The 71,305-nt window shown below is 43.2% G+C and overlaps 6 protein-coding genes, 1 long non-coding RNA gene, 1 other non-coding gene and 1 pseudogene across 9 annotated transcripts; 1 reads left to right on the forward strand and 8 right to left on the reverse strand.

The window, feature by feature from the left end:
- Positions 1-11,719: 11,719 nt before the first annotated feature.
- LOC127320977 (uncharacterized) lies at positions 11,720-12,436 on the reverse strand. The gene has a single exon (XM_051350054.2). The coding sequence runs from the start codon at positions 12,124-12,126 to the stop codon at positions 11,881-11,883; it is 246 nt and encodes an 81-aa protein (XP_051206014.1). The 5' UTR covers positions 12,127-12,436; the 3' UTR covers positions 11,720-11,880.
- Positions 12,437-12,578: 142 nt separating this feature from the next.
- On the reverse strand, positions 12,579-12,651 carry TRNAV-UAC (transfer RNA valine (anticodon UAC)). Its single transcript has one exon. It is a non-coding gene; the product is annotated as a tRNA-Val (tRNA).
- Positions 12,652-17,110: 4,459 nt separating this feature from the next.
- LOC127325931 (RGG repeats nuclear RNA binding protein A) lies at positions 17,111-25,259 on the forward strand. The gene is made up of 6 exons (XM_051352760.1): positions 17,111-17,529; positions 17,789-18,146; positions 18,241-18,385; positions 24,238-24,399; positions 24,494-24,556; positions 24,914-25,259. Exons 1-6 carry the CDS (start codon positions 17,343-17,345, stop codon positions 25,100-25,102), a joined length of 1,104 nt encoding a protein of 367 aa, XP_051208720.1. The 5' UTR covers positions 17,111-17,342; the 3' UTR covers positions 25,103-25,259.
- LOC127325938 (uncharacterized) lies at positions 19,537-23,490 on the reverse strand. 2 transcript variants are annotated; one of them, XR_007867458.2, is made up of 4 exons: positions 22,903-23,490; positions 22,488-22,547; positions 21,893-21,986; positions 19,537-21,615 (listed from the first exon to the last, which is right to left on the reverse strand). It is a non-coding gene; the product is annotated as an uncharacterized lncRNA (long non-coding RNA). The 2 variants fall into 2 exon arrangements; XR_011750668.1 differs by having other exon boundaries at positions 22,488-22,618.
- Positions 25,260-25,696: 437 nt separating the features above from the next.
- LOC127325894 (disease resistance protein RGA2-like) lies at positions 25,697-27,483 on the reverse strand. The gene has a single exon (XM_051352726.2). The coding sequence runs from the start codon at positions 27,366-27,368 to the stop codon at positions 25,842-25,844; it is 1,527 nt and encodes a 508-aa protein (XP_051208686.1). The 5' UTR covers positions 27,369-27,483; the 3' UTR covers positions 25,697-25,841.
- Positions 27,484-29,762: 2,279 nt separating this feature from the next.
- Positions 29,763-31,498, reverse strand: LOC127325904 (disease resistance protein RGA2-like). The gene has a single exon (XM_071824942.1). The coding sequence runs from the start codon at positions 31,411-31,413 to the stop codon at positions 29,908-29,910; it is 1,506 nt and encodes a 501-aa protein (XP_071681043.1). The 5' UTR covers positions 31,414-31,498; the 3' UTR covers positions 29,763-29,907.
- A 28,271-nt stretch (positions 31,499-59,769) lies between these two features.
- On the reverse strand, positions 59,770-61,863 carry LOC127325924 (disease resistance protein RGA2-like; annotated as a pseudogene).
- A 650-nt stretch (positions 61,864-62,513) lies between these two features.
- LOC127325914 (disease resistance protein RGA2-like) lies at positions 62,514-64,359 on the reverse strand. Its single transcript, XM_051352748.1, has one exon. The coding sequence runs from the start codon at positions 64,182-64,184 to the stop codon at positions 62,682-62,684; it is 1,503 nt and encodes a 500-aa protein (XP_051208708.1). The 5' UTR covers positions 64,185-64,359; the 3' UTR covers positions 62,514-62,681.
- A 2,185-nt stretch (positions 64,360-66,544) lies between these two features.
- LOC127325865 (disease resistance protein RGA2) lies at positions 66,545-68,219 on the reverse strand. Its single transcript, XM_051352699.2, has one exon. The coding sequence runs from the start codon at positions 68,171-68,173 to the stop codon at positions 66,719-66,721; it is 1,455 nt and encodes a 484-aa protein (XP_051208659.1). The 5' UTR covers positions 68,174-68,219; the 3' UTR covers positions 66,545-66,718.
- Positions 68,220-71,305: the final 3,086 nt, after the last annotated feature.

Raw genomic sequence — 71,305 nt, forward strand, 5'->3', positions numbered from 1 at the left:
GGGGGTGGGGGGTATGCCCGTCATTTTTTGGATCACCACCTCCCTAGCCCGGAAACCCTCCCAGAAAAAATTCATTTCCCTCAGACCACCCACCGGAACTTCCCAAGTCCCTCTCTCCCACCTCCACGACCACCGCACCGGAACATCCCCGCCGGACTTCCCTGGCCTACCCGAGCCCTCGCGATCCTCGTCATCCGGCTGCACTGCCGGAGCCGCTTCATCGACGCCGTCATCAACCGGACCGGATCATCCCCGCCGTACCTCGAAACCATATGCTCATCCGGCCAGTCTACATGATCGCTTCAGCTTAGCCGCCGTCGGATCCGTCTTCCACCGCATCGGATCTTGCTCACCGACACCGCTGTGCATGAACCAGATCTGCTTCACCGGCGCCGTGCATGATCTAAACTCTTCTCTTGTCGCTTTTCTATTGCTTGCACTGCAAGTTCTTGTTTAATCTTGGGGGAACCTGTTTGTGCTAACGACGCGCAGTTACTTTTTGCAGATGAGATGAGTAACCATGAAGTGTAATGGCCGTCTCTCCAACCCCAAGTAGCACATGTAGCGTACTTCATCACCGGATCTATCAACCCCAGGAAGATCTGTTGTGACTCCTCTGAGTGCTTCTCCTAATGTAAGTCCCTTGTTTTAGCGCCATGTTCGGGGTTGAGATGCTTGTTTGTACGAAGCTCTTTTAGTTCATTCCTAGCTATGACCGTAACACGTTGCTATTTTCTACTTCATTGCTAACTTTAAGCGATTGAACATTTTGGTTTGCATTCCCTGCTCTGTAGATGTAGCCATCATAACTTCTATCTTCTTGTGATCGTTGTTACAAAAATTATAGGTATTATAGTAACATCCTGCTATTATTTAGTTCATGGCCAATTTTAAGTAATTGCACATGTTGGTTCGCATTCCTGCTCTATAGCTTTTGGCATCGTAACTTCTATATTTGGTTTACATTTCTGCTCTGTAGATCTAGCCATCATAACTTTATCTTGCTCGATCGTTGTTACAAAAATTATGGTCCTGCTACTATGTTGTTTGTGCCAATTTTTTACTCCATGAACATGTTGGCTTGCATTCCTGTACTACAGGTGATGCCATTGTTTTGTATCTAGTTCATTGTAAGCTAACAAAGTAAGGACTTAGTTTGGCATGCTATCACTCTGCTATCTAACTTTGTAGTACAAATAAACTTGTCATACTACTAGATAATAATTTTGCGTGCCATCTTGTTCTTCAAAAGCTGCATTATTGACTTGTTTCTCGACTTGGCATGACGCTCACATATGGAAAGCTGAACATATTGGTTTGCATTCCCTCTTATACAAGTTCACAGGTGATCCCACTATATTACATGTATCTGTTCCATCCTAAGCTCCCGGCATTAACTATCCTCTATGTGTTGCTCATTACAAGTTTATATCCCGAAACATCTTGATTTGCATCCCCTTCACTATAAGTTCAGGAGTATTATTTAGTTCACGGCCAAAATGAAGTAATTGCACTTGGCACATGTTGGTTCACATTCCCTCCTCTTTAGCTTTTGCCATCGTAACTTCTATTTTTGGTTTACATTCCTGCTCGTAGATGTAGCCATCATAACTTCATCTTGCTCGATCGTTGTTACAAAATTTATAGCTGCTACTATGTTGTTCATGCCAATTTTGTACTCCACTGAACATGTTGGTTTGCATGGGACTCGGCGGTAGTAAGTCTATTGTTTCATTCTAACATGCTCGTTATATTGGTACATTGTTGGTATGTGGCATGCACTCTTTGTTTGCTTATTGTGCGCATTAAAATGATCTTGTTATAACGACGAAATGATGAGTTCCAAATTCTTTGGCAAACAATATTGTAGTGTCTTTGCCTTTCCATTGTTGCTGTCTTAACTTGTAATGTCTTTGTTTCGGATATAGGTGCTGCATGGACAACTTAAAAGATTGCCGATCCCTTCATTGTATTGCTAGGTTTAATTACCATTCAATTTCTCTGGGTTACGTAATATTTTTTCAATGCCTTACTGATGTAATATTTAGTTAGTTTTTATAGTTCTTTCGCGCATTTTTTCTTTGGTGCTTGTGGTAAGTGAGGCTATCCGACGAGAAATCAATCTCGCGTAAATATTCTCGATATCTAAATCACGAATTCCCATCCCTTAAACGGCCCAATTAAGCGAAATCACATATGTGCCCGCAAAATCCTAAAGCGCCTATTACGCGGCATATAAACAAGCAACTAAACGGGCTGGCCCACTTACTTATTGGGCCAGCCCACTTGATTTACTGTGGACCGCACACATTTATTGGGCCGGCCCACTTGCTTTAAGGTGGACCCCACCCACTACTGGGCCGGCCCACTAACTAGTTGGGCCAGCCCAATTGCTTTTGTGGTGAACCCCACATACTAAATGGGCCGGCCCTTTAAGACGAAAGTGGGACCCACCTGTGTTTTGGCCCGGCCCACTAGCGTGTTGGGCCGGCCCACTTGCTATATGGTGGACCCCACATACTAATTGGGCCGGCCCTTTAACAGGAAAGTGGGACCCATCTGTGTTTTTGGCCCGGCCCACTAGCATGTTGGGCCGGCCCACTTGCTATATGGTGGACCCCACATACTAAATGGGCCGGCCCTTTAACAGGAAAGTGGGAGCCACAAGTGTTTTGGCCCGGCCCACTATCTTGTTGGTCCGGCCCACTTGCTATATGGTGGACCCCACATACTAAATGGGCCAGCCCTTTAACTGGAAAGTGGGACCCACCTGTGTTTTTGGCCCGGCCCACTATCTTGTTGGGCCGGCCCACTTGCTATATGGTGGACCCCACATAATAAATGGGCTGGCCCTTTAACAGAAAGTGGGACCCCCCGGTGCTTTTGGCCCGGCCCACTGGCTTGGTGGGCCGGCCCATTTGAACGAATGTGGACCCCACGTACTAAATGGGCCGGCCCGATAGCAGGAAAGTGGGACCCACATGCTAATTGGGCCGGCCCAATAACTTCTTGGGCCGGCCCAGTTGCTTTAATGTGGACCCCACTTTGTAAATGGGCCGGCCCGATACCAGGAAAGTGGGTCCCACATGTCTTGTGGGCCGGCCTTTTTGCCTGTTGACCGGTCAAACGAGTGCATTCGGCCCGGCCCACATACTTAGTGGGCCGGCCCATTAAAGTTTTGACCAGTCAACCTTAGAGGTTAGGCCGGCCCACGTAACTAATGGACCAGCCCGACCATATAGTTGGTGGTCAATCTAAGTCACTGGCCCGACATAAACTTAATGGGCCGGCCCGCTTAAGACGTGGCGAGGCCTCGTGTGGGCCTACCATCTACCACGGGGTTTCAGCCGGTTAACGCCGTTAATCGCGATTAACGGCGTACGCCATGTGTCGGTTGCATGACGTCAGCAGTCAACGGGCTCCCGGAAACACTTGGGCAACGGTCCGATTTTCCGTGGCGGAAGGGCGCCCAAGCGCGACGGACCGAAAAAATCGTCGTAGGACTTTGCCTGACGCAGTTTCCACAACAGAACCCATATCGTCGGGTTAGGCCCATAGGCGACGAAAAATACCCCTTAGCGGACGATTTTGAGACGTTGTCTATCAGAACTTTTCTTGTAGTGATATGTGACATGTTTTCTCAAACAAGCTCCAATTTGCTTAAATGGCTTCATTGCTAATATCTTTGTGGATCTTATTTGTGGAAGTTTTTCTTGGCATGGTTTTTCACAACGTGTCCCTCAATACATTTTTGGAAAACCATGTGCTTCAAGTCATACTATTAATTGCTTTGCATGTTGGTATGAATACTATTAATTACTTTGCATGTTGGTATGAATACTATTAATTGCCTTGCATGTTGGTATGACTAAATGAAGCTATCAAGAAACTATCTTTGCATGATGGTTAACTCTTATCTTTTACCATATGCTTTGTTCGTTGTAAATATGATCTTACTTATACTTACAAACTACCACCGGAAAATATTACCTAATACCTCTTGTCCTAGGACAATTGGTAATCAATTATGAGGTAGATATTATTGATCATATCTACATTGGCACTTGTATTTATATTGCCTTATTTATTGCCATGAATTTGTTGTGCTTTGACTCCCATGTGTCTTCCTTGCATCTTATGGATTTAATTTGTCTTTTCAAACTTTCTTAGCATTTTTAGTAGATATAGGTAGCGTGATGATCCTAGTTTTGTGCATTTTGTATTCATATGCAAAATCCTAGATAATGCACTAATCTTGGGGGAGCTCTCCTATATTTGTTAGAAGGCTTAACATCTCTTGATCATTGTCAACAATTTGGTTTTGGGAGACATAAATTTTCTTTTTGGTACTTTGTGCCATCATAAAAAGTTTCGAGGGTTTGGTTTATTTGTTGGAACCTTGCTCTCTTGGGAGTTGGTTATCTCATTCCTTTGTGTTTAGGTTTAATTAGCTTCTTATAATGAGATAAGTCTTTGGAGTCAATCTTGTGTTGATTTGATTCTTTGATATAATTTGGACAACCATTGTCTCTTGGTCTATTTGGTGTTTTGTCCAAATTGTATCTTCCTTTGGTTCTTGAAAGTATTGTGCATGCATATTTAATATATGTATATCTTATGGCATGTGTCACTTTCTTTGATCCAATATATAGGGTAAACTCCATCAAATCCTAATTTGGCTAAGATGTGCATGAAATTCAATTTCATATCTATATGCACATAGAATTGTGGAGTTTGTCATATATGTTGTAGTGTGTCTAACTACTTCGGACCCAATTAGTTTGGGGACCATTTTGTACTTACCTTTGTGTTAGGTACAATGGATATGCATTGAATGCTTGTCTCACTCTTGGAAAGAAGTGGTGACTCAATGGTAACGTGAGGCAAGCTAGGATGATCAACGAACACATATCTACTACATCCACACCAATGCTATCTTGGTAACAAGTATCTTCTCATGCATACTTTTCTTGTATCCAACCTTATGGTTGCATCTTGGCATGAATCTCTTGATTTTCAAATGTTGTGCTTCTTGCAAAAGTCTTAATGAAACCTCTTTATTGTGAATGTGAGTAATTTGAGATGAGTGCATTTGTTGGGAAGTATTTTAAATCATGCTCATGATTCATCCATCCCAACTATGCCTATCTAGCAATTTTGTTGCATATCAATTCCTCAAGGCTCTCACATGTGCAATATAGATGAAAGTGCAAATTTAGTTACTTCTTTTGGTATCCCCGTTTGTGATACTTGTTGCCTTTCTCAAATGCATCCCAACTATCTTCTATCCCTTGTTGATATTTGTGATGTATTTTAGTTGTTTGTGGTTGAAGTTCATGAATGTAAAATAAGATAAAATTGAGCCTTTGGCCATGCTATTAAGCAAAAATTCTTATTGGTATATTGCATGACTTCGTCTTGGATATCATACTATTTTTCTTGCGTATCTATTTTATGTGTGCATGTTTCTTTGTGGATAAATATCTTTGTGATATTGCCCACTTAGAGAAACTTATACACATAAGAGATGATACATCTCCTTTTGATATCTTATTTATTTATTGCGTGTTGATTGGTCATGCTAAGCAATATAATTCATTGAAGACTATGATGATGAGTTTTGCTCATCCTTGTAATAGTCTTATAATATGCTTTATCATGCCTTTCACATATCCTCTTGGTTGAGCCTTTTTATTATGGTGCCTCTTACTTGTTGCTCAACTATTTGTTTGTTGCAAGTGTTAAGCTTATTTCTCTATCTATGATCTATTCCAAATGTTTGTGTTTTAAATGGTAATGAGGGAGTGAGGATTCCATGTTATGCTTATTGTATTCAAATACAACATTTTAATTTATGCATGTACCTTGGGGAGCTTCCTCATTTAATTTAGAGCACTATCTTTTGGTGATCATTAGAGTTTGATTCACTTGGTATATTTTGTTTTTGAATGATATTATGGGAGTGATGATTCCATGTTTGTGCACTTTATACTCCAATGCAAATTGTCTTGTTTTGTGCACAAACCTTGGGGAGCTTCCTCATATTATTTAGAGCAATATTCTTGATCTTATCATAATATCTATCTTTCTTTTGGTATCTTCTTTGTGGTTCATTTGGTTGCTTGCTTCATTTGTTGAAGCTTCTTGACTTTGTTATCTTTTTGCAATCTTTGATCCTATCTATGGTGTGATTCCTTCCGAATATTCGTAATTGGATATGTGCATTTGATTCCACTCAAATTATGAGAAATGCACACGCTATGGAGGAACTCTCACTATATTGGCCTTCTAAATTTTTCACCCATTTCGGCAATTGGTGCCAATGGGGGAGAAGTTTGGAGGGTTTAAGGGAATTTGGTTATGTCTTTGCTTTGTGCTTAAGCATGTGCCTTTATTGCATTGCATCTTGTTGCTTTGCATAGTTGAATATTTAGAGGAAACTCCACTAGGCTTTGAATGCCAATATATGCAATGAAAGTCAAGATCATTCACACATGCATATATTATGGGGGAGTTTGCTCTATAGATTCAACTTATTTGTTACTTAAATTCCTTATATAAACCCTCTCAAAGAGATTGTCATCAATTACCAAAATGGGGGAGATTGAAAGTGCATGGAGCCCCCATGTGTGGTTTTGGTAATTAATGACAATCCCTATGGACTAATGTTTGCATTGAGTTATATTTGTAGGAGTTGTCCACAGGCAATTCTTGAACCATATGTTGGCTTCAAGGTTGGAATAAGAAGAAATTGATGAAGGATATCAAGTGTCAAGTATGTCTTGAAGATGAAGATGAAGTGAGCCCTCAAGTTACTTCAAGACATCAACATGATGAAGAATGAAGAAATGATGTGCAAGTTCAAGATGAGCCATCTCGAAGAGATCCTTTGCTTGAGTCTTGCCATCCATATGGTGATCATGGATATGTGAAGATGCGCCGAAGAAGAAGCTCTCCCATGGTGGATTATGGGGGAGCAATCCACATGGTGGTCATGTTTATGTGAAGATGCGTCGAAGAAGAAGCTCTCCCATGGTGGTTTATGGGGGAGCAATCTACAAGACTTCGTCAAGCAAGCACAAGCAAGAAAGGCGTTCCATCTTGTTGAGGTCAAGATCGTCGTCATCAAGCTCAAGTGGAATGCGCAAGTATAAGGTTTGCTCTTGATAGGGTTTCTTTCTCACCGGTCTCATAGTGTAGTTGGAGACCGGTTTATAGTTTAGTTGCCGTACTATCAAGAGGGCTCTCGAGTGAGTAACTCGATCGTATCGTTCGGAGAGAGCTCAAACCTTTGCATCCTTACATCATCTTTCTTGGTTATTATTTGGATCTTATCCATGTGATGATTTAGAGCTTGTGCTTATTCTCATGACAAGCTCTAGTTCATCAAGAATGGTTTTTGCACGGGCAACTTGTTGCATTTTCAAGATTGGAGGTTTTACCGGTATGTCTTTTTTAGATAGGTCAAAACTTTCATCATTTGTTTCTATCCTCCCTTGTTGGACTATGATGGTTTCCTGCATGATCTTGTAGAGCTTGTTCCTAGCTTTAAAACAAGCCCAAGATCATCAAAATCGGAGTCCGGATGCTAAAGTTATGCCCGTTTCAGTTTGATGTTGCCAGTTTTCGGGGGGCGGATATTCCGGCCCAAGTTTGGGGCGGATAATCCGGCCCCCCGGAAAAATCCGGTTTTTGGACAAATCCGGGCAAATATCCGGCCAAATGTCCGGCCCCCATCCTGAGAGCAGTTTTCTCATGTCCTTAGCCGTTTTTCGGGGCCCGGATATTTTGCAAATATCCGGCCAGGAAAATCCGGCCTGAGCTGACCCAAACGGTCATATTTCGATGGGAGGGGGTATTTAAGCCCCCCTTCTTCCTCCTTGGGCAGCTACCTCTTCCTCTTTGTGCTCTCCACCATTGTTGACCTTGAGAGCTTGCCATATCCCTCTACTCCTCCTATACTTCTTGAATATTTTTGAGGGAAAAGGAAGAGGAGATCTAGATCTACATTTCTACCAATCAAATCCCTCTCTTTGTGAGGGGAATCCACTAGATCTAGATCTTGGAGAAATTTGGTGTTCCTCCTCTTATTTGTTCTTCCTCTATTATTCCCCCAATAGCTTTTGTAGCTTTGTTGGAATTTGAGAGAGAAGGACTTGAGCATCTTTGTGGTGTTCTTGCCATTGCATTTGGTGCATCGGTTTGAGTTCTCCACGGTGATTCGTGGTGGTGAAAGCAAGAAGGTTGTTACTCTTGGGTTCTTGGAACCCTAGACGGATTCTACGCCTTTGTGGCGATTTGTTGGGAGCCTCCAATTAAGTTGTGGATGTGTGCCCCAATCTTTGTGTAAGGCCCGGTTTCCGCCTCGAAGGAAATCCCTTAGTGGAACCGTGACCTAGGCCTTTGTGGCGAGGGTCACCGGAGATTTAGGTGAGGCGCCTTCGTGGCGTTCGGTGTGTGGTGTGAGTACCGCATCTTGGGGTGAGGCCTTTGTGGCGTTGGTGTGCATCGAGCAACCACACCTCAAGGTGAGCCTCTTGTGGCGTTCGGGAGCACTAAGCAACCGCACCTCTCCACCGGAGATTAGCACTCGCAAGAGTGTGAACTCCGGGATAAATCATCGTCTCCCGCGTGCCTCGGTTATCTCTATACCCGAGCTCTTTACTTATGCACTTTACCTTGTGATAGCCATCGTGCTTGAAGTTATATATATCTTGCTATCACATACTTGCTTGTATTGCTTAGCATAAGTTGTTGGTGCACATAGGTGAACCATTGCTTAGAATAAGTTGTTGGTGCACATAGGTGAACAATAGTATATAGTCTTTGGGCTTGACAAAGTAAACGCTAGTTTTATTCCGCATTTGTTAAGCCCATCTCGTAAAAGTTTTAAATCGCCTATTCACCCCCCCTCTAGGCGACATCCATGTCCTTTCAGGAACGCATGGAAGGAACGAAACCGGCGCATTTTCACTGGACAACGTCTTACCTACCTTGAGGTCGCAAGCATAGCAAACGAGGATATCCTCCAAAGGGATCGTGCTATAAATGGCTTCGGCCCGGCCATCCCGGCCGATCCAGATTAGTTTTCTTTTTTGGTAGCTCGTCCTTCATGGTGGGTTCTGGGCATTTTACCACCTTAATCTAAAAATGCCCTCTCTTTGTACAGTTTGGACCTTGTTGTTCCCTCTTGCTTAATGAAAAGGCAGTGCTCCTGCCGGTTGCTCCAAAAAAAAGTTCCTGAAGAACTATGATCTTACTTGAACTGCACCAATAGCAACAGCAGGGATGCATTTTTTTTGCGAAATCAAGGAGCTTTATTGATTAAATGACAGGATTACGGTCACTATGTAGAGTATTTGCGAGAAAACCTGTGTTATTATTGACCCACTGGCATCTCCTCATATCCGAACTAGCTTGTTTAGCACAAAAATGAGCTGCATTATTTGCTTCGCGCCCAATCAAACTAATGCTAAAGGTAGAGAAAGCTCTCTTAATATCTCGAATCTCCTGACAAATTGCCATCAAGTCTGATCTATTTTGATCATCTCGGTTGCATAGGTTTACTACCTCCTTTGCGTCCCTTTCGATCACCACCCGTGTGTAGCCCATCTCTTCGGCTAGAATTGCTCCGTCCCTTATTGCCAGGGCTTCCATTACACGTCCCTTATTGCTAGATTACCATGATTATCTCTTACCACCAAACCTGTACCTCTTGACATGGATTCCTAGGAAAAAGTTGATCTTAACCGAGCCTTCTCCTGACAACAGAGATGCATTGGAGGGGGATTAGTGGCAAGATAAGAGTCCTCATTTGGATCACTCCAACTAATCAGCAACCCAACAATGCTGCTGCAAACCGAAAATGCTCTGTTGACTGGTCTTACGAGTACCTTTGCAACAAACACTGTCAGAATCGGAATAACTGCAAGCTCAATCGTCTGAAACCATGGTATTTGTTGAGACACGGCGATACGAGCAGGGAAAACGCAGTCCGACTGGGAATTTTGGCGAACAACTAAGCCTTATTTGGCAAACAAGCTCGTTTAAAACAATGGAAATTTCGGTGCCATCACCAACAGAAACAGCACGAAGTTCCGTCACGACATGCTTACAAAGCGTTCGACGAAATGCCACAACCAGGCAAACCGCTGCTGAAGGTACAGGCGATTCAGTCGCGGAGCACGACGGCCGGGTCCCTGGACGGCGGGAGGTCGCCGTCCCCACCGGGGTGATCATGCTGTTCGGCGGAAGCGGCGGCGTCGTCGTCGTCGGAGTTGTGGTGGGAGTCAAATAACAATACTGTTCGGCGGAAGCTCCGTCCCATTCCTCTCTGTATTCCAGAACCGAACACACTAGTGTAGCTTCATAGCTTCGTTACATTGCAGCAGAACAGATCCATATGCACATATAATGCTCGGAGCTTCGTATTGGTAAATTAACAAATGTCTATATGCATACTCCAATAAATAGGTCACTACAGGAAATATCTTTTGGACATGTATGTTTCAGAGCTTTGTGGAAGATATTTGACTACAATAAAGCAGAAAAAACGACCATATATATACATATATACATATATACATACACATACAGTATTGTTATTCGAATTAGGATAAATTAATTTTGGGGAGGCGTGGGACTTACTTTCCATGTGTATAACTAATGGAGTGATTCAATTTAATGAAGAAAAATATTAGCATAAACTAAATGAAAAGTACCTTTAATATAGCAACCAACACAAGTTGGTAGAAAACAATGGTTTCAATTGCTTGTACATCTACAATGATGATCACTAAGATGCGTATAACAAAGAATATCGTGTATCAATTTTTATGTCATTTTTATGTGGTTTATTTTGCTTAGTGTAATAGAAGTTGATGATTATACTATTCTAATAGACGGCAAGAGTTCTGGTATGCTCGTGGTAAACATTTAGGTGTGGTATATTTACATGGAGTCGGATTTACATCACTTGCAAACACTGTGTCCATCGAACAGGTGTGAATGATGGATATTGAATAATTAGTGAAGAGAACTTTAACCGTACCTTTAGCGGTGGCCACCGTCGGCGTCGAGGAAGGGCGCCGTCCGCGTCGAGGAGCTCTCTTCCTCCAGCCGGCCACCATTTAGTCGCCGTCGCCGCCCCCTCCGACCCTCCGTTCCAGTCACCGTCACCGCCGCCGCTATCGCGAGAGCCGAGAGGGAGCGCCGCTTCGTCGCGTTGCGCTCAGGATCATGTCCACGAGTCTACTCGAGTGTTTCTAAAAACCGGTGAAATTGGAGGGTTTAAGGCAAAACCGGGCGGAGCAAAAAAAGGCATGGTTTAACCGAACACGTTCCAGGCGCGGGCCGGTATCTAAACCCCGGGGGCCCAACACCGGTGTAACCACGTGGAATTCGGCTCAATACCGGCCGGGTCGGGAGCAAGCCAACAAGGGCCTACAATAATACTATATCTTGAAGTTCATGAAGAACTATCATCTTACTTAAACTGCACCAATAGCTAGTGGCAAGATAAGATTCCTCGTTTTGATCACTCCAATTAATCAGCAACCCAACAATGCTGCTCTGTTGACTGGTCTTACCTTTGCAACAAACCATTGTGAGAATCGGAGTAAGTGCAAGCTCAATCGTCTGAAACCATGGTATATGTTGAGACACGGCGATACGAGCAGCGAAACGCAGACCGATTGGGAATTTTGGCGAACAACTAAGCTTTATTTGTCAAACAAACTCGTTTAAAACAATAGGGATCACAGTATGGAAATTTCGGTGCCATCAATCAATCATCAACAAAAGAAAAGCACGAAGCTTCCGTTACGACCTGCTTACAAATTGTTCGACGAAATGCCACAACCAGGGGCGTAGCTACGCGATTCAGTCGCGGAGCACGACGGCCGGGTCCCTGGACGGCGGGAGGTCGGCGTCGCCACCGGGGTGATCATGCTGTTCGGCGGCGGCGGCGGCGTCGTCGGAGTTGTGGTGGGAGTCCATGGCCTCCTGGGCGCGGTCGAGGTAGGGCTTGAAGCCGACGCGGTAGGAGAGGTAGCCGAAGGCGGCGGAGCCCAGCACCACGATGGCCGACCGGATCGCGTTCTGCCGCGCCCGCCCGCCGCCTCCCATCACGGGCGGCCCTCTCTCTCGGATCGCGAGTGGGTTGACTTGAGGTGACGATGCGCAGTGTAAGCTGTCGCTCTACTGCTCCAGTCGGTGTTCGTCTGAAGGTACCAGGTGTTCACTCTTCAGTGTTGGCCTCGCCTGATGGTTATGGTTCCACCGTACCATGACGTGTGCCAGCCATATGGATCGATCAGGGATGATGAACTGTTTCAAAGAATTGCAATTCACAAGAAATGATCGGAAGATGCAGAGCTTGCTTTCCTGGGGATGAGAGTGACGGCTGCTTGCTTTCAGAATATGCGTGACGGATTCTTGGTGGTGGAGTTAGTGGGTGTAAAAATAATCGCAAGTGTTGTGGAACTCTGACTTAAGAGAGAATTTTTCAGATGCCGTCAAGTGTTGTGGAACTCTGGCTATTTGCAGACCATTTTTTTTTTAAAAAAAAGACAAAAATGTGCTGCTGCCCAGGATCGAACTGGAGACCTTCAGTGTGTAAGACTGACGTGATAACCACTACACCACAGCAGCTTCTGGTTATTACCCAACATACAATATACTTACCCTTAATTTTACGTCCTTCCTGTGGTACGAGTACAAGTAAAAGGAAATTTACAACCGTCAACTGGATTAGCCACGGTTTACGGTTACCGTGCCGTTGTAGCAAAAAAAAAAAAAAAGAAAAAAAAAGAACGCACTTGTTGTTTGCAGTACTACCATGTCTCGAACGACCGTCTCGCAACGTTTGCTTCACGGACTGATTAAAAAACATTCTGTAACGAAGCATGGACTTCCAAAGACCAAGGTGCAATCTCAACAGTTTGCTTACAATAACGTGTTAAGAGCCGATCATGTCTAAGTGCTCTAATAGAGTGCCCCATATGTAAACAAGGATGCGAGGATATCAAACACTTATTGTTCACCTGCATGAGAGCAAAGGAAGTGTGGAGAGCCCTTGGCTTATGAAATTATATTGTGTCGAGTTGATCGTTCAGACTCGGTCATTCTTGAGGAGATTCTTCTTAGCCCATCAAAACAATCTTCTATTGTTGGATTATTAGGTCTGAAGGAAACTATACTGGTTGCAGATTGGTACATATGGTGGCAACATCGTGAATTGGTGAAAGGAGAGATCACATCAAATTATGGTGCAACGATAAAGGCTACAACTCCTAAGGTAAATGCATAAAAGGGGAAGCAATTGCAGGGGGTGCTTGGCCGATAACTAATATCATGGATGTTTCTACAGCTGAGGCAATATTTAAAAAAAGAGGACTAGAGCTATTAGAGAATATTCGGTGTTCTCCAACAATTGTAGACTCTGATAATCTAGAAGTGGTGAATGCTTGCAATTGTGATATTGAGATGTGGACCCCAAACACGACGATTCTTATGGACTGTTTTCAGATTGCTCAAAGGATTGGTGGTTTTCCTTCAAACATTGTCTAGATGATCAAATAGGGTAGCTCACAATTTAGCTAGGTTTAGTTTTGATTAAAAACAGGTTATAGTTTGGGATGGTGATCCACCAGACCATGTGCTCCAAGATGTAACCTCTGATGTAACTGTGTTTTGAACTTGGGCAGCAAATTTTTGATGCACTCTTTTCCTTGCCAGGGTACCGAAGGGGACCGGAAGGTTTTTAATGATGCGGCTTGGGTGCTTAATATATTGTGTTTTACCCTTAAAAAAGAGTCCAAGCCAAGCGTGACTCAATGGAAACTATGGAAGGTTACTATTACAAAGTCGTTAGCTAATCTCATACACCTAAATATGATTACCGCTCATTACTTCCACGGTCATTGAACTATCCGAGTTCACCATAATACGGTTGCATCCCAAGTTACGCCATGTTGCAAGCCTGCAATGCCACCACTTTTGCCGAAATAACGCCATCCATATATGCAATGAATTAATTACTAGCTGCAACGAAGAAATCCATTGAATCTCTAAGGATAGCTCCATAGCTCATGTTTTGTGGTTATCATCATAGGCTGCATCAACGTTGAGTTTAACCAACCCCTTAGCAGGTTTTTTTAATCCATGCCTTCGAATTCTGCTAACGCCGTGATTGACATAGCTGATCTTTGGGGAGTTTCTAACTTCTCTCCTTTAATAGATTCCCGTATCTCCCACCATATATACCAAACGACCCCTGAAAACATCGTTGGTAACTCTGGCTATCCAACAGGTGATTTATTACATATCGAACCAATCAGGTACTCCAAAGAAGCCGAGCCCTTCTCTATCATAAGCCAATGCATCTTCAATAAATTGTTCTAAACTGAGAGCACACCATACCTCCCTCGCTCTATCACAAGTAAAGAGGGCATGCCGAACATCCTTTGCTCCATTTAAGCATATTGGCATTGCGCTGACACCTTCATATCTCGATTCGCTAGGATAGCCCTACAACGGAGACTTCCATGCAGCGCCTTCCAATTTAAAAAATTAATCTTCATTGGTATCTTTAGTCTCCATAATATCTTCCAAATTGGGTTAATTTCAGTTGAACCCATCCCACATGTGCGTCTCAATTTCAGCCTATGTTGGTGCTCCCATTCAACGTGATAAGCAGATTTGATAGAAAAAAATGCCAAGTTTGAGTAATGCCAAGCAACAAAATCTCCCAGTCCATCGGTTAGAGGAACCTGTAGAACTCTATTAGCATCAATAACCAGTGGCGAAGGATAAAAAATAATTTAAGGTAGGCTAAACTCTAAAAAAAGTGATGCAAAGAACAAAATAGTCCGGACTCCAGAGACACTAATGATATATATTACTCAAACACAATCACATATACAATAAGAATAGAAACATATTTGATTATAAGAACCTACAAACATACCAATAATACCCGCTCAATGTTAAGTCTGTAATTCTCAGGCGTGTGAATAATGAATAGCTCAAGGTTATCTTTTATGTAAGTAAGAGATATGATAAATCTTTGTACGTAGTCTTTTTTTTTTGTTTTTTTTTGGTTTGTTTTTGCGCAGTGTTCTAGCTTCAGTTCATGAATTTTCCCATATGTTAACCTTCTCCATCTCTAATTCTCCAAACTGAGCCTTTCTTCGCACATTGAACTCTAGCCATAATACTTAATTTTCCAGTGGACAATATCTCTAAAGGTGTGTGATTTCCATTTGAATAATATCAACCTCCAAGCATGCTTTTATAGCATTTCCAGGTTAAAACAATGAATATCTCTAAAGCTCAGTCCTCCTTTTTCTTTCGGGACACACATCTTCCACTATGCAAACCAATGCATTATCTTCTAGTTTTCCTCGTCACATGAGACATTGCGTCTATTATTCCCTTACAAATTGATTTATAGATTTTGAACACCGACATGCCATATGATGGTATGGCTCGTGCTACCGCCTTGAGAAGCACCTCCTTCCCTCCCGTGGACAAAAAATTCTCCTTCTATCCTTCAATAAGTTGGCACATGCGATCCAACATGTATTGAAATAGTCACTCTTATCTCCTCTGAACTGAGTTGGCAATCCAAGGTACTTATCAGTTAGAGATTCAATAAGAATATTCAAAATTGTACATACCCTGGCTCGCATGTCTGCCGCAATGTTCGGGGTGAAGAAAATACATGATTTACCATCACTAACAAGCTGTCCCGAAGCACCACGTACTAATTCATAATTATTTTTCACACAAGTTTCATTCTCCTCATTTTCTTGCAGTAGCATAAGCAAGTCATCTGCGAATAGTAAATTGGTGATTGTTGGAGCCCCTTTACCTATTTTAACACCCTGCAACTCCTCCTCTTGTTGTACATGATTTATCAAACTTATGAGGTCCTCTACATAGGGAAGAAACAAATAGGGGATAACGGATCACCCTGTTGTCACCCCCTCGTTGGTTTGATAATATTCGTCTCTTGAGAACTAAAATGTACAAGGTATTCCACCGAAAAAACACAAGACATAATCATTCTTACCCATCTCTGCTAAAACCCCATCTTAAGTACCATTTTCTCCAAGAATGACCATTCAATGCGGTCACGCCGTGGATGGTCTCCATGTCTCAGCTAGTTTACTCACCCCTCTATAACCAGGAATTTTTCTCCGATTCAAGAAGATTTTCAATCAACAGTTGCACTTCTTTCTTACGTGCAATTGTTTCAACCGACATTGGCCCCTTTCGTAGTTCTTCAAGCTCCTTTTCTTTTGCCTTTAGGTAAGCCATCTTCACTATTTCTTCCATAGTTTTTTCTTTAACCATATCGCTTCAATCCGCTGAGAAGATCCCCTAGGCAGACACATGTCCACATAATACTCTGTGCAAACCACAATTGGTTTATGGTTGGACCGAGAATGTTCCTCGTCTATCACTACTGCAAACGGACAAATCACCGACCATCTATCATTGCCCACCGATCTATCTAGTCTCTCCCTTATCTTTCCTCGAAGCCGAGTGAAAATATCTCCAATGTAGCCCAGATCTTTAAGATCACAATCAGATAGGCACTCGTGAATTTTTTTTCCATCATACCTGGAGGCCTTATATTCCCGCCTTCCTTCTCACGTGTGCATACAGATTTTTGTTGAAGTCTCCTGTCATAATCCAGGGAAGATCAAATTCAGCGTTGAGTAGCCGAATAATTATTAATAGATCGGTGGATTTTTGGAAATAAAATAGAAATGCAACATTGCCCGCCTCAATGAAAAAAACTGTCACGATTGAGAAGGCAACACTCGCCCGTGACAAGTCACCACGGAGAATTCCGTAACACCGACAGCCGAGCCCAACGTGCAATCCTAGTCGCTCGATTAGAATCCGTCGGCTCAACAACCTCACGAGCGCAGAAGGATCCACTAAGCACCAAAATCCCGTAATTACCCACAAAATGCCCTGCAATCATCGCAAAACGTCCAATCAGCCTCGAGGGTACGGCGGTAATTTCCAACCGGCAAGGGATAGGGACTCGCTCGCGGCACTAGTAGTAGTAGTACAGAAAGAGTGCGGCTAGGGTTTCTTCGTCTTCTCACGCACACTCCTCTCTCCCCACCCGCTCGGTCTCCCTCCGCTCGCCGCCGCCGCCGCCGCCAGCCGCCGCAGCCGAACCCGTACGCCGCCACCTCGGGTAGAGCCATGGGGATGCAGCAGTCCGGCAGGAGAGATTTGTAGCGACAAGGGTCAGTTCCCCAGTCCCCCACACCACACCGCAACCGAGCGCAGCGTGACCTGACCTTTCGCCGTCATCCATGGCGACGACCCTCAACCCTTTTGACCTCCTCGGCGACGACGAGGGCGAGGACCCCGCGCAGCTGCTGGCCAAGGCGGCCGCCTTGGCGCAGAAGGCCGAGGCCAAGAAGTCGGCGCCGGCCGCCGCCGCCGCCGGGAAGCCGGCCGCCAAGCTGCCCACCAAGCCGGCCCCACCTGCGCAGGCTGGTAAGTCGAGGTTTCAGGTTTATTTGCGGGTTGCGAGTATGCCGGATCTGGGGTTTAGGGTGCATGGGGGAACGGGTTTCCCCCCGGAATGATTTGCCTTCCGGCGTCTGCTATATAAATATCCAGTGACTAGTATCTGAAACGGAGCAAAAAACATGGTTGTAAAATTGGGGAATTTTGATTCAATTTTGGACATTTCTGCCATGGTATAGTACAACAATTTTTTAGGGTTTAGCTCCTGATGCTATGAATGTTTCAGTCCAGGAGTCTCGAGGTGGTTCACGCGGAGGATTCAGGCAAGGCGAACGTGGCTACGGCAGAGGTGGCCGAGGAGGGTATGGTCAGAACCGCGATTTTGGCGGTGAAGACACAAATGGCTACAGGGGAGGAGGATATGGTGCCAGAACTGGAGGCGAGGAAGGCGGGGAGAGGGGCCCTCGTCCACCCTACCAGGGAGCCCGCCGAGGTGGGTATAGGGAAGGCGAGTTTGGTGATGATTCCGAGAGGCCGCCTCGAAGGAACTATGAGCGCCACAGCGGCACAGGCCGTGGGTATGAGATGAAGCGTGACGGTGCTGGCCGTGGGAACTGGGGAACTGCCTCTGATGAACTTGCCCAGTGAGTTGTCTTCTCTACTGCGCTATCCTGTAGGCTATTTATATGCAGAGTGGTGAAACGAGAGCTAACCTGTGTGTTGATCTCTGGTGACCAGGGAAACTGAGGCCCTCAAGCTGGATGAGAAGGCACCTGTTGCTGAGAAGCTGGGTGCACCGGAGGATGGACCACAGGCAGAGGAGAACAAGGTTAGCAAAGATGCCACTGCAAATGTGGAAGAGGAAAAGGAAGAAGAAGACAAGGTATACTTTATGCTCTAGTGCACAATGAATGATGATTTGTGATCAACTTCTTTTTTTTTGTTCTGAGCCAATGTAACATGCACCTACAGTTCTCTTGCAACTTGATAAGAAGTGTGGATTTCTGTTTGCAACTTTCAATCTCAAGGCAAAATAATAATCAAGTTTAATATTTTGCTTCATTATTTCTTTTTTCGTCTTGAATGTTATCCATTTATAGGTACGTTGTTATTGGGTGAGTAGCTCTTCGTATACGTTATCTAAATATTTTGGTAGCCGGGGATGTTCATTTTTAGTAGTCTTGTTGTTTACTTAGAACCAATAAATTTGGCAATGTTTCTCTTTACTAGTACAAATGCCCGTGCGTTGCTACGGGACAATAATACATATAAACAAATCAGAAATATAGTTAAAATACAAACATTATGTCATTGACCTATGTTATTGTTTTTTACCACACATGATCATGTCATAGCACAGAATGGAGTAGTAGGCCAATTTATGCTTGAAAGAGGTGAAACTTTTATGCTTGTGGAGTAGTAGGCCAATTTATGCTTGAAAGAGGTGAAACTTTTATGCACAAGCGAAAGCACGGACACTCAAGGCTCCATTACAAGTCCACAACTTTTTGGAAAATATAAACACTGATACGCAAAAAAATTATCTAGGAAGGGATTATAAAAATATCATTTTGAATTATATTCTTGGGTCAAAAATTTAATTGTTTGAAGTGCATTTATGGAACATACACATAAAAATGAAGAGCTTATTTGTACAGTTTAATATAAATCCAAAAAAATCATAGAGAACTTTCCATATTCATTGCACCATGTCCTACCAGATTCTCAAAAAAACTACCAATAAACACCATAAGTCTTCCGAGCCCAAGTCCGGATACAACCTGTTCCGCATACATCTACAATTTTTTAAATAGAAAAAATGTGTAGGGAAAATTAGTTGTATGGATAAAAAATGGGCTTAAATGTGGCTAAACAACATGAAAACAACAAAACTGGGTCAGTGCCTCATCCCACAACATATCTTTGATTTTCCCTTGAACTATAGTTCTTTCTTCATTTATTTGTGACAAAAAAATCGAAATTGAAAATAAGTTGCAACATGGAGACCCAAAATTTGATGACGCTGCAGAGTATAGTCACCTCACTGGATAGAAAACATGTGCACCCATGCTGTGAAAGAAAAGCTTAACATCCTCTTGGTATGAAAACTAATGCCTATTTATGCAATACCACAAACACGTAAGGTGCATAAAAAACTGAAGCCATTCTTATTATCTATCCTATGACCAATAAAACAAATCTCAAGCCCTATAAATGTTGGTCCAATTGATCCCCTGGAGCAGAATACATATTCACACTCAGATGAATAGTATGCAGATAAGTTACCCAATGGCGTTCAAATATTTTGACTCTATCTCATAGATATTCTCCATTCTTTTTGGACAAATGAATAAATTGCATCTGCATCAAAAATCTAAGAAAATCTTCAAACTTCGAGGCTTCAATAACTTACAATATCATCAAACATGTTCAGTATAATTATTCTCTTGTCTGCAGGTATACCATGCTGAAATGTTACACTCTGTTTTATACTTGGCAATATGCAGCTCTAACTGCCCGCTTGGAACATCCGTGTGTATCATGGCAACAATCTCTTCCAGCATAATGCCCACAAAAGGATCCTTTCAACAAAATATTTATGCCACATAAAAAGGGATCAAGAGAACAACGATTATTGAAATGTTGAACCGCAGATGCAGAGGTAATAACAATGTCCGAACAGTAATAATTACTCTCTACAAACATAAAAAACAACCAAGTACTTATGCGGTACCAAGACAGTCAAATAATTTCCTTGAACTAAGAGGTGTTCAAGTTTTCTCCACGGGAAGCACTTCTATATACTAAGCCAACATAATATAAAAGTAATCTAGTGCAAGAAGCAAGGGCTATACTCAAAAGTCAAATATGAGCACCAGATATATGTTTCCCCATGGAAACGAGAAAATGATGTACTTTCTATTTCAAAATAGATAAAACATGCAATTGGAGGAACAAAACTATCTCTGAAATTTATGCACCATTCAACTGATATACTGAGTTTAATAAGCCAAATTCAAGAGATCCGGATATATTAACTAAAATTAATGGTTAGTATAAAAAAGGAAACCTTTTGCAAGTTTCGTTCGTGAAAAAACAGTGTAAGTGAACACCCTTGGTTGTACCTGGTATCTACATAATAGAACTTCACCAGAGTATCCTATACATGTGTGGGGACAGTTATTGAACGGGATAAAATATTTGATGCATGAACTGAATTAAACACAGCAGAATTCAGAATCACAATAACAACTGAAAGGGTCATGTAAAAGGGAACCTTGCTGCAAAATGACAGCTCCATGGCACTGGGGTCAGCATACGTTCGCATTGTCCCACTACGCATCGCCCCTTGAAAATCGAAGCAAAAAAACATTTATAACATAGCATTAACATGACCAGTTAACACTAAAGCATTGTGTCAAATAAATCATTAGATGTGGATGATCCCATCCTTTGACTGGAAGTGTAAGTGCCAAAAGGAAGACAAGCACCTCCACTAACGATAAATCTCTACTGGACCAGGATCCAGTTACTACATAATTTTTCTGACCTGAGTACAAAAATAAGCCATATGATCTTATGCTCATACTGTACACTTGCAGAAGCGCTACAACTTGCAACCAAAAACTATGGTGGACCATGTCAAGTATCTAGCAGCCACCATAATTTACGGCCTGAACCAAGCATGATCGAGGCTTTAAATGCAATCTATTTTTCTCGGGAGTGTAACTGCAGGCCATGTCAGCTGTCTTGACCTATCACATAAACGCAAGGCCAACATCGAGGCATCAACCAGTTTTGCATTGCTCTCAGACTGGCCGCTGGTTGTTGATTATATGACTAACAGATGCCTACAGTTCTTTTTTCTGCAGCAAATCTGCAACCCTATTAGCAAGTGAAAATAGGAGAAATAATATTCCCTGCTCTCAACTCTCTCAATTCCCTCACATCCCTATCTCTTCCACCTCCATCTACCAGCTCTTTCAATCCTTCTCGATCCTCTGAATCTCTCATCCTCATCTGCACGACCTCATCGCTGCCTCCTGCGACACTCGTCCTGTCCACCTCAGCTGTGGCCCCTGGAGCTCTCGCCGACTCTGCTCCTCATCCTCACTTGCAACACGTTGTTGAAGATAAGATTTCCCAGCAAAGTAGTTGACCATAGAATCAAACCAACATATAGATGGGATAATACCAAAGAGTGTGTTTCATACTCAATTATTTAGGAAACATTAACTCCATTAATTAACAATAGAAATAGAACAAATCATCTCCTTCTGAAAAATATGCATTCTCAAACAGTCAATAGGTAATTACTGCAAAACTTGCAAAACCAGGATTATTTACTTCAAGCCATGCATCATGGTAAGCTATTTCTAGCATGTCGTACCTCGACTTATCATGGGCACTCCAGTCCATCGAGCACATGACGTACGCGGTACGCCTAAATTTAGCATTTGAAGTATTGAACTCACTTTTCTTCCCTAGAATGAACATATATGCTGATCAGTTTTAGGCAAACTAAATCAGATCACATACACTGAGAATGGATAAACGTGGCGAAATAGATAAACGTGGCGAAATATTAAACTTCTTGCAAACAATATTACACCTGGTATGCAAACCCAGAGCGCCAAAATACATACAAATTCTGCAAACCCGAAACTATTTTTTTGTGCATCAACCGATATAACTCAATTTATATACACTGAAAACAATTACATGTAGTAAAAAAAGGACTCTTGTTACACAACAGCAGGCATCCTATCAACGAGTCGCCTCACTTGCTAACATGTCCAAAAGGAGTGAGACGCCAACAATAAAGAACCGCTTTCAAGTAATAAAGCAACAGAAAGAAAGAGCTCCTGCTTTTCAGCAGCCCAGCAATCATAATCGAAGAATTGGAGCTAATTGGAACTAAACACTATAAAAATTTAGAGCAGCTATATATTATTCATTCATTAGATCATGCCAAGAAAATATACCTGAAAATTGTTCATCGTTCACAACTAACCAAAGTGCCCCTCACCTGCTTTTCAACAGCCCTGCAATCATAATCGAAGAATCCCATCAGGCACAACTAACCAAAGTGCCCCTCACCTGCTTTTCAACAGCCCTGCAATCACCTGCTTTTCAACAGCCCTGCAATCAATGCTTGTTGGAACTCAAGAGGCTCAGAGCTACTACTAATTTATGAAATTTAAAGATGTCATTTTCATATATCCCATGTTCTGATATAATAGTCTACATTTAGGCATGAAAAGGCATGGACGTAACAGGCTGTTACTTTCCAAGGGCAGACAAAAGCAAATCAGGAGGATGTAATTGAACAAGCTCCACCAAATGCACACAAGAACTGAAAATTTAACAAATAGTTAGTTAAAAGAACGGGACACTTACCTTGCAGGATATCAAATTACGCGAAGCACAGTGGCCCCAACAATTCATCATCTGGACCATCGGAGAAGATGAGTAAATGGACTATCAATCACATGATGCCTTGGCACCAACGTGGCCAAGGAATGCGTAGAGGTCCATCCGACGGGGTAGCTGCGCTTGGCGAAGAGCTTCTCGAACTGGTAGACCTTAAAGAAGTCGGAGATGATCTGTTGCGCATCTTCTCCTGTGATTCCTTGAGCTTCACAGCCACGTCAATACGTCAAGGTCGTCGGTATCAACAGCTCTAGCGTGCCCACGATCAGCACCGCCGCCCCCGTCAGCAGCAACACAGTTAGCACGATCTTGTTCCGTCTCTTCTGCTGCATCTCCACCGGGAAAGGTTCGGCGAGATTGGTTCAATATGGATCTCGCTTCTTGATCCCTCTTTCGCTTGTGGTGGTGGCAAATCGGGCGCGGCGAGTTCCCGCACACAGCAGAGGAGGCCAGGGCGGCGACGCTCGTGCAGTGGAGGACGGCAGTGGCAGGGGCGCTTCCGTGATTGCCGGGAGGGCGGCTGCGAGGGAGAGGGAGCAAGAAAGGGATCACGAGGGCAAGGGCAGGCGTCAGAGGGATTGGAACCGTGCGGTAGTGAAGGAGGAGCGCAATTAGGGAAGGAGTCAAGGAGAGGAATTAGTGGGCTTCCACAGACGTTCATTCTGGGGCGAGATTTCTGGCCCATGCGGAAGTGTCCTAGGTGTTTTGGTGCGGCCCATGTGGCGCGGGTGGAAGGTTACGACGACCAAATCTTTTGTAGTAGTGGTAGTTGGTGGCAGAATAGGGAACATGTTCCTCCTTTTTAAGTAGTGTAGAAATATTCTACTAGTGCAACCACAACAGCACTTGTATCCAGTTGATTTGTCTGTAATCACAACAGCCTCGATGTTGCCATTTGCTTTATGACTTGCATTTTGTATGTACTTACAGTCAGGACTCACACAAAAATGAGAATAATAATTTTCCTGAAGCTTTTGCTCTGCCATCCTTTGTCAATTTGGTCATGATATGCAATACCACCCTCCTAAATAAATAGAGGTTCCATTTTTTCATAGAGGACTATAGATTATATATGGTTGGTTCCATTTTTAGTCATAGAGGACTATAGATTATATATGGTTGGTTCCATTTTTGTTCTTGATGATGGCTGTGTGACTGACTCACACTATCTCTTGCCAGCTTCATGCTATCTATGTTTACAATGTATTTTATCATTTGCCTGTTGTTTTATTGTATCATGTATCTGTGGCTATCGATCTATATGTGTTGCAATAATTTAAATATAATGTTCGGTGACCTTAGGAGATGACTCTTGAGGAATTTGAGAAAGTAATGGAGGAGAAGCGGAAAGCACTTCTTGCTTTGAAGAGGTCTGAGGAGAGGAAAGTTGAAATTGATAAGGATCTGCAGGCTATGCAACTGCTTTGCACTAAGAAGGGAAATGATGAAGTTTTCATCAAACTGGTATGTTATCCCATTATTATGCCTTGTTCCCCATGTTTCTTTAACTCTCTAGAGATGTGTGGTTGATCTTTCTCTTTCTTTCTGTATTCCGTAGGGTGCTGATAAGGATGCTTTGAAGAAGAAAGAAAATGCTGAACGCGAGGAGCGTGCCAAGAAGGTCAGGCATTACATCTATTGCTATATTTTCAAATACTATTTCCCCTTAAGTTGCTGCAATACTAACAGAAATGTTGTGATTCTGGTGTTATCATTACCACTTGGGCTTATTTTTGGTATTTCTGAATGCGGTGGTACTAAAAAGAGTGTGTACAAACACTTAGTTTTATGATGCTTGATTTAGGCCTTTCTTGACAAGCATAGTTGCACTTATTTGCCTAATTTGGTTTAGTTGGCCTCTGCTATTGATAAAATACCAATTTACATTCTTGCTTGGTGTGCCCAATTTATATCAACTAATTCATCTCCACTAATACACAACGATTACTAATCTGGGCCTTTTTTCTGTTGCTTTTAGTCTGTGAGCATCAATGAGTTCCTGAAACCTGCTGAGGGAGAAAGGTACTATGGCGGCAGAGGACGCGGCGGCAGGGGGCGTGGTGACCGTGGAGGCTTCCGAGGTGGATTCGGTGGGGGCTATCATGGCCCGCCGGCCGCTCCAGCTATTCAAGACCAGAACCAGTTCCCAACTCTTGGTGGGAAGTGAAATCTCATGTTATCTTGTCGTTTTTGCTGCCAACCTTAAATTTTGTTGGTTACCTTATGTTTTTGTTCGACTTCTATTAAAACAAATAATTGTGTTTGTGTGTGTGGATCATTCACCCTTGCGTCAGTCGACTTTGTAAATCCAGAGTTGTTTGTCACTCGTCAGAGTTTTGTAGGCTGTTTTGTGCCGCTCGCCAATTCATACATGTTGCAGCCTTGTCAATGTGTTACGACGATCCAGCAGATATGCTGGTTATTTGAAAGCTATATATAGAGGATGAAGTGTCTGTAGTACGAACATAGTTTTTCGATACTACACTGTAGATATCGTGGAACCTCTTCGATTATCGGTCCGTTTTACGATCCATACGCCAGTTTGGCAATTAGCAATTTTCATTCTTAAATGTTGCATCCTCTGTTTTTGTTGTGGTATGATTATGTGCATCTGGATGCTGTTAATTTGTAGGTGTCCTATATCATCAGGAGGACTCCATTCAACATTTCATGAACCACGAAAAGCTCATTGAATTTTGTTGTACTTAATTAATTAAGTAGGTGTTCATTTAATAAATATTTCGGAGAAAGATCAACTAGCTTTTACTAAAAGGCTATAATTAGATGAAAAATATGCCAGTGATTACAAACACAATCGTTAACTAAGGATCCATAGTCTGGCTGAATGACAATTACAATATACAAGATCCATCGGTCTAAGTAAGAATCAGAAACCACCTCTGGCTCTATAGCCTGGCGTTCTTGTTCTGCACAAGCTCACAAGAATACACATAGTTGTAGTATGGCGGTATGACGGATCTCCAGGACAAAACCTCAAATTTTCCCCGTTGCATAGGGCTCCAGGCCCCGGAGAGAAGATCCACAATTGTTATTCTCGGAACTTCGCTGTGAGCAGCTGGCCCTTTTTGGTGACTATGATGTATTAGAAATTGCTTACCATCCTCGTAACCTTGCTGTGTTTCAGCAATGCCCCAAACGTACCGGGACATACGATCCTCATGATATTCACCAAGCACAAAGTTGTTCTTCTGTCTGAATTCCCTAGCCTGTCTAAGAACCCTGCACCAGAACCGAACACTTCTATTTGCTCTAAGTAAGGTGGCAGTAACATATGCGAATATGGAAGATCCACACGTCTCGACGGCTAGCTCCATGGCAATGGATGTTAACTTCGGGTGCTCCTCTGGATCCGTGCTTCCAAACACAAGCATCTTGAAGAAATACCAGAAAGCTTCTTTAGACAAACAACTTAGCTTGATGGTTTTTGTCGTTCCAACACTGGCCATCTTTTCTGAACGGCTAGTGATTATGATTTTGCTTCCATTTGCCATGTATCTTTCAGAAGTCTGCAACAACCTCTTCCACGCCCCTTCGTCCACGTCCCCTAAGAGCTCAATCACAAGCAACGACCTTTCTTCATTGGAGGCACTATTTTGATGCTTGATCACACAATGATCTCTAAAAGTTGTTGGAATTTCATCCTTTAGATCATTTCCTCTATAGCGTAAGATCAAGGAGAAGTGATTGCGCACACGCTCATCATCACAAACATGTTCCACAAGTGTGCTCTTCCCAATAAGTCCAGGACCAACAATTGGTAGGACACCCAAATTTCCACCACTTGGAGGCTCAGGTTGTAGCAAGAAGCCGATGGCTTGTTCCCTCTCCATTTGCCGGCCGAACATAAATTTGTCTAAAACTAGATATGAGCCATAAGGTTGGCGATACATGCGAGGGTAGCTCATCAGAAATATAGCGAACTCCTTCAAATCAGCAACCATGCTTTCTAGGACAAGAATAAACTGTTTCAACTCCTTACTGCTGCCTCTACCAACTACCATGCTATAATTTTGAGTGTAGCTAGATAACCGGCGAAATCTCTTAGCTGGATTAAATTTGGATTGGGCAAACAAGGAGCCACTCACCTCCTCATCATCTGTCTTCTTCTGTGTGGACTTGAAGGAGTCTGTCTTCTTCTGTGTGGACTTGAAGGAGTCGAGAAGGTAGTACCCTCTGAACAATTGTATTATCATCATGCTAACCTGATGGATCATCCCTCGGTTTCTGATGCACCGCCCCTCAGCCGCCTCGATGATTGCTGATATCCTCAGAAGCAGTTGGTGCAGCCTCTGAAGGTCCTCCTCGGTGGTTGTGTGCTCCTTGGCGGTCATCTGCTCGCGGCACTTCTCGATCACCACAGATATAGTTCTGCTGACAATGTCACCAATTACTGCAGAAACGAGGACCTCCATTCTAAAGCATGAAGGAACAAGAACCCCTCCAGGCTTATCACTAGCTAAATGGTGCTCTGAACTTGAAGGGAATAGATAGTTTCTGACATTGAATGCACAGGGAAAGCTAAGAAGACAATTGCGCTACACGTTTTAGAAAGGCACGTTTTACGGTACCTTTTACCACCGGCTAGAGCTCAGAGGTATGAATTTAAATCTAACCATTGAGTTGTCGGGGCAATGTGGACTTTTAATTGGAAAATCATTTATTGAGTATCTAATCCCAGTAAATATCCTATTGATTTGGCAACAGATCCCGATTTCTGATTACATGTCTCTCTCTAGGAGTAATACCTTTCTTACCTTCCGATTTTGTCTCTCCCGTTGTTGCTACAACATAAAACTAGCTTGACAGAGCTTATGGACCCACGGTGGCCGCCCAGCCGGTCGCATAACATGACGGCAAAAATCATGCCACGAAGATAGCCAAGAAACTCTTCTCAAACAATGGCAATTGTGAAATTGTATTCCGCTAATTAGTTTACGTTTCTATTCGCAAAAAAAAATAGTTTACATTTCTAGGAAGTTAAGATTTAACAACTCCCACAGCTTCAGGTTAGACATTAGAGCACCACCACGCCGTGAAGTAGCTGCCAGCTCCTGGAGATGATGCATGATTCCATTACGAGGCCTTCCGTTCTTACATCGATTTGTTTCTTTGCTTTTTGATCTTTCCGATTTTGACCAAAGCATACTACTCCAGTTTATCGACCAGTATGTTTCATACCACACCAGTTTTAGGCAGAGGTATAAACAGAAATTCGTCTTGGCTCCCGGGAGCATTTGCTCCCGGATTTTTGGGAAGCAAATTTTGAGGATGCTTTAAAGAAGAAAGAAACCGCTGCACGTGATGAGTGCGCTAAGAAGGTTAGACAGTACATTTATTGCTGTGTTTAGAAATATTACTATTGTGGGAATGATAGTGTTGTCATTCTGGTGCATTGATTACCAGTTGTGCATTCTGCTGCCCATTTTAGGTATTTTTAAATGCAATGGTATTAAAAATAGTGTCAACAACCAATTAGTTGGCTGTTTTAGGATGCTTGATTTAGGCCTTTGTGGACTGCATAGTTGCACTTATTGTACTCCGCATCTGTTTTGGTTTTAGTTCTTATTCCTCTGCTGTCGTTAAAACACGAACTGTCGTGCCTGCTTGGTGTGCCCAATTTTATGTACTACCTCCTTCCAAAAATAAGTGTATCAGATTTTAGTTGTAGATTCATCCGTATCTAAAAAGAGTTGATACTTATTTTAGGACGGAGGGAGTACTACACATTCACCTCTCTAATACATAATGATAACTAATCTGGGATTGTATTCTGTCATTTGTAGTCTGTGAGCATCAACGAGTTCCTGAAACCTGCTGAAGGAGAAAGGTACTATGGCGGCCGAGGACGTGGCAGCAGGGGCCGTGGGGACCGTGGAGGCTTCAGAGGGGGATTCGGTGGAAGCTATCATGCCCCGCCAGCCGCTCCAGGGATTCAAGACAAGAACCAGTTCCCAACTCTCGGTGGGAAGTGAAATCTCATGTTATCGACTTATCGTGTCATTGTCGCTGCCAACCTTGAATTTTGTTGTTACCATATGTTTCTCTTCAACTTCAGTTAAAACAAATAATTGTCTTTGTAAATCCAGAGTTGTTTGTCACTTGTCAGAGTTTTGTAGGCTGTTTAGAGCCTCTCATCATTTCATACATGTCATAGCCTTTGTTTTCGTTATGGATATGATGATGCAGCAAATATGTTGGACAGCATAGTTGCAAAACACCAGCTGCCATTCGTTACTGGTGCGACTGATTTTATATCAACGGTGATGTTTCTACTACATAACAATTGTTGAAGTGAATCTAGCCGTTTTTAGACGAAAGAATTTGTTGAAGCGAATCTAGCTCTCAAACTAGCTCCAATTGGATTCCCCTGAACATCATAGATTCCTGAAACATACTGATGGATATCTTTTACATATACTTCTGCCTGACTTCTATTAAAATAAATAATCATGCATTGGCTGGATTATTTTTTGGGGTGTCTGTAACTGATCAGTTAGCTTATTGTTAGATTTTCACAGCATTTTGTCTTTACCAAATTAGCATTTTGCAGTTCTTACATGTTGCAGCCATTGTTTTACGAAATTGGATTTTTGGCTCTAGTTGCTGTTAATTCGTAGGTTTTCTATTTCATGCAGACGCATCTAAAATGCAGAGTATCAGCAACCCAAGGATGAGAAGGTGCTCACTCCATCACACCTTTCCTTCCACATTTCACCAACCAAGAAAGATAATTGAATTGTAACTTTTGTATTTGCCTAATCAAATAGGTGTTCATTTAATTAAAAATAATCTGGAGAAAATTCAACTAGCTTTGACCTCAAGGCTTCATTGAGATAAAGAGTAGCGATTACAAAAACCATCACGGACTAAGATCCATAGACTGGCTGAATGACAGCAAATACAAGATCGTCGGTCCATTACAACCAGACCAACTCAAACCAAAAACCACCTCTATGGCTCTGTCCTAGTGTTCTTGTTCTGCACAAGCTCACAAGAATACACGTAGTTATAGTATGGCGGTATGAGAGATCTCCAGCGCAAGACCTCAAATTTGCCCCTCGGCAAAGTGCTCCAGGTCCCAGATATAAGATCCACCAATGTTATCCTTGGAACTTCGCCGTGAGTGGCAGGCCCTTTTTGGTGACTATGATGTATCAGAAACAGCCCACGATCCTCGGAACTTCGCAGTCTTCCTAGAATGCTCCAAATGAACCGGGACATATGATCCTCGGGATATTCACCGAACACCAAGGTATTATTCTGTGTGTACTTCCTAACCTCTCTGAGAACACTGGACCAGAACCCAGCACTGAGATTTGCTGCTCTCAGTACGGCGGCAACAACACATGCGTGTACGAAAGATCCGCGCATCACGAGGGCTAGCTCCATGGCAATGGATGTTAACTTTGGGTGCTCCTCCGGATCCGTGCTACCGAACACGAGCATCTTGAAGAAATACCAGTAAGCTTCTTTAGACAAACATCTTAGCATGATGGCTTGTGTTGTTCCAACACTGACCATGTTCTCTGAACGGCTAGTGATTATAATTTTGCTCCCATGTGCCATGCATCTTTCAGAAGTATGCAGCAACCTATTCCAGGCCCCTTCGTCCACGTCCCCTAAGAGCTCAATGACAACCAACGACCTTTCTTTACCGGAGGCAATATTTTGATGCTTGATCACACAATGATCTCTGAAAGTTGTTGCGGTTTCATGCGTAAGGTCGTTTCCTCTGTAGCGCAAGATCAAGGAGAAGTGATTGCGGACACGCTCATCATCGTAAACATGTTCCACCAGAGTGCTCTTCCCAATAAGTCGAGGACCAACTATTGGTAGGACACCTAAATTTCCACCCACTAGAGGCTCAGCTTGTAGCAAGAAGCTGATGGCTTGTTCCCTCTCCATTTGGCGGCCAAACATACACTTGTCTAAAAATAAATATGAGCTGTAAGGTTGGCGGTACATGCGAGTGTAGCTCATCAGAAATATAGCAAACTCCTTCATGTCAGCAACCATGCTTTCTAGGACAAGAACAGCCTGTTTTAACTTCTTACTGTTGTCTCTACCAATTTCCATGCTCTCAATTTGAGTGTTACTAGATAGGCGGCGAAAGCGCTTAGCCGGATTAAATTTGGATTGAGCAAACGAGGAGAGACTCACCTCCTCCTCATCGGTCTTGTTGTTTCTGCACTTGAAGGAGTCGAGAAGGTAGTACCCTCTGAACATTTGTTTTATCATCATGCTAACCTGACGGATCATCCCTTGGTTTGTGATGCACCGCCCCTCAGCCTCCTCGACGACCGCTGATATCCTCAGAAGCAGTTGGTGTAGCCTCTGCAGGTTATCCTTGATGGTTGTCTCCTCATTAGCGGTCGTCTGCTCGCGGCACTTCTTGACCACCACGGATATGGCTCTGCTCACAATATCACCAAGCACTGCAGAAATGAGGGCCTCCATTGTAAAGCATGAAGGAACAAGAACCCCTCCAGGCTTTTCAGTATCTAAATGGTGCTCCGAGCTTGAAGGATTTAGGCAGTTTCTCACATTGAATGTTCAGCGGAAAGCTTAAGAAGACAGTTGTGCTATATGTTCCAGAAAATGGTGATTCTCCTAGTCTTCGCTGACTCACCCAATGAATGCGACATATTGTTTTGCCTGAAGAAAAGCATGTGTTTTTCTAACTTAGAGGTCATCATTGTGGAAACTTGATACTGCATGCTTCCCATCCGTCGGAATCAACAGCCAACCATATCATATTTTCCTTCCTTTTCTTTGGTCAGATGATATATATGTTGATTTTGACTTCTGGTGCTGATCTCTGTAGCAGAGCAGGCTGCCTGAACATTCCAGATGGTTGTTGTCTGCTACAAGATACTGTTAGAGCATCTCCAGTCGCGTCCCCCAAACCGTCCCCGAAACGGCACCGGATTGAGAGTTTGGGGGACGTGTTTCTTCGTGGCGCGTTTGGGGGACGTCGCTCCCCAGCCGCATCTGCCAAACGCCGCCCACAAACATTAAAATACTCTTTTTTTTTGCATTTTTATTTTAATAAAGAGAAAAAATATTCCACAAACTAATACATAATTTGGAACGTAGTTTACATGAAGATATAGTTTGGAACATGGTTTTCCACAAACTAATATTTGAACCATGGTTGACACAAATATAAAATATTTTAAAAAAACTAAACCTAACTAGGCCGGGCATCGAAGGTTTCGTGTGTTCACTACCAAGAAAGAACACTCGAGGGCACACCCAGTCACTCAAACTGGGAAATCCAGCTGGCGAGGGTGCCCCTATTGGTTCTTCCGAGGAAGAACATCGAGAAACCTTCGTGCATATATTCGCTGCGAAGTAACAACACTCTTCAGTCGTCGTCCTCCTCGGCGCTGTCGCCGTGGTAGTTCCAGCGGCAACGCGTCTCGTCGAATAACTTGACGCTCATGTCGCTGTCGTTAAAGTAGGAGAACACGAGCACGAAGCCGGCTTCGAGGCGGTGGTAGCGCGCGAACTTGTCCCAACTGATGTGGAGGTACATCTTGCCGCGCGCGTCGTAGATCACGTCGACGATCCACCGGCAGCAGCGGCAGTCATCCTCCCGTAGATGCAGCGAGCCCGGGCGCTCGTCGCCGATGACGAAGTCGGTGAAGGTGTCCGGCAGCCTCTGGATGCCGTGTGGGTCGCCCTTGAGGACGATGATGAACTCGAACAGCACGGGCCCCTCCTCGTCCTGCATGTCCGAATATGAGGACGACAACGGCGTCGCAGGCGACGGCGAGCGTGCAGCTCTGCCGACCACGGACGCGAGCTCGGCCTCCACCTCTACCAGCCATGGCGTCGACTCTTGAGATGGTGGCGGCTAGGGTTGGGAAGAGAGGCGCTAGGGTTTGTGTGTGAGACGGACGATGAGAGGCGGCCCTTTTTATAGGCCGGAGGGAGGCGGGGGTGCGGTGGCGCTCATTAACGCCGGCACGCAGAGCTAGGCGCGATGAGACGCTTCGCTGCGCCTCTGCGGGAACTGCAACTTCGCTGCGCGCCAATAACTTCCGTCGCGAGGTAGGCGACGGTTAGGTTAAAATTCAATGTGCCACTGATGGGTCGGCCCGCCACTCCCCGCCTCGCTTTTCGGTGCGTCCAGCGTCCCCGGTGCGTCTCCTGTGGGACGGGGATGGGCTCGGGGCGCCGGACACCGTATCGGGGCGCGCCGGACAAAAACGGCTTTGGGGGACGCAGCTGGGAACGTTTTTTTATCCGGCGCGCCCCAAATCGCTTTGGGGGACGGTTCGCGGGACGCGACTGTAGATGCTCTTAACCCTTAGGAACTCCTCCAAAGCCCCTGACTAGCTAGATGGTACTCGGTGCTCAAAGGAGTTAGGCTTAGGCAGTTGACCCGATGACCCTATAGCATCTCCAGTCGTGTCCCCCAAAGGTTTTTTGGGGTGCGCCGGACATACTTTCGGCCCCAGTCGCGTACCCCAAACGCCCATCGTGCCAGGCGCGACCCAATACGGTGTCCGGCGCCCCGAGCCCGTCCCCGCTCCGGGCGCGCCGGACAGAGCGGGAAGCGAGGCGTGGAGTGGCGAGCCCGACGCGCCATTGACCCATTGAAATTTAACCAGTCTCCCGGCACATCACGCCTGTTCCGCCACATCCCCCCCCCCCCCCCGCCGCACATTTCTACGCCGCCAAAAGGTTTCACCCCCTCCCGATGAAAGAGCATGAAGCCTCCATGTGTGATTTTGGTAATTAATGACAATCGCTATGGACTAATGTTTGCATTGAGTTATATTTGTAGGAGCTGTCCATAGGCAGTGCTTGAACCATAAGTTGGCTTCAAGGTTGCAATAAGAAGAAATGAAGTGCAAGTTCAAGATAAGCCAACTCGAAGAGATCATATGCTTGAAGCTTGTTATTCATATTTTGTTCATGGATATGTGAAGATGCACCGAAGAAGATCTCCCATAGTGGATTATGGGGAAGCAATCCGCAAGACTTCTTCAAGCAAGCACAATCAACAAATGCATTCCATCTTGTTGCGGTCAAGATCGTCCTCATCAAGCTCAAGTGAAATGCGCAAGGTTAATGTTTGCTCTTGATAGGATTTTCCTCTTACCGGTCTCATGGTTTAGTTGTGAGATCGGTTTACAGTCTAGATATCGTACTATCAAGGGGCTCTCGAGCGAGTAACTCGATCATATCATTTGGAGTGCGGTCAAACCTCTGCATCTTTGCATCATCTTTCTTGGTTGTTATTTGGATCTTATCCATGTGATGTTTTAGAGCTTGTGGATATTTTCATGACAAGCTCTAGTTTATCGAAAACGGAGCTTGCGTTTTAGAGTTTGGTGTTTTTCTCGATTTCTCGTGTTAAGGTTGCACCTCTAAAATTATAGAAAATATCCCCCACTAGTTTCCATATTTTCTCGTGTTGAGATTGGGCAAACAAGGAGACACTCACCTCCTCATCATCTATCTTCTTCTGTGTGGACTTGGAGTCGAGAAGGTAGTACCCTCTAAACAATTGTATTATCATCACGCTAACCTGATGGATCATCCCTCGGTTTTTGATGCACCGCCCCTCAGCCTCCTCGATATTTGCCGATATCCTCAGAAGCAGTTGGTGCAGCCTCTGAAGGTCCTCCTCGGTGGTTGTCTGCTCATTGGCGGTCATCTGCTCGCGGCACTTCTCGACCACCACAGATATAGTTCTGCTGACAATTTCACCAATTACTGCAGAAACGAGGACCTCCATTCTAAAGCATGAAGGAACAACCCCCCCCCCCCCCCCCCCCCAAGGCTTATCACTAGCTAAATGGTGCTCTGAACTTGAAGGGAATAGATAGTTTCTGACATTGAATGCACAGGGAAAGCTAAGAAGACAATTGTGCTACACGTTTCAGAAAATGGCGATTCTCCCATCCTTTGTTGACTCACACACAACGGATGTGACATAATGTTTGTGTCCAAAGAAAAGTACTACTCCCTCGGAGGGAGTACATAATTGTTTTTTCTTTAGAGGTCATAATGGTGGAAACGTGATGCTGGTTTCCCACCGTTGGAATCACCAGCCAACCCCATCACATTTTCCTTCCGTTCTTTAAAATACCTGCACAATCTGGCAGTGGTTGTGTTTGCTCAAACATTTGTGTTGATTTTGACTTGTGGTGTTTATCCCTGTAGCAGCGCGCGCATGCAGATTTTGACTTGTGGTGCTGATCACTAGATATGTTCTCAATCCCCGAGATGGGTGCGAGTGATGTTGTCTGCTACAAGACACTGTCAAGCTTACCCGTAGGAACTCCTCCGAAGCCTCTCGGGTTTCCGGAATTCATTGCGAATTGCTAATACCACGTGCAGTGCAGCTGTGCAGGCGTGGACTGTTGCCGCGGCTGGTCGTCAGAAACCAAAACAAAACAAAAAGGGACAATTAGCTGCTCTTTGGTACTAGACTTTTTATGGGATTAGTGGGAATAATCGCACCAAATTCCAAATCCTCACTCATTCTTAAGATCATGTTTGTTTCTGGTATATTGTGCTAGTTTAATTCCACGTTTTTACCCTGCTGCCTGAACTCGATAACTTTAATTTCGCAAAGAAAAAAGAGTCTTGATGACTTTAAACGGTCTGTGGGAAGCTTCAGAAAGCAGCCGTGCATAAATTTCAACAAAGAAGGCATTCTTATGGCACAAGAAAATAATTTTCTCTTGATTTGACGTCAGCTTGGTGGAAACTTACAGCTATAGAAAATTCCGGGGAACAAGCAGAGTGGCCGAGATTTGCGTGCTTCCACAGTTTCTTCTTTCTTCGGCAGAAGAAGGTATACCAACATGGTTTGGGGATACGAGGAGAAGAATTAAAAGACAATTTTCATGATGCAGAATCTAAAAGGTACGAACTGGAATCCTGGGGGGTTTGGGGATACTGCTAAGCATTTTTTTATAAAAGAGGCAATTAGGGAGCATAAATTAGACTTTGTGGCCTTATTGGAGACTGGAAGGTCTAATTTTTCTATCCCATTTTTAAATCAATTGGCTGCGGGTTATAGCTATTCCTGGTTTTGTTTACCACCACATGGTCGATCAGGTGGCATTTTGGTTGGTATTAACTCTGACACACTCGAAGTGCTCAAGGTGAGTACTGGAGACTTTTGTGTCAAGTTACATATTAAGTGTAAAAGAGATGGTTTTGAATGGATTCTTGTGCCAGTCTATGGGGCTGCCCAAGAAGCACATAAGGCTGAATTTTTAGCGGAATTGGTCAGAGTTTGTGAGACTGAAACATTACTTATGTTGGTAGGTGGTGATTTCAATATTATTCGAAACCGTGAAGAAAAAAATAATGATAATTTAAAAGCTCGTTGGCCTTTTGTTTTTAACGCTATTATTGAACATTTGAATTTGCGCGAAATTGCTCTTTCGGGAAGACAGTTCACGTGGGCAAGTCGTCGGGAAGTACCAACTTTTGTGAAATTGGATAGGGTGCTTGCCTCCATTTCGTGGGAACAAAAATTCCCCCTAGTCACTGTACGTGCATTGACAAGGGCCGATTCTGACCATACTCCGATTCTTATTGATTCAGGGGTGAAAGCACATTTGGGTAATAAGCCAAAGTTCTCTTTTCAGGTGCATTGGTTGCGCCAAGAGGGTTTCTTTGACATGATTGAAAAGGAGTGGAAGTCCGTTTTAGTGGGGTTGAATCCTATGGATGTGTGGTTGAATAAATTGAGGCATATCAGACGATTTCTTAAAGGTTGGGCAAAGAATCAAAGTGGGCATTATAAGAAAGAACGGGATAGACTAATAGGTATTATTGATGGGTTGAATGTGAAAGCTGAAACGAATAGCTTATCGATGGTAGAGAGAGAATTGCTTAAAGATGCAAATGATAAACTGAATAAATTACGAAGAGAAGAAGAGTCTAAATGGGCGCAGAGAGCTAAAGTTAAGCATATTCAAGAAGGGGGGAGTAATACGAGATATTTTCATTTGATTGCAAATGGGAAACATAGAAGAAAGAAATTTTTTCAATTAGAACAACAGGAAGAAACTATTGTTGGAGAAGAAAATTTGAAGGTCTACATCACTGAGTTTTATAAAAAATTATTCGGGCCACCGGCATCAACTAATATCTCTTTGGTAGAGGAGGAGGTGCAGGACATTCCCCAGATATCGACTGTTGAGAATGCGATCTTGACAGCTTCTTTTTCTGAGGAGGAAGTTCATGATGCACTTTTTCAAATGAAATGTAATAAAGCGCCGGGGCCTGATGGTTTTCCAGCGGAGTTTTACCAAACTTTTTGGGAATTAATAAAAGATGATTTGATGGTGTTGTTCAATCAATTAAGTATTGGGGAATTGCCTCTCTACAAATTGAATTTTGGCGTCATTACTTTATTACCAAAGAAAGAGGATGCGGTGCAAATACAGCAATATAGACCTATTTGTCTACTGAATGTGTGTTTTAAAGTTTTTACCAAGGCTGGTACAAATCGAATAAGTGGGATTGCCCCACGAGTTATAAGACCAAGACAATCTGCCTTTATGCCGGGAATGAATATTTTAGAAGGGGTGGTCATTCTTCATGAAACTATTCACGAGCTACATAATAAGAAGTTGGATGGTGTTTTATTCAAGATTGATTTTGAAAAGGCATATGATAAGGTGAAATGGTCATTCTTACAACAGACTTTGAGGATGAAGGGGTTTGCTCCTGAATGGTGTAGGATGATCAGTCAATATGTCCAAGGGGGTAGTGTTGGAGTTAAGGTAAATGATGACATTGGTCATTATTTCCAGACAAAAAAAAGGTTGAGACAAGGTGATCCTTTGTCTCCTATTCTTTTTAATATTGTAGTGGACATGCTTGCTATTATAATTGAGAGAGCAAAAAGTGATGATCAGGTAGGGGGGCTTATTCCTCACCTTGTTGAAGGGGGAATCTCTATCCTACAATATGCTGATGATACTATCCTTTTTTGGAACATGATCTCCAGAAAGCAGTCAATATGAAGCTAATTCTATGTCTTTTTGAAGAGCTCTCAGGGCTTAAAATTAATTTCCACAAGAGCGAGATTTTTTTGTTTTGGCAAAGCAAATGATGATGTAGACCAGTATAAACAGATATTTGGATGTGATGCTGGTGCTCTACCTTTTAAATATTTAGGTATTCCTATTCACTTTAGAAAGCTTCGTATTTCTGATTGGTATCCAGTGGAGACCCGATTTGAAAGCAAATTGGGATGCTGGAAAGGCAAATTATTGTCTTATGGGGACAGACTGGTCCTTATCAATTCATTCTTAACAAGCTTACCGATGTTCATGTTATCTTTTCTAGAAATACCTGTTGGGGTAAGGAAAAGATTGAATTTTTATAGGTCTCGTTTCTTTTGGCAATCTGAGGAAAATAAAAGAAAATATAGGCTTACCAAGTGGAATATCGTCTGCAGACCCAAGGATCAAGGGGGTCTAGGTATTGAGGTCCTTGAATTAAAAAATAGATGTTTATTGAGTAAGTGGCTTTATAAACTTCTAAACGAAGATGGGGTGTGGCAGGAGCTGTTGCAGAATAAATACCTAAGACAAAAGACCTTATCCGAGGTACAAGCTAAACCAACAGATTCTCCCTTTTGGAAGGGATTGATGAAGGTTAAGGACGATTTTTTTAGACGAGGTTTTTTTTAATATAGGTAATGGTAAGAGTATCAGTTTCTGGGAAGACACCTGGTTAGGCAGTACACCATTAGCACAACAATACCCATCCTTATATAACATTGTGCATCACAAGAATGTAACAGTAGCTCATGTGTTGGCTCAAACGCCTCTGAATATCAGTTTCAGAAGGCTGTTGGTGGGCAACAAATGGTCTTTATGGTTACAGTTATACCGAAGACTTATGAGGGTTAATTTATCTGATGAGAATGATCAGTTCGTTTGGAAACTGACAACAAATGGCATATTTACAGTGAAATCTATGTATGAGGATCTTATGAATGACCATACCCCTTTTTTGCGAAAATATCTTTGAAAAGTTAAAGTTCCTTTAAAGATAAAAATATTTATGTGGTTCTTAAGCAATAAGGTTTTGCTTACTAAAGACAATTTAGCCAAAAGAAGATGGAATGATTGTACTAAATGTGTCTTTTGTGGTGAGCAGGAGACTATTGAGCATCTATTCATCACTTGTCCTTTAGCTAAAATTCTTTGGCGTACGATTAATTTTACTTTTGCTCTCCAACCTCCAACCAACATTACCAATATGTTTGGTAATTGGCTAAATGGAGTTGATAGACAATCAAAGGCTTTCATCCGTATTGGGGTTTCTGCCTTATGTTGGTCTATCTGGAGGACAAGGAATGATATTATTTTTAACAAAAACACTCTTTTCACTTTTTGCAGGTTATCCATATGGTGTCACATTGGATCCAGTTGTGGGCTCTTCTGTCACCGGAGGGACAGCGGGATGGAATGGCTACTGGATGCACACGGCTCCAGATGGTCGCTCAGGATATCTTGTGCCTGGCTGGCTGGCGGCACGATAGGCGGATACAATGATGTGTAGTCCGGTTTCTTCTGTTTTCTTTCGCTGGTTGATTCTTGTATCAATTCTTAGCGATGTCTGAGATATTTTAACTTTGTAACCTTATACTTATAATAAAAGGCCGTGTGCATCATCATGATGCAGAAGCCGGGGTTACACTCCCCATTTCGAAAAAAAAAACCCAACATGGTATACCAATGCTTTATTGGCGGCCTGCAATCTATGCATGTCACCGTGATAGCAACTCGGGCATTCTGCAGCTAATATTTGGGTATTTTTGAATGCGATCATACTAAATATAGTGTGAACTACCACTTATTTGGTTGTTTTAGCATGCTTGATTTAGGCCTTTCTGGACAGCTTCTTTTGCTGTTTTGGTTTTAGTTGTCATTCCTCTACACTGCACTGTTGTTAAAACAACAATTGCCATTCGTGTTTGGTGTGCCCAATTTTATGTAAACAACTATAATACATAACCATTATACTAATATAATCTGGGGTTGTTTTCTGTCGTTTTAGTCTGTGAACATTAACGAGTTTCTGAAACCTGCTCAAGGAGAAAGGTACCATGGCAGAAGCCGAGGACGCGGCGGCAGGGGGTGCCGAGGCCAAGAAGTCGGCGCCGGCCGCCAAACTTGGCGGCGAGGCTCCTGTCGCCCCGTCTCGTGGTGGGGGACCAGGATCTGGGCGGCGCCCTGCGGCGGGCGTCGTGGCGGGCGGTTCTGGTGGTCGTCCTCGACCTCGCGGGAGGTGAGGCGGTGGCGGGCGTCGACGGCGGCGTGGAGCTTCTTCGCGTCAAGATCTGAGGTAGCTGCTCTCCTCTCTCTCCCCCGCCCACTCCGGCTGAAGGTGGTGCCGCCGCCGGATCTCTGGGGCAAGGGGTGCTGGTGGGATGTTCGGCGCAGGGGGTGCTGGTGGGATGTCCGGCCCAGCGACGTCGACGCCCTCGGGTGCCGGGTTCCTCCTTGGAGGCACCGCTGTGACCCCCTCTTTCCACCCCCGACCCATCTCCAAGACGAAAGTCCAAAATCTCTTCGATTGGGCGGTATCGACGCGTTGCGCCGTGACCTCCTTAGAGGCGTGATGCGTGTGGTTGGCACGTCCGTTGGGAACCCCAAGAGGAAGGTGTGATGCGCACAGCGGCAAGTTTCCCTCAGTAAGAAACCAAGGTTTAATCGGACCAGTAGGAGTCAAGAAGCACGTTGAAGGTTGATGGCGGCGAGATGTAGTGCGGCGCAACACCAGTGATTCCGGCGCCAACGTGGAACCTGCACAACACAACCAAAGTACTTTGCACCAACGAAACAGTGAGGTTGTCAATCTCACCGGCTTGCTATAACAAAGAGTTAACCGTATTGTGTGGAAGATGATTGTTTGCAGAAAACAGTAGAACAAGTATTGCAGTATATTGTATTTCAGTAAAGAGAATTGGACCGGGGTCCACAGTTCACTAGAGGTGTCTCTCCCATAAGACGAACAGCATGTTGGGTGAACAAATTACAGTTGGGCAATTGACAAATAAAGAGAGCATGACCATGCACATACATATCATGATGAGTATAGTGAGATTTAATTGGGCATTACGACAAAGTACATAGACCGTCATCCAACTGCATCTATGCCTAAAAAGTCCACCTTCAGGTTATCATCCGAACCCCCTCCAGTATTAAGTTGCTAACAACAGACAATTGCATTAAGTATTGCGCGTAATGTAACTAGTGACTACATCCTTGAACATAGCACTAATGTTTTATCCCTAGTGGCAACAGCACATCCATAACCTTAGAGGTTCTTGTCACCCCTCCAGATTCACGGAGACATGAACCCATTATCGAGCATAAATACTCCCTCTTGGAGTTACTAGCATCAACTTGGCCAGAGCATCTACTAATAACGGAGAGCATGCAAGATCATAAACAACACATAGATATAACTTTGATAATCAACATAACAAGTATTCTCTATTCATCGGATCCCAACAAACGCAACATATAGAATTACAGATAGATGATCTTGATCATGTTAGGCAGCTCACAAGATCCGACAATGATAGCACAATGGGGAGAAGACAACCATCTAGCTACTGCTATGGACCCATAGTCCAGGGGTAGACTACTCACACATCACACCGGAGGCGACCATGGCGGCGTAGAGTCCTCCGGGAGATGATTCCCCTCTCCGGCAGGGTGCCGGAGGCGATCTCCTGGATCCCCCGAGATGGGATCGGCGTTGGCAGCGTCTCTGGAAGGTTTTCCGTATCGTGGCTCTCGGTACTGGGGGTTTCGTCACGGAGACTTTTTATAGGCGGAAGGGCAGGTCAAGAGGCGGCACGGGGGCCCCACACCACAGGCCGGCGCGGCCAAGGGGGGGGGCCGCGCCGCCCTATGGTGTGGCCCCTCCGTGGCCCCTCTTCGTCTCTCCTTCGGACCTTCGTGAGAAAATAGGCCCCTGGGCTTTGATTTCGTCCAATTCCGAGAATATTTCCTTACTAGGATTTCTGAAACCAAAAACAGCAGAAAACAGCAACTGGCACTTCGGCATCTTGTTAATAGGTTAGTTCCAGAAAATGCACGAATATGACATAAAGTGTGCATAAAACATGTAGATAATATCAATAATGTGGCATGGAACATAAGAAATTATCGATACGTCGGAGACGTATCAGCATCTCCAAGCTTAGTTCTGCTCGTCCCGAGCAGGTAAAACGATAACACAGATAATTTCTGGAGTGACATGCCATCATAATCTTGATCATACTATTTGTAAAGCATATGTAGTGAATGCAGCGATCAAAACAATGTATATGACATGAGTAAACAAGTGAATCATATAGCAAAGACTTTTCATGAATAGCACTTCAAGACAAGCATCAATAAGTCTTGCATAAGAGTTAACTCATAAAGCAATAATTCAAAGTAGAGATATTGAAGCAACACAAAAGAAGATTAAGTTTCAGCGGTTGCTTTCAACTTGTAACATGTATATCTCATGGATATTGTCAACATAGAGTAATATAATAAGTGCAATAAGCAAGTATGTAGGAATCAATGCACAGTTCACACAAGTGTTTGCTTCTTGAGGTGGAGAGAGATAGGTGAACTGACTCAACATTGAAAGTAAAAGAATAGTCCTCCATAGAGGAAAAGCATCGATTGCTATATTTGTGCTAGAGCTTTGATTTTGAAAACATGAAACAATTTTGTCAACGGTAGTAATAAAGCATATGCATCATGTAAATTATATCTTATAAGTTGCAAGCCTCATGCATAGTGTACTAATAGTGCCCGCACCTTGTCCTAATTAGTTTGGACTACCGGGTCATCACAATGCATTGTTTTTACCAAGTGTCACAAAGGGGTACCTCTATGCCGCCTGTACAAAGGTCTAAGGAGAAAGCTCGCATTGGATTTCTCGCTATTGATTATTCTTCAACTTAGACATCCATACCGGGACAACATAGACAACAGATAATGGACTCCTCTTTTATGCATAAGCATATACCAACAATTAATAATTTTCTCATTTGAGATTCGAGGATTGTTGTCCAAAACTGAAACTTCCACCATGGAGCATGGCTTTAGTTAGTGGCCCAATGTTCTTCTCTAACATATGCATGCTTAACCATATGGTGGTAGATCTCTCTTACTTCGGACAAGACGAACATGCATAGCAACTCACATGAAATTCAACAATGAATAGTTGATGGCGTCCCCAGTGAACATGGTTATCGCACAACAAGCAACTTAATAAGAGATAAAGTGCATAATTACATATTCAATACCACAATAGTTTTTAAGCTATTTGTCCCATGAGCTATATATTGCAAAGGTGAATGATGGAATTTTAAAGGTAGCACTCAAGCAATTTACTTTGGAATGGCGGAAAAATACCATGTAGTATAGGTAGGTATGGTGGACACAAATGGCATAGTGGTTGGCTCAAGTATTTTGGATGCATGAGAAGTATTCCCTCTCGATACAAGGTTTAGGCTAGCAAGGCTTATTTGAAACAAACACAAGGATGAACCGGTGCAGCAAAACTCACATAAAAGACATATTGAAAACATTATAAGACTCTACACCGTCTTCCTTGTTGTTCAAACTCAAAACTAGAAATTATCTAGACCTTAGAGAAACCAAATATGCAAACCAAATTTTAGCATGCTCTATGTATTTCTTCATTAATGGGTGCAAAGCATATGATGCAAGAGCTTAATCATGAGCACAACAATTGCCAAGTATCACATTACCCAAGACATTAATAGCAATTACTACATGTATCATTTTCCAATTCCAACCATATAACAATTTAACGAAGGAGAAACTTCGCCATGAATACTATGAGTAGAAACCAAGGACATACTTGTCCATATGCTACAGCGGAGCGTGTCTCTCTCCCATAAAGTGAATGCTAGGATCCATTTTATTCAAACAAAACAAAAAACAAAAACAAACCGACGCTCCAAGAAAAAGCACATAAGATGTGATGGAATAAAAATATAGTTTCAGGGGAGGAACCTGATAATGTTGTCGATGAAGAAGGGGATGCCTTGGGCATCCCCAAGCTTAGACGCTTGAGTCTTCTTGATATATGCAGGGGTGAACCACCGGGTGCATCCCCAAGCTTAGAGCTTTCACTCTCCTTGATCATGTTGCATCATACTCCTCTCTTGATCCTTGAAAACTTCCTCCACACCAAACTCGAAACAACTCATTAGAGGGTTAGTGCACAATATAAATTGACATATTCAGAGGTGACACAATCATTCTTAACACTTCTGGACATTGCATAATGCTACTGGACATTAATGGATCAAAGAAATTCATCCAACATAGCGAAAGAGGCAATGCGAAATAAAAGGCAGAATCTGTCAAAACAGAACAGTTCGTATTGACGAATTTTAAAATGGCACCAGACTTGCTCAAATGAAAATGCTCAAATTGAATGAAAGTTGCGTACATATCTGAGGATCATGCACGTAAATTGGCTTAATTTTCTGAGCTACCTACAGGGAGGTGGACTCAGATTCGTGACAGCAAAGAAATCTGGAACTGTGCAGTAATCCAAATCTAGTACTTACTTTTCTATCAACGGCTTTACTTGGCACAACAAAACACAAAACTAAGATAAGGAGAGGTTGATACAGTAGTAAACAACTTCCAAGACACAAAATAAAAACAAAGTACTGTAGGTAAAAACATGGGTTGTCTCCCATAAGCGCTTTTCTTTAACGCCTTTCAGCTAGGCGCAGAAAGTGTGTATCAAGTATTATCGAAGGGTGATGCATTCTCAGCGGGGTGTGGAGTTTTCTCAACTAGGCATAGTATATTGGATACATAAGTTTCAGCATCTCCCTTTTCATTAGTCTTAGGCGTGCTACTCTCATCAAACAAATTTTCAGGAACTAGCCAAGCATAGTTATTTTCTAATGCATCATTCATAGCTAAGAGCTTACATGGTATTGGTGCTTTGATCTCCCCTCCATCATCAATATTATTAGTGTATCTTATTCTATCCATATCCATCCTTTCAAGGAGACTAACAAAATTAGTAGGAGAACCAAGCATATTAAATTTAGCAAACACCTTTCTAGCTTCTCTTGCTAGACCACCAAATTCTCTAAGAAGGGTTTCTAATACAAAATCTTTCTTTTCCCCCTCTTCCATATCACCAAGTGTGAAAAACATGTGTTGGATTATAGGATTAAGATTAACAAATTTAGTTTCCAACAGGCGAACTAAATGCGCAGCAGCAATTTCATAAGTAGGCGCAAGGTCTACCAAGTGTCTATCTTCAAAATTTTCAATAGTACTAACATGATTGAAAAATTCTTCTATATTATTTCTCCCAACTATAGACCCACGTCCTACCGGTATGTTTTTTGTGGTAAAATTAAAAGGAAACATGATGAATAAAGTAAATGCAAGTAAACTAATTTTTTTGTGTTTTTGATATAGCAAACAAGATAGCAAATAAAGTAAAACTAGCAACTAATTTTTTTGTATTTTGATTTAGTGCAGCAAACAAAGTAGTAAATAAAACTAAGCAAGACAAAAACAAAGTAAAGAGATTGAGAAGTGGAGACTCCCCTTGCAGCGTGTCTTGATCTCCCCGGCAACGGCGCCAGAAATTTGCTTGATGCGTGTGGTTGGCACGTCCGTTGGGAACCCCAAGAGGAAGGTGTGATGCGCACAGCGGCAAGTTTCCCTCAGTAAGAAACTGATACGTCTCCGACGTATCGATAATTTCTTATGTTCCATGCCACATTATTGATGTTATCTACATGTTTTATGCACACTTTATGTCATATTCGTGCATTTTCTGGAACTAACCTATTAACAAGATGCCGAAGTGCCAGTTGCTGTTTTCTGCTGTTTTTGGTTTCAGAAATCCTAGTAAGGAAATATTCTCGGAATTGGACGAAATCAAAGCCCAGGGGCCTATTTTTCCACGGAGCTTCCAGAAGACCGAAGAACACACGAAGTGGGGCCACGAGGTGGCGACACCACGTGGCGGCGCGGCCCCCGGGGGGCCCGCGCCCCCCGATGGTGTGGCCCCCACGTGTGGCCCCCGACTCGCCCTTCCGCCTACAAATAGCCTCCGTGACGAAAACCCCAACATCGAGAACCACGATACGGAAAACCTTCCCGGAGACGCCGCCGCCGCCGATCCCATCTCGGGGGATCCAGGAGATCGCCTCCGGCACCCTGCCGGAGAGGGGAATCATCTCCCGGAGGACTCTACGCCGCCATGGTCGCCTCCGGTGTGATGTGTGAGTAGTCTACCCCTGGACTATGGGTCCATAGCAGTAGCTAGATGGTTGTCTTCTCCCCATTGTGCTATCATTGTCGGATCTTGTGAGCTGCCTAACATGATCAAGATCATCTATCTGTAATCCTATATGTTGCGTTTGTTGGGATCCGATGAATAGAGAATACTTGTTATGTTGATTATCAAAGTTATGCTTATGTGTTGTTTATGATCTTGCATGCTCTCCGTTACTAGTAGATGCTCTGGCCAAGTAGATGCTTGTAACTCCAAGAGGGAGTACTTATGCTCGATAGTGGGTTCATGCCTGCATTGACACCGGGACATGTGAAAGTTCTAAGGTTGTGTTGTGCTGTTGCCACTAGGGATAAAACATTGATGCTATGTCTAAGGATGTAGTTGTTGATTACATTACGCACCATACTTAATGCAATTGTCTGTTGCTTGCAACTTAATACCGGAGGGGTTCGGATGATAACTCGAAGGTGGACTTTTTAGGCATAGATGCGGTTGGATGGCGGTCTATGTACTTTGTCGTAATGCCCAATTAAATCTCACTATACTCATCATGATATGTATGTGCATTGTCATGCTCTCTTTATTTGTCAATTGCCCAACTGTAATTTGTTCACCCAACATGCTGTTCGTCTTATGGGAGAGACACCTCTAGTGAACTGTGGACCCCGGTCCAATTCTCTTTACTGAAATACAATCTACTGCAATATTGTTCTACTGTTTTCTGCAAACAATCATCTTCCACACAATACGGTTAACTCTTTGTTACAGCAAGCCGGTGAGATTGACAACCTCACTGTTTCGTTGGGGCAAAGTACTTTGGTTGTGTTGTGCAGGTTCCACGTTGGCGCCGGAATCCCTGGTGTTGCGCCGCACTACATCTCGCCGCCATCAACCTTCAACGTGCTTCTTGGCTCCTCCTGGTTCGATAAACCTTGGTTTCTTTCTGAGGGAAAACTTGCTGCTGTGCGCATCATACCTTCCTCTTGGGGTTGCCCAACGAACGTGTGAAATACACGCCATCAAGCTCTTTTTTCTGGCGCCGTTGCCGGGGAGATCAAGACACGCTGCAAGGGGAGTCTCCACTTCTCAATCTCTTTACTTTGTTTTTGTCTTGCTTAGTTTTATTTACTACTTTGTTTGCTGCACTAAATCAAAATACAAAAAAATTAGTTGCTAGTTTTACTTTATTTGCTATCTTGTTTGCTATATCGAAAACACAAAAAAATTAGTTTACTTGCATTTACTTTATCTAGTTTGCTTTATTTACTGTTGCTAAAATGGCCAACGCTGAAAATACTAAGTTGTGTGACTTCACAACCACAAATAATAATGATTTCTTATGCACACCTATTGCTCCACCTGCTACTACAGCAGAATTCTTTGAAATTAAACCTGCTTTACTGAATCTTGTCATGAAAGATCAATTTTCTGGAATTAGTTCTGATGATGCTGCTGCCCATCTTAATAATTTTGTTGAACTATGTGAAATGCAAAAATATAAAGATGTAGATGGTGATATTATTAAACTAAAATTGTTCCCTTTCTCATTAAGAGGAAGAGCTAAAGATTGGTTGCTATCTCTGCCTAAGAATAGTATTGATTCATGGACTAAATGCAAGGATGCTTTTATTGGTAGATATTATCCCCCTGCTAAAATTATATCTTTGAGGAGTAGCATAATGAATTTTAAACAATTAGATACTGAACATGTTGCTCAAGCTTGGGAAAGAATGAAATCTCTGGTTAAAAATTGCCCAACCCATGGACTGACTACTTGGATGATCATCCAAACCTTCTATGCAGGACTAAATTTTTCTTCACGGAATTTATTGGATTCAGCTGCTGGAGGTACCTTTATGTCCATCACTCTTGGTGAAGCAACAAAGCTTCTTGATAATATGATGATCAACTACTCTGAATGGCACACGGAGAGAGCTCCACAAGGTAAGAAGGTAAATTCTGTCGAAGAAACCTCTTCCTTGAGTGATAAGATTGATGCTATTATGTCTATGCTTGTGAATGATAGGACTAATATTGATCCTAATAATGTTCCATTAGCTTCATTGGTTGCACAAGAAGAACATGTTGATGTAAACTTCATTAAAAATAATAATTTCAACAACAATGCTTACCGGAACAATTCTAGTAACAACTATAGGCCATATCCTTATAATAATGGCAACGGCTATGGTAATTCTTATGGAAATTCTTACAACAATAATAGGAGTTCACCCCCTGGACTTGAAGCCATGCTTAAAGAATTTATTAGTACACAAACTGCTTTTAACAAATCTGTTGAAGAAAAGCTTGGGAAAATTGATATACTTGCTTCTAAAGTCGATAGTCTTGTTGCTGATGTTGATCTTTTGAAATCAAAAGTTTTGCCTAATGAGAATCATCATAATAAAATTGTTACTACAGCAAATGCCATTCAAGTTAGAATTAATGAGAATATAAGATTAATGGCTGAGCTGCGTGCTAGGTGGGATAGAGAAGAAAATGAAAAACTAGCTAAAGAGAAGAATATAGCTAAAGTTTGGACTATTACCACCACTAGTAATGCTAATGCTACACATGTTGCTGCACCTTCTACTCATACTAATAAAAGAATTGGTGTTAGCAATGTTTCCACTTCTAATGCAAAGCGCGAAAAACTGCACTGAAACTGCTAAATCATTAAACTGCCTGTGATAAAGCTGCTGAAATTTTTCCAACATTGGGGATGATGATCCCATTGCTTTAGATTATAATGGTTTGAATTTTGATGATTGCCACATCTCTGAAGTTATAAAGTTCTTGCAAAAACTTGCTAAAAGTCCTAATGCTAGTGCTATAAATTTGGCTTTCACGCATCATATTACAAATGCCCTCATAAAAGCTAGAGAAGAGAAACTAGAGCGTGAAGCCTCTATTCCTAAAAAGCTAGAGGATGGTTGGGAGACCATCATTAAGATGAAAGTTAAAGATTTTGATTGTAATGCTTTATGTGATCTTGGTGCAAGTATTTCTGTTATGCCTAAGAAAATTTATAATATGCTTGACTTGCCACCGCTGAAAAATTGTTATTTGGATGTTAATCTTGCTGATCATTCTACAAAGAAACCTTTGGGTAAAGTTGATAATGTTCGCATTACCGTTAACAATAACCTTGTTCCCGTTGATTTTGTTGTCTTGGATATTGAATGCAATGCATCTTGTCCCATTATATTGGGAAGACCTTTTCTTCGAACTGTTGGTGCTACCATTGATATGAAGGAAGGTAATATAAAATATCAATTTCCTCTCAAGAAAGGTATGGAACACTTCCCAAGAAAGAGAATGAAGGTACCTTTTGACTCTATTATGAGAACAAATTATGATGTTGACACTTCATCTCTTGATAATACTTGATACACACTTTCTGCGCCTAGCTGAAAGGCGTTAAAGAAAAGCGCTTATGGGAGACAACCCATGTTTTTACCTACAGTACTTTGTTTTTATTTTGTGTCTTGGAAGTTGTTTACTACTGTAGCAACCTCTCCTTATCTTAGTTTTGTGTTTTGTTGTGCCAAGTTAAGCCGTTGATGGAAAAGTAAGTACTAGATTTGGATTACTGCACAGTTCCAGATTTCTTTGCTGTCACGAATCTGGGTCCACCTCCCTGTAGGTAGCTCAGAAAATTAAGCCAATTTACGTGCATGATCCTCAGATATGTATGCAACTTTCATTCAATTTGAGCATTTTCATTTGAGCAAGTCTGGTGCCATTTTAAAATTCGTCAATACGAACTGTTCTGTTTTGACAGATTCTGCCTTTTATTTCGCATTGCCTCTTTCGCTATGTTGGATGAATTTCTTTGATCCACTAATGTCCAGTAGCATTATGCAATGTCCAGAAGTGTTAAGAATGATTGTGTCACCTCTGAATATGTCAATTTATAATGTGCACTAACCCTCTAATGAGTTGTTTCGAGTTTGGTGTGGAGGAAGTTTTCAAGGATCAAGAGAGGAGTATGATGCAACATGATCAAGGAGAGTGAAAGCTCTAAGCTTGGGGATGCACCCGGTGGTTCACCCCTGCATATATCAAGAAGACTCAAGCGTCTAAGCTTGGGGATGCCCAAGGCATCCCCTTCTTCATCGACAACATTATCAGGTTCCTCCCCTGAAACTATATTTTTATTCCATCACATCTTATGTGCTTTTTCTTGGAGCGTCGGTTTGTTTTTGTTTTTTGTTTTGTTTGAATAAAATGGATCCTAGCATTCACTTTATGGGAGAGAGACACGCTCCGCTGTAGCATATGGACAAGTATGTCCTTGGTTTCTACTCATAGTATTCATGACGAAGTTTCTCCTTCGTTAAATTGTTATATGGTTGGAATTGGAAAATGATACATGTAGTAATTGCTATAAATGTTTTGGGTAATGTGATACTTGGCAATTGTTGTGCTCATGATTAAGCTCTTGCATCATATGCTTTGCACCCATTAATGAAGAAATACATAGAGCATGCTAAAATTTGGTTTGCATATTTGGTTTCTCTAAGGTCTAGATAATTTCTAGTATTGAGTTTGAACAACAAGGAAGACGGGGTAGAGTCTTATAATGTTTGCAATATGTCTTTTATGTGAGTTTTGCTGCACCGGTTCATCCTTGTGTTTGTTTCAAATAAGCCTTGCTAGCCTAAACCTTGTATCGAGAGGGAATACTTCTCATGCATCCAAAATACTTGAGCCAACCACTATGCCATTTGTGTCCACCATACCTACCTATACTACATGGTATTTTCCGCCATTCCAAAGTAAATTGCTTGAGTGCTACCTTTAAAATTCCATCATTCACCTATGCAATATATAGCTCATGGGACAAATAGCTTAAAAACTATTGTGGTATTGAATATGTAATTATGCACTTTATCTCTTATTAAGTTGCTTGTTGTGCGATAACCATGTTTATCGGGGAACGCCATCAACTCATTGTTGAATTTCATGTGAGTTGCTATGCATGTTCGTCTTGTCTGAAGTAAGGGCGATCTACTACGAGTTGAATGGTTTGAGCATGCATATTGTGAGAGAAGAACATTGGGCCGCTAACCGAAGCCATGTTCCATGGTGGAAGTTTCAGTTTTGGACAAACATCCTCAAATCTCTAATGAGAAAAGAATTAATTGTTGTTGAATGCTTAAAGCATTAAAAGAGGAGTCCATTATCTGTTGTCTATGTTGTCCCGGTATGGATGTCTAAGTTGAGAATAATCAAAAGCGAGAAATCCAAATGCGAGCTTTCTCCTTAGACCTTTGTACAAAGCGGCATAGAGGTACCCCTTTGTGATACTTGGTTAAAGCATATGTATTGCGGTGATAATCCAGGTAGTCCAAGCTAATTAGGACAAGGTGCGGGCACTATTAGTACACTATGCATGAGGCTTGCAACTTATAAGATATAATTTACATGATGCATATGCTTTATTACTATCGTTGACAAAATTGTTTCATGTTTTCAAAATCAAAGCTCTAGCACAAATATAGCAATCGATGCTTTTCCTCTATGAGGACCATTCTTTTACTTTCAATGTTGAGTCAGTTCACCTATTTCTCTCCACCTCAAGAAGCAAACACTTGTGTGAACTGTGCATTGATTCCTACATACTTGCTTATTGCACTTATTATATTACTCTATGTTGACAATATCCATGAGATATACATGTTACAAGTTGAAAGCAACCGCTGAAACTTAATCTTCTTTTGTGTTGCTTCAATGCCTTTACTTTGAATTATTGCTTTATGAGTTAACTCTTATGCAAGACTTATTGATGCTTGTCTTGAAGTGCTATTCATGAAAAGTCTTTGCTATATGATTCACTTGTTTACTCATGTCATACACATTGTTTTGATCGCTGCATTCACCACATATGCTTTACAAATAGTATGATCAAGATTATGATGGCATGTCACTCCGTAAATTATCCGTGTTATCGTTTTACCTGCTCGGGACGAGCAGAACTAAGCTTGGGGATGCTGATACGTCTCCGACGTATCGATAATTTCTTATGTTCCATGCCACATTATTGATGTTATCTACATGTTTTATGCACACTTTATGTCATATTCGTGCATTTTCGGAACTAACCTATTAACAAGATGCCGAAGTGCCAGTTGCTGTTTTCTGCTGTTTTTGGTTTCAGAAATCCTAGTAACGAAATATTCTCGGAATTGGACGAAATCAACGCCCAGGGTCCTATTTTGCCACGAAGCTTCCAGAAGACCGAAGAACACACGAAGTGGGGCCACGAGGTGGCGACACCACGTGGCGGCGCGGCCCAGGGGGGCCCGCGCCGCCCTATGGTGTGGCCCCCTCGTACGGCCCCGACTCTGCCCTTCCGCCTACAAATAGCCTCCGTGACGAAAACCCCAGCATCGAGAACCACGATACGGAAAACCTTCCAGAGACGCCGCCGCCGCCGATCCCATCTCGGGGGATCCAGGAGATCGCCTCCGGCACCCTGCCGGAGAGGGGAATCATCTCCCGGAGGACTCTACGCCGCCATGGTCGCCTCCGGTGTGATGTGTGAGTAGTCTACCCCTGGACTATGGGTCCATAGCAGTAGCTAGATGGTTGTCTTCTCCCCATTGTGCTATCATTGTCGGATCTTGTGAGCTGCCTAACATGATCAAGATCATCTATCTGTAATCCTATATGTTGCGTTTGTTGGGATCCGATGAATAGAGAATACTTGTTATGTTGATTATCAAAGTTATGCTTATGTGTTGTTTATGATCTTGCATGCTCTCCGTTACTAGTAGATGCTCTGGCCAAGTAGATGCTTGTAACTCCAAGAGGGAGTACTTATGCTCGATAGTGGGTTCATGCCCGCATTGACACAGGACAAAGGATGAAAGTTCTAAGGTTGTGTTGTCTGTTGCCACTAGGGATAAAACATTGATGCTATGTCTAAGGATGTAGTTGTTGATTACATTACGCACCATACTTAATGCAATTGTCTGTTGCTTGCAACTTAATATCGAGGGGTTCGGATGATAACTTTGAAGGTGGACTTTTTAGGCATAGATGCGGTTGGATGGCGGTCTATGTACTTTGTCGTAATGCCCAATTAAATCTCACTATACTCATCATGATATGTATGTGCATTGTCATGCTCTCTTTATTTGTCAATTGCCCAACTGTAATTTGTTCACCCAACATGCTGTTCGTCTTATGGGAGAGACACCTCTAGTGAGCTGTGGACCCCGGTCCAATTCTCTTTACTGAAATACAATCTACTGCAATCTTTGTTCTCTTGTTTTTGCAAACAATCATCTTCCACACAATACGGTTAACTCTTTGTTACAGCAAGCCGGTGAGATTGACAACCTCACTGTTTCGTTGGGGCAAAGTACTTTGGTTGTGTTGTGCAGGTTCCACGTTGGCGCCGGAATCCCTGGTGTTGCGCCGCACTACATCTCGCCGCCATCAACCTTCAACGTGCTTCTTGGCTCCTCCTAGTTCGATAAACCTTGGTTTCTTTCTGAGGGTAAACGTGCTGCTGTGAGCATCATACCTTCCGCTTGGGGTTGCCCAACGAAAGTGTGAAATACACGCCATCGAAACCAAGGTTTAATCGGACCAGAGGGAGTCAAGAAGCACGTTGAAGGTTGATGGCGGCGAGATGTAGTGCGGCGCAACACCAGTGATTCCGGCGCCAACGTGGAACCTGCACAACACAATCAAAGTACTTTGCCCCAACGAAACAGTGAGGTTGTCAATCTCACCGGCTTGCTGTAACAAAGAGTTAACCGTATTGTGTGGAAGATGATTGTTTGCAGAAAACAAAGAGAACAAGTATTGCAGTATATTGTATTTCAAGAAAGAGAATTGGACCGGGTCCACAGTTCACTAGAGGTGTCTCTCCCATAAGACGAACAGCATGTTGGGTGAACAAATTACAGCTTGGGCAATTGACAAATAAAGAGAGCATGACCATGCACATACATATCATGATGAGTATAGTGAGATTTAATTGGGCATTACGACAAAGTACATAGACCGTCATCCAACCGCATCTATGCCTAAAAAGTCCACCTTCAGGTTATCATCCGAACCCTCCGATATTAAGTTGCTAACAACAGACAATTGCATTAAGTATTGCGCGTAATGTAACTAGTGACTACATCCTTGAACATAGCACTAATATTTTATCCCTAGTGGCAACAGCACATCCATAACCTTAGAGGTTCTTGTCACCCCTCCAGATTCACGGAGACATGAACCCACTATCGAGCATAAATACTCCCTCTTGGAGTTACTAGCATCAACTTGGCCAGAGCATCTACTAATAACGGAGAGCATGCAAGATCATAAACAACACATAGATATAACTTTGATAATCAACATAACAAGTATTCTCTATTCATCGGATCCCAACAAACGCAACATATAGAATTACAGATAGATGATCTTGATCATGTTAGGCAGCTCACAAGATCCGACAATGATAGCACAATGGGGAGAAGACAACCATCTAGCTACTGCTATGGACCCATAGTCCAGGGGTAGACTACTCACACATCACACCGGAGGCGACCATGGCGGCGTAGAGTCCTCCGGGAGATGATTCCCCTCTCCGGCAGGGTGCCGGAGGCGATCTCCTGGATCCCCCGAGATGGGATCGGCGTTGGCGGCGTCTCTGGAAGGTTTTCCGTATCGTGGCTCTCGGTACTGGGGGTTTCGTCACGGAGACTTTTTATAGGCGGAAGGGCAGGTCAAGAGGCGGCACGGGGGCCCCACACCACAGGCCGGCGCGGCCAAGGGGGGGGGGGGGCGCGCCGCCCTAGGGTGTGGCCCCTCCGTGGCCCCTCTTCGTCTCTCCTTCGGACTTCTGGAAGCTTCGTGAGAAAATAGGCCCCTGGGCTTTGATTTCGTCCAATTCCGAGAATATTTCCTTACTAGGATTTCTGAAACCAAAAACAGCAGAACAAAGAATCGCACTTCGGCATCTTGTTAATAGGTTAGTTCCAGAAAATGCACGAATATGACATAAAGTGTGCATAAAACATGTAGATAACATCAATAATGTGGCATGGAACATAAGAAATTATCGATACGTCGGAGACGTATCAAGGCTTCACCTGGGGAGATTCGGGGTTCGGGTGGGGAGTCGAAGGTGGGAGCTTTGGGCCTGTTGGCCACTGCCCTTGATTCTCTGTTGTGCCCGGTGGTTTTCCTGTTGCTCTAGGCTGTTCAAGGGCGGCGGCAGTGTGTCCGGTGTGGTGTGCTCTTCTTGTCATGGTGGCCGTGATCCAGGACGCCTTCGGTTCTCGAGCCCAACACCTCTCCAGCTCTCGGGTGAGTTTCTCTCATATCTGATGGTTCAACGTCCCCGAGCCATGGCGAGAGGGTAGGAGCCCTTTTCGACATGTGGTTTTGGCACTCAGTCCTGGATTCTCTTCATTCAAGACCTCTTCTGTTAGTGCTTCGTCGTGCCCCGCTGGTTGGTGTCCTTGGTGCCGATGAGCTGCGGTCTTCGCTTCTGCAAGTCTTAGTGCTTGCGCTCTAGCGTAGTGTTGTAAGCTTCTCAGAGTGCGCTCTTGTATCCTTCGGCCGGTGTGGTGTGGTGTGGTGTGGTGTGGGAGGGTTTTGTGTAATCCTGGCTGGTTGAGGGCTTTGTTAATTCAATGTCAGGCTTTCGAGTGTTATGTTTAAAAGCCGGCCGCCAAGCTGCCCACCAACCTGGCCCCACCTGCGCAGGCTGGTAAGTCGAGGTTTTAGGTTTATTTGCGAGTCACGAGTATGCCGGATCTGGGGTTTAGGGTGTATGGGGGATTGGGTTTTTTCCCGGAATGATTTGCCTTCCGGCATCTGCTATATGATAGTCTAGTGACTAGTATCTGAAACGGAGCAAAAAACATGGTTGTAAAATTGGCGAAATTTTGATCCAATTTTAGACATTTCTACTACTACTATTTTTAGGGTTTAGCTCCTGATGCTATGAATATTTCCGTCCAGGAGTCTCGAGGTGGTTCACGCGGAGGATTCAGGGAAGATGAACGTGGCTATGGCAGAGGTGGCCGAGGAGGGTATGGTCAGAACCGCGAATTTGGCAGTGAAGATACGAATGGCTACAGGGGAGGAGGATATGGTGCCAGAACTGGAGGTGAAGAAGGCGGAGAGAGGGCCCCTCGTCCACCCTACCAGGGAGCCCGCCGAGGTGGGTATAGGGAAGGCGAGTTTGGTGATGATTCTGAGAGGCTGCCTCGAAGGAACTATGAGCGCCACAACGTGGAGGAGAAGGCCGTGGGTATGTGCTGAAGCGTGACGGTGCTGGCCATGGGTATGTGCTGAAGCGTGACGGTGCTGGCCGTGGGAACTGGGGAACTACCTCTGATGAACTTCTTTCCCAGTAAGTTGTCTGCTCTAGTGCGCTACCCTGCAGGCTATTTATATGCAGCGTGGTGAAACGAGAGCTAACCTTCTGTTTATGTTTTGGGGACCAGGAAACTGAGGCCCTCAAGCTGGAGGAGAAGGCACTGTCCCTGAGAAGCAGGTTGCAGAGGAGGATGCACCACAGGCAGAAGAGAACAAGGTCAGCAAAGATGCCACTGCAAATGTCGAAGAAGAAAAGGAAGAAGAAGATAAGGTATACTTCATGCTATAGTGCACAATGAATGCTGATTTGTGAGCAAGTTTGTCTAGAGTTACATTTCTGAGGCAATATTTTTTTTCTATAAAGGAGCATTGCCCCAGCCTCTGCATCAATATTTCTGAGGCAATATAACATGCACCTACTGTTCTCTTGTCAACTTGATGAAAAGTGTGGATTTCTGTTCGCAACTTCCATCCTCATGGCAAAATAGTTATCAGTTCATTGATTTACTTAGCTTGCTCCATCATTTTTAATGTTTTGCTTCATTATTTCTTTTCATCTTGAATGCTATCCATTTGTACTTACATTGTTATTGGGTGATTAGCTATTCATACATATTACATATTTTGTAGGTGGGGATGTTAATTTTTAAGTCTTTTTGTCTCCTGTGAACCAGCGAGATTTTGCTGTGTTTCTCGTTATTCTACTAGTGCAACCACAACTGCATGCTTCTCTAATTCATTTGCTTGGAATCACAGCAGCCTCAGTGTTGACATTTGGTATGTACTTGTAGTCAGGACTTAGCAGAAAAATGAGAGTAACACTTTACCTGAAACTTTTGCTCTGCCCCCTTTCTAATTATGTAAATATCTATTTTGAGTGGGCTCACTGATTTCCATAGCTTGCTTTTGATTCATAGGGAACTACAGATGATTAGTGGTAGTTGCAAGCTTGTCAAAATGGTCATGATAGGCAATACCACCCTCCTGAACCCATATTTAGGTTGATTATGGTTACTTATTCCATTTCTGTTCCTGATGCCTGAGTGTTTATGACTCAAGCTGTAAATCTTGTCAGCTGCTAGCAGACACTATATATGCAACCATTTTACAATGTATTTGGACATTTTGCTTGTTTTATTGTATTTTATATCTGTTGTTATCTATCTGTATGTGTTGGAATCATTCAAATCAAATGTTTGGTGACCTTAGGAGATGACTCTTGATGAATTTGAGAAAGTAATGGAGGAGAAGCGGAAAGCACTTCTTGCTTTGAAGTCTGAGGAGAGGAAGGTTGAAATTGATAAGGACCTGCAGGCTATGCAACTGCTTTCCACTAAGAAAGAAAATGATGAAGTTTTCATCAAGCTGGTATGTTAGCCCATTGTTCCTTGTGCTCCATGTCCCATAACTCCACTGGAGATGTGTGGTTGATCTATCTTTTCTGCAGGGTGCTGATAAGGATGCTTTAAAGAAGAAAGAAACCGCTGAAGAAGGTTAGACATTAAATCTATTGCTATGCTTAGAAATATTGTTTACCCTTACCGTTGTTGAACAATAATGTTGTTATTCTGGTGCATTAATTACCAGTTGTGCATTCTGCTTCCCTTTTGGGTATTTCTATTAAATGCAATGGTACTAAAAATAGTGTCAACAGCCAATTAGTTTGCTGATTAGGATGCTTGATTTAGCCCTTTCTGGACTGCATATCTGTTTTGGTTTTAGTTGGTATTCCCCTGCTGTTGTTAAAACACCAACTGTCGTTCCTGCTTGGTGTGCCCAACTTTATATTTTACCTCCGTCCAAAAATAAGCTTCTCAGATTTTAGTTGTACATACATCTGTATCTAGAAAACGTTGACACTTATTTTAGGACGGAGGGAGTACTTCACTCACCTCTCTAATACATAATGATAACTAATCTAGGATTGTTTTTTGTCGTTTGTAGTCTGTGAGCATAAACGAGTTCCTGAAACCTGCTGAAGGAGAAAGGTACTATGGTGGCCGAGGACTTGGCGGCAGGGGGCGTGGGGACCGTGGAGGCTTCAGAGGGGGATTTGGTGGAGGCTATCATGCCCCACCGGCCGCTCCAGCAATTCAAGACCAGAACCAGTTCCCAACTCTCGGTGGGAAGTGAAAAATCTCATGCTATCGTGTCATTGTCGCTGTCAACCTTGAATTTTGTTGCTACCATATGTTTCTCTTCAACTTCAATTAAAACAAATAATTGTGTTTGTGTGTGGATTATTCACCCTTGCAGTCAACTGGTCTTTGTAAATCCAGAGTTGTTTGTTACTTGTCAGAGTTTTGTAGGCTGTTTTGAGTCCCTCACCATTTCATACATGTCATAGCCTTTGTTTTCGTTGTGGATATGATGATGCAGCAGATATGTTGGTAATTTGTGAATAACTCCACAAGACACGGCGTGCATGCATAGTTATCTAGGTTCTTGATTAATGCATCTCTGGACAGCATAGTTGCACTTATTTGCCTGTTTTAGTTGGCACTCATGTCTTGTTGCAAGACAACAGCTGCCCTTCGTTATTGACGTGCCTGATTTTACATCAATTGTGATGTTCCTACTACATAACAAATACTAATCTGGGATAGTCCTATGTCGTTTTTAGATGAAAGAATTGGTTGAAGTGAAGCTCCCTCTTACGAATTGAGGCTGTCAATTGGATTCCCCTGAACTATCATCGATTTCTTGTAACTTGATGATGGAGAAATATTCCATGGTGACTGGGGTAGCAGGAGGAGACGTGGGAAGTATCTTTTACCATACATTTTGCCCGACTGCTATTAAAATAAATAATCACGCATAACTGATATGTTTGCTTATTGTCAGTTTTTCACAACATTTTGTCTACCAAATTAGCATTTTGCATTTCTTACATGTTGCAGCCATTGTTTTACCAGATTGGATTTTCGGCTCTAGTTGCTGTTAATTCGTAGGTTTTCTATGTCATGCAGACGCATCAAAACTCAAAACGCAGAAGATAAGGAACCCAAGGATGAGAAGGTGCTCACTCCATCACACCTTTACTTCCACATTTCACCAACCAAGAAAGATAATTGAATTGTAATTTTTGTATTTGACTAATCAAATAGGTGTTCATTTAATTAAAAGTAGTCTAGAGAAAGTTCAACTAGCTTTGACCTCAAGGCTTCATTGAGATAAAGAGTACCGATTACAAAAACCATCCCTGACTAAGATCCATAGACTGGCTGAATGACAGCAACAGTATACATGATCATTTTGACCAACTCAAACCAAAAACCACCTCTATGGCTCTGTCCTAGTGTTCTTGTTCTGCACAAGCTCACAAGAATACACGTAGTTATAGTATGGCGGTATGAGAGATCTCCAGCGCAAGACCTCAAATTTGCCCCTCGGCAAAGTGCTCCAGGTCCCAGATATAAGATCCACCACGGTTATCCTTGGAACTTCGCCGTGAGTGGCAGACCCTTTTTGGTGACTATGATGTATCAGAAACAGCCCACGATCCTCGGAACTTCTCAGTCTTTCAGGAATGCTCCAAATGTACCGGGCCATATGATCCTCGGGATATTCACCGAACACCAAGGTATTATTCTGTGTGTACTTCCTAACCTCTCTGAGAACACTGGACCAGATCCCAGCACTGAGATTTGCTGCTCTCAGTACGGCGGCAACAACACATGCGTGTAGGAAAGATCCGCGCATCACGAGGGCTAGCTCCATGGCAATGTATGTTAACTTTGGGTGCTCCTCCGGATCCGTGCTACCGAACACGAGCATCTTGAAGAAATACCAGTAAGCTTCTTTAGACAAACATCTTAGCATGATGGCTTGTGTTGTTCCAACACTGACCATGTTCTCTGAACGGCTAGTGATTATGATTTTGCTCCCATGTGCCATGCATCTTTCAGAAGTCTGCAGCAACCTCTTCCAGGCCCCTTCGTCCACGTCCCCTAAGAGCTCAATGACAACCAACGACCTTTCTTTACCGGAGGCAATATTTTGATGCTTGATCACACAATGATCTCTGAAAGTTGTTGCGGTTTCATGCGTAAGGTCTGTAGCGCAAGATCAAGGAGAAGTGATTGCGGACACGCTCATCATCGTAAACATGTTCCACAAGAGTGCTCTTCCCAATAAGTCGAGGACCAACTATTGGTAGGACACCTAAATTTCCACCCACTAGAGGCTCATCTTGTAGCAAGAAGCTGATGGCTTGTTCCCTCTCCATTTGGCGGCCAAACATACACTTGTCTAAGAATAAATATGAGCTGTAAGGTTGGCGGTACATGCGAGTGTAGCTCATCAGAAATATAGCAAACTCCTTCATGTCAGCAACCATGCTTTCTAGGACAAGAACAGCCTGTTTTAACTTCTTACTGTTGTCTCTACCAATTTCCATGCTCTCAATTTGAGTGTTACTAGATAGGCGGCGAAATCGCTTAGCCGGATTAAATTTGGATTGAGCAAACGAGGAGAGACTCACCTCCTCATCATCGGTCTTGTTGTTTCTGCACTTGAAGGAGTCGAGAAGGTAGTACCCTCTGAACATTTGTTTTATCATCATGCTAACCTGACGGATCATCCCTTGGTTTTTGATGCACCGCCCCTCAGCCTCCTCGACGACCGCTGATATCCTCAGAAGCAGTTGGTGTAGCCTCTGCAGGTTATCCTCGATTGTTGTCTCCTCATTAGCGTTCGTCTGCTCGCGGCACTTCTCGACCACCACGGATATGGCTCTGCTCACAATATCGCCAAGCACTGCAGAAATGAGGGCCTCCATTGTAAATCATGAAGGAACGAGAACCCCTCCAGGATTTTCAGTAGCTAAATGGTGCTCCGAGCTTGAAGGATTTAGGCAGTTTCTGACATTGAATGTTCAGCGGAAAGCTTAAGAAGACAATTGTGCTATATGTTCCAGAAAATAGTGATTCTCCTAGTCTTCGCTGACTCACCCAATGAATGTGACATATTGTTGTGCCTGAAGAAAAACATGTGTTTTTCTAACTTAGAGGTCATCATTGTGGAAACTTGATACTGCATGTTTCCCACCGTCGGAATCAACAGCCAACCAGATCATATTTTCCTTCCTTTTCTTTGGTCAGATATATGTGTTGATTTTGACTTCTGGTGCTGATCTCTGTAGTAGCGCGCACATACAGGTTGCCTGAACTCCCCAGATGGTTGTTGTCTGCTACAAGATACTGTTAACCAGTAAGAACTCCTCCAAAGCCCCTGACTAGCTAGATGGTACTCTGTGCTCGAAGGAGTTAGGCTTAGGCAGTTGTTGACTCGATGACCTTAATTCGCCCAAAAAAAGAAGACTCATGACGTCTGTGGAAAGCTTCAAAAAGAAAACGTGCATAAATTTCGACAAAGAAGGCGCTGTTATGACAGAAGAAAATTGTTTGCTTTTGATTTGAACGTCAGCTTGGTGGAAACTTTGACAGCTGTCGAAAATCCCAGGAACAAGACTGGCCGAAAATCACCTACTTCCACATCTCCTTTCTTACGCAGAAGGGATACCAACGCCTTATTGGTGGCCTGCAATCCCAATCACCGTGATAGCAACTCGAGGCATTCTGCATTTCTGCTGCTCATATTGGGTATTTCTGAACGTGATGGTACTAAAAATAGTGTCAACCACCACTTAATTGGCTGATTTAGCATGCTTGATTTAGGCCTTTCTGGACAACATAGTTGCGCTCCTTTGCCTTTTTTGGTTCTAGTTGTCATTCTCTGTGCTGTACGCAGAGGATGAGGAACCCAAGGATGAGAAGGTGCTCACTCCATCACACCTTTACTTCCACATTTCACCAACCAAGAAAGATAACTGAATTGTATTTTTTGTATTTGACTAATCAAATAGGTGTTCATTTAATTTAAAGTAGTCTGGAGAAAGTTCAACTAGCTTTGACCTAGAGGCTTTATTAAGATACAGAGTAGCAATTACAAAAATGATCGGTGACCAAGATCCATAGACTGGCTGAATGACAATTACAATATACAAGATCATCAGTCCATTACAAGTTTACACCCAGACCAACTCAAACCAAAAACCACCTCTATGGCTCTATCCTAGTGTTCTTGTTCTGCACAAGCTCACAAGAATGCACGTAGCTGTAGTATGGCGGTATGGGGGATCTCCAGCGCAAGACCTCAAATTTGCCCCTTGGTATAGCGCTCCAGGTCCCAGATATAATATCCGCCACTGTTATCCTTGGATCTTCGCCGTGAATGGCAGGCCCTTTTTGGCGACTATGATGTATCATAAACAGCCCACGATCCTCAGAACCTCTCAGTCTTTCAGGGATGCTCCAAATGTACCGGGTCATATGATCCTCGGGATATTCACCGAACACCAAGGTATTATTCTGCATGTACTTACTAACCTGTCTGAGAGCACTTGACCAGAACTGAGCACTGAGATTTTCTCTCAGTACGGCGGCAACAACATATGCGGCTTGGAAAGACCCACTCATCTCGATAGCTAGCTCCATGGCTATGGATGCTAACTTCGGGTGCTCCTCTGGATCCGCTCTACGAAAAAGGAGCATCCTGAAGAAATACCAGTAAGCTTCTTTAGATAAACGTGTTAGCTTGATGGCTTCGGTTGTTCCAACACGGACCATCTTCTCTGATCGGCTAGTGATTATGATTTTGCTCCCATGTTCCATGCATCTTTCAGCAGTCTGCAACAACCTCTTCCACGCCCCGCCGTCCACATCCCCTATCAACTCAATGAGAACCAATGATCTTCCTTCACCGGAGTCAATATTTTGATGCTTGATCAAGCAATTATCTCTGAAAGTAACTGCTGTTTCATCCGTAAGGTTGTTGCCGCTGTAGAACAAGATCAAGGAGAAGTGATTGCGCACACGCTCATCGTTGCAAACATGTTCCACAAAAGTGCTTTTCCCAATAAGTCGAGGACCAACTATTGGTAGGACACCCAAATTTCCACCAACTACAGGCTCAGCTTGTAGCAAGAAGCTGATGGATTGTTCCCTCTCCATTTGTCGGCCAAACATACAGTTGTCTAAAAATAAATACGAGCTGTAAGGTTGGCGGTACATGCGAGGGTAGCTGATCAAAAATATAGCAAACTCCTTCATGTCAGCAACCATGCTTTCTAAGACAAGAACAACCTGTTTTAACTTCTTACTGTTGTCTCTACCAATTTCCATGCTCTCAATTTGAGTGTTGCTAGATAGGCGGCGAAAGCGTTTAGCTGGATTAAATTTGGATTGGGCAAACGAGGAGAGACTCACCTCCTCATTATCGGTCTTCTTGTTTCTGCACTTGAAGGAGTCGAGAAGGTAGTACCCTCTGAACATTTGTTTTATCATCATGCTAACCTGACGGATCATCCCTTGGTTTGTGATGCACCTCCCCTCAGCCTCCTCGACGACCGCTGATATCCTCAGAAGCAGTTGGTGTAGCCTCTGCAGGTTATCCTCGATGGTTGTCTCCTCATTAGCGGTCGTCTGCTCGCGGCACTTCTTGACCATCACGGATATGGCTCTGCTCACAATATCACTAAACGCTGCAGAAATGAGGGCATCCATTGTTAAGAATGAAGGAACAAGAACTCCACCAGGCTTTTCACTTAGCTAAACTATGCTCCAAGATTGAAGGATTTAGGCAGTTTCAGACATTGAACGTTCAACTGAAAGCTTAAGAAGACAATTTTTGGCTCACCCAAAGTTTGAGAAAGGGGGGGACACTGAAACAAACACTGAAATGGGGGGTGGGGGTGGGGGGTGGGTGTGGGGGGATTCTCCTAGTCTTTGTTGACTCGCCCGAATGCGACATATTGTTGTCTCTGAAGAAAAGTATTTGTTTTTATTTAGAGGTCATCGTTGTGGAAACTTGATACTGCATGTTCCCCAGCGTTGGAATCAACAGCCAACAAGATCATATGTCTTCCCGTTCTTTTAAATACCTGGTAGTGGTTGTGTTTGCTAAAATATTTGTGTTGATTTTGACTTGTGGCGCTGATCTCTGTAGCAGCGCGCGCATACAGGTTGCCTGAACTCCCCAGATGGTTGTGTGTGGTGCTGTCTCAAGACACTGTTAACCCGTAGGAACTCCTCCAAAGCTTAGCTAGATGGTTCTCTGAGCTCGAAGGAGTTAGGCAGTTGTTGACTCGATGACCTTAATTCGCAAAAAAAAAAGAGACTCGATGGCCTTAAACGGACTGTGGAAAGCTTCAGAAAGCAACTGCGCATAAATTTCAACAAAGAAGGCGCTGTCATGATAGAAGAAGATTATTTGCTTTTGATTTGAACGTCAGCTTGGTGGAAACTTGACAGCTGTTGAAAATCCCAGGAACAAGACTGACTGGCTGAAAATCCCGTACTTCCACATCTCATCCTTTCTTTGGCAGAAGGGATACCAACGCCTTATTGGTGGCCTGCAATCCATGCATGTCACCGTGATAGAAACTCGGGCATTCTGCTGCTCATATTGGGTATTTCTGAACGATTACAAAAACAGTGTGAGCAACTACTTAGTTGGCTGTTTTAGCAACGCTTGATTGAGGCCTTTCTGGATAGCATAGTTGTGCTTCTTTGCCTGTTTTGGTTTTAGTTGTCATTGCTCTGTGCTGTTGTCAAAACGCCAATTGCCATCCGTGATTGGTGTGCCCGGCCAATTTTATATCAGCAACTCTGATACATAACGATTACTAATCTGGGGTTGTTTTCTGTCGTTTTAGTCTGGAGAGCATCAACGAGTTCCTGAAACCTGCTGAAGGAGTAATGTACTATGGTGGCCGCGGAGGCTTCAGAGCTCAACTAAAACAAATAATTGTGTTTGTGTGTGGATCATTCACCCTTGGGTCAGTTGACTTTGTGAATCTAGAGTTGTTTGTCACTTGTCAGAGTTTTGTAGTCTGTTTTGCACCAGTCACCAATTCATACATGTTACAGACTTGTTTCAGTTTTGTGGTATGATGCTGGTATTCGAAAGCAACTTTTATAGCTTGTAGACACGTAGGGTGAAGAGTGCTTGTTGCAACGAATAGATAAAATAAAATCTCTTGCGGATGGACAGAGTTGCACTATTGCGGCCATGAAAGACTTTGTTGTCACCTTTGACGAAATACTGTACATCGTAACTGCCTAGTCTCCGAAGCTGACGAAGGAGCACAGACATATCTAGCTTTGATTTTGGCCATTCTGGACTGCGTAGTAGTTGGCACTCTGCGTTAAAACAGGACTTGATATTAGTTATTGGCGAGCCTGGTTTTATATCTACACCTTGACTTTTTACTACTTATGATTACTAATCTAGGATTGTTTATGTAGTTTTTAGTTTGTGACATCATCGATTGAAGGAGAAACATACCTAATATGGCTTGAGGTTGCGGCGGGGACGTGTGAATTGTCAGGTATCTTTTACCATCCCATCCCATCCCATCCACATATCCTCTGGTTTAACTGACCATATATTTTTATGGAAATAAGTCTAGCTCGACTGGTTGGGGGAGGAGGGAATATCTAGTGCTACAATGTCTTCCTGTGCTACACGATTCCAACAATCTGTGCCATCCAATTTGAGCCAACGGATAAACTCCATCAACGGTCAGCTGAAAGCTTCACAAAGAAACTATATAGTATAAACTCCCAAATCCTAGCCATTACTGAGCCATCCAACGAAGGAGACATTGCTGGTGACAAAAGAAAAATAGCAGAAGTCTGCTATAAACTTCCGATGTCACCATGGTGGAAAATGGGCGCATGAAACTGTTAACCAGCCTAATGGAAAACGGGCTTCTCAAGTCGTTGGAAAATGATCTTATATAACCTAGTTTATTCAAAGAGTGCGTAATATTCACTGGATATTTTTTCAAAGCATACAAGTGATTACAAACACAATAGGTAGTTAAAGATCACTAGATGATTAGCTGCTGGTAACAATTACAGTATACTCCATTATAAGATCTATCGATCATGAATCGCAACAACTCATACCAAGCACCAACATTTTGGATGAGTTCGCAAGAAAGTCTAATACATTATACATGTCAATCTGGTACACAAAATATAATTAATCGATCCTCTGAAAAATATAATTAATCGAAAAAACACAATAATAATTATAGTGTGGTGTTCCGCACAAACTCACAAGCATATATGTAGTTATAGTACGGCGGTATGAGGGACCGCCACCACAAGACCTCAAATTTAGGTGGCATACCGCTCGAGCTCCTGGATAGAAGATCCACCAATGTTATTTTCGGAACCTCGCCACCAGCTGTAGGCCCTTTTTGGTAGCTATCATGTAGCAGAAATAGATTCTGATCTACGGAACCTTGATGTGTTTTAGCAATGCTCCAAGCATACCGAGACATATGATCCTCAGGATACTGGCCAAACGCCAAGGTATTCTTCTGTGTGAACTCCCTAAACTGTCTCAGAACCCTGCACCAGAACCAAGCACTGAGGTTTCCTCTTAGTAGAACTGCAACACAATTTGCGGATATGAAAGACCCACGCATCTCTAGAGCTAGCTCCATGGCTATGGATGTTAACTTTGGGTGCTCCATCGGATCTGTGCTACCAAACACGAGCATCTTGAAAAAATACCAGTAAGTTTCTTTAGACAAGCATTTCAGCTTGATGGCTTCCGTTGTTCCAACACTGACCAGCTTCTCTGAACGGCTAGTAATTATGATTTTACTACCATGTGCCATGTATCTTTTAGAAGTGTGCAGCAGCCTCTTCCATGCCCCTTCGTCCACATCATTTAGGAGCTCAATGACAACCAACAGCCTTTCTTCACCCGAGGCAATACTTTGATGCTTGATCACACAATGGTCTCTAAAAGTCGATGCCGTTTCATCCTGAAGGCCATTTCCGCTGTACAACAATATCAAGGAGAAATGATTGCGCACACGCTCATCGCCACAAACATGTTCCACAAGAGTGCTCTTTCCAACAAGTGCAGGACCAACAATTGGAAGAACACCAAAATTTCCATGCCCAGGAGGCTCAGCTTGTAGCAAGAAGCTGATGGCTTGTTCCCTCTCCATTTGGCGGCCGAACATATACTTGTCTAAAAATAAATATGTAGCATAAGGTTGGCGGTAAATCCGAGGGTAGCTCATGAGAAGCATAACAAACTCTTTCATATCAACAACCATGCTTTCTAGGACAAGAGCAGCCTGTTTCAACTCTTTAATGTCTTCTCTACCAATCTGGGTGTTGCTAACTAGGCGGCGAAAACGCTTAGCCGGATTAAATTTGGATTGAGCAAACGAGAAGCGACGAACCTCATCATGATCAATCTTCCTCTCTTTGCACCTGAAGGTGTCCATAAGGTAGTACCCCCTAAACATTTGCTCTTTCATGGTACTAATATGACGGATCATCACTCGATTTTCAACGCGCCGTCCCTCGGCCTCCTCGACGACGGTAGATATCCTCAGAAGCAGCTGGCGCAGCCTCTGCAGATCCTCCTCCGCGGTTGTCTGCTCGCACCACTTCTCAGCCACGATGGATATAGCTCTGCTGACAATTTCACCAAGAACTGCAGAAATGACCGCCTCCATCGTGAAGCGTAAACGAAGGGGAACCCCCCGCAGCCCCCGCCACTTGATAGATGGTGCTCTGAGGTTGAAGGACTTAAGGAGGTTCCGACTCGATGTCTTTGAAAAGTTCAAAAAGGAATTTTGCTGTAATCTTCAGAAAAGTAGTAGGAATAAAAAAATTCTAGTGTATTGACCCAGCACCAAAGTCACACGTACTTACGACAGAAGATTGTGCCATCCAACGAATGTGACACCTTCCTGACACAAAAAGGTGCCTTTTTTTTATCTAGAGGTCAACATGGTGGAAACTTGGCGCCGCATGTTTCCAATTTTCTTCGGTTCTTTCCCAAATGGAATATCCACCACTTGGTGACATTCAACGGTCAGGTACAAGCTTCTCCAAGAAACTGTGGTATGAACTTCAGAAACCTAGTCATTACTTAGCCATCCAACCAAGGCAACGTTACTGGGCCAGAATAAAACTAGCAGTATCTGTTTTTATCAAGGAAAAAAATAGCGCTATGTCCTCAAAATACGCTAATACACTAGTAGAAAAACGCTCATCTATATCGGTTTGTAAGGGCCATTTGCACCGGTTTCGCAACCGGTATAAAAGATCTGGTACAAACCCCCCCCCCCCCCCCCATTTCGTACCGGTTCCTTACGAACCGGTATTAATGGCGCCTCCACGTGGGCGCCCAGGAGAGCGCACGGCGAGGGAGCTTTGGTACCGGTTTGTAATACAAACCGGTACCAAAGGTTGGCTACCGCGGCAGGAAATATGCATGAATCTCTGCCGCGGCAGAGAATTCATGGTTTAGGGTTTTTGCAGGGGTTTAGGGGTATCGGTGCGTTTCGTATCACGTCGATGCACCAGAAACGCGTTTGGGTTTACGTAGTACATGAAGATCAAGGTGATGCATATCAAGTTGGTGCATATAATATAACACATATGTAATTGCATAAGTAGTACTCTTCGATGCATATCAAGTCGATGCACCAGAATAAAGTAGTACATGCATGAAGATCGATCTTCAGCGTAGTGGTACTCTCCGAGGCATACTATCTATTACATGTACCATAGTGGTACACTCTGAGTCGAACTATATATACACAAAGCAATCGAGGAGCGGGAAAAGATCTTTATGCATAGTGGAACTCTCCGGATGGTGGTATGACTTCCCGAAGGAAAAATCCCGCCAATTCCTCGCCAATTGCTTTGAAGCGCTTCTCGATTGAGAGCTTCTCCCGCTTTCTTCTCAACTGTACAAGAATAAGATACAAATGAATATATGAGCTATGTGTGTGTGTATATATATGTACATATCAAATCACAAATCAAATAATTATTACTGAAACTCAGTAGAACTTATGGTAACAAAATAAATTTGTGAATATTGTTTTCGTACCTCTCTATTTCTTTCATTATTCGCTCTCTCGCTGACAATTCTGTGGATGTACTCGCAAACGTAGTATCCACATAGATCAGTCCCCTCTGGTTGTTTCGCGCATTTCTGTACAAGAATATAATTCAGTCAAACAATAATCAAGTATGATAAAGGTGTGTGGACCTAGGTAACTATTACTTACTTTGTTCGCACGCCATATCAGCTTCGGTGCCCATTGAAAGGACTGATCTTCCTTGATGAAAGTTTCCCATACGCTGCCCGACAAAAGAAAATGCACAAAAGAGTTATCAATCAGTTGATATCAGGAAATTCACAAAAAAACCAATAAGAATTTGAATTACCTTTTGAGCATAAGAAAACAAGACTTGTATAGTATAGGCTCTTTGGTTAGTGAGTCAAAGACTTCAACTTCTCCTTCGTACATTTTAATGACGAGAAGAATAAAGTGAAACCTACGCACGTTTAAATATGTAGTGTCATATATATAAGTCATCAGTTAATATTTTAACATATGGTGAGCAAAATAGAATGTGTTATAAGAGAGTAACACTCACTGGAAGTTCTAAGGCCAAAGTATTATCTTTTTGTCACGTTGTCGCTTCAAAGACGTTAGCAAAGTCTCCGGTGTATCCCTGTTATAGAGGGGTTCTTCTATGGTCCTGACATGCATTGTGTCCGGGTCAATGAACCCAATGTCCGTGATTTCATCCCTTTTGCATTCGAGCATCTTCAATCTGCATAACATAGCGCACAAAAGATTATAATTTGCAGATAATAAAGGAGCTGAGCTAAAGACTTCTCAAATTATATAAATAAATCACTTACAGACAATAGCAACTGATGATAGATTTGTCGAGGGCCCGAAGATTGTATAACTGGAAGAGTTCGGTGAAGTCAACGTAGAGTATTCTTGGAAGTAGTGCTCTTCCTTAACTCGCACCATGATAGTCTCGATCCCTCCCTTTGTGGCAACACCGTACCACGTATGCAAGTTGCGCATTCTTGTTGGTAGCTTCCTGAGATTCTCGACCAAATCTTTCCCTTGAACAAATTGATATTGTACTTCAGCTAAGGGGTAATCGGTGTATTGCCAAGAACTTTGAACGGCCTTCTCGTCAAACACCTTGAGAGGGGGGCCGATTGAACGGGTTGTTGTTCGAGCTGGTAGACTTGGTGTATCCCTTTTATCTCCTTGATACCCGAGCTGGTAGAGGGTTTTTTCACCTGCATCATATCGTCATACGACCTTTCAATAGAACGCCTATAGTCAGATGGCGGCGATGGTATAGGGTCATATAGATTCTCAACGGTACGCACAACTTTCATCGGATCTAGTGTCTTCTGAAAAGGTATCTCTAGCACTTTCGGTGCAAAAAAGGTCCTCAGCTGGGAGTCAACGACTTCCTGGTTTTCCTCGGGGGTTTTTTCCCAAGGTAACTTCTCAATAGGCGGCAGTGGTTTCTCCTTTCTAGCTTTCTTCCTAGGCGGCGTACCGTTCCGCTTAACGGGCGCTGTCTTACACAGAGGATCTCGAGGTGGTGGACTCACGCTGGGGTCCCTCTCAGGTAGGTGTGGACTTTGCTGCTCATGTGGACTGCTAGGAGGAGGAGTCGAGGGCCTTTGATGCTCATGTGGAGGAGTCGGTTGCCTTTGCAAAAGGACGATGTACTTCTTCGGCCATAGGGCGAAACCGTGCTTGACATCGGCCAGTGTCCTCTCATCTTCACCTCTAGGAATATCAAGC

This window comes from Lolium perenne, chromosome 1, assembly GCF_019359855.2.
Source record: "Lolium perenne isolate Kyuss_39 chromosome 1, Kyuss_2.0, whole genome shotgun sequence".
Lineage (NCBI taxonomy): Eukaryota > Viridiplantae > Streptophyta > Magnoliopsida > Poales > Poaceae > Lolium > Lolium perenne.

Excerpts from the sequence above, each read along its gene's own strand:
- LOC127325931 (XM_051352760.1), top strand. The coding sequence starts at position 17,343 with ATGGCGACGACCCTCAACCCTTTTGACCTCCTCGGCGACGACGAGGGC. Across the intron at positions 18,147-18,240 it reads GCCTCTGATGAACTTGCCCA|GGAAACTGAGGCCCTCAAGC; the intron begins GTGAGTTGTCTT and ends TCTGGTGACCAG. Across the intron at positions 18,386-24,237 it reads AAAAGGAAGAAGAAGACAAG|GAGATGACTCTTGAGGAATT; the intron begins GTATACTTTATG and ends CGGTGACCTTAG.
- LOC127325865 (XM_051352699.2), bottom strand. The coding sequence starts at position 68,173 with ATGGAGGCGGTCATTTCTGCAGTTCTTGGTGAAATTGTCAGCAGAGCT.
- LOC127325894 (XM_051352726.2), bottom strand. The coding sequence starts at position 27,368 with ATGGAGGTCCTCGTTTCTGCAGTAATTGGTGACATTGTCAGCAGAACT.
- LOC127325904 (XM_071824942.1), bottom strand. The coding sequence starts at position 31,413 with ATGGAGGCCCTCATTTCTGCAGTGCTTGGTGATATTGTGAGCAGAGCC.
- LOC127320977 (XM_051350054.2), bottom strand. The coding sequence starts at position 12,126 with ATGGGAGGCGGCGGGCGGGCGCGGCAGAACGCGATCCGGTCGGCCATC.
- LOC127325914 (XM_051352748.1), bottom strand. The coding sequence starts at position 64,184 with ATGGATGCCCTCATTTCTGCAGCGTTTAGTGATATTGTGAGCAGAGCC.